General features: G+C 32.7%; 6 protein-coding genes across 11 annotated transcripts; 3 read left to right on the forward strand and 3 right to left on the reverse strand.

The window, feature by feature from the left end:
• Positions 1 to 10,179: 10,179 nt before the first annotated feature.
• LOC115704267 (cytokinin riboside 5'-monophosphate phosphoribohydrolase LOG5) lies at positions 10,180 to 12,136 on the reverse strand. 2 transcript variants are annotated; one of them, XM_030631484.2, is made up of 7 exons: positions 11,556 to 12,136; positions 11,374 to 11,471; positions 11,250 to 11,280; positions 11,018 to 11,117; positions 10,857 to 10,927; positions 10,632 to 10,775; positions 10,180 to 10,518 (listed from the first exon to the last, which is right to left on the reverse strand). In XM_030631484.2, exons 1-7 carry the CDS (start codon positions 11,667 to 11,669, stop codon positions 10,399 to 10,401), a joined length of 678 nt encoding a protein of 225 aa, XP_030487344.1. In that variant the 5' UTR covers positions 11,670 to 12,136; the 3' UTR covers positions 10,180 to 10,398. The 2 variants fall into 2 exon arrangements, with proteins under 2 accessions (XP_030487344.1, XP_060961666.1); XM_061105683.1 differs by having other exon boundaries at positions 11,250 to 11,471.
• A 20,098-nt stretch (positions 12,137 to 32,234) lies between these two features.
• Positions 32,235 to 34,009, reverse strand: LOC115702055 (expansin-like A1). Of its 2 annotated transcripts, none has more exons than XM_030629522.2 (5): positions 33,706 to 34,009; positions 33,465 to 33,574; positions 33,193 to 33,371; positions 32,845 to 32,983; positions 32,235 to 32,744 (listed from the first exon to the last, which is right to left on the reverse strand). In XM_030629522.2, the coding sequence occupies exons 1-5, from the start codon at positions 33,818 to 33,820 to the stop codon at positions 32,496 to 32,498; spliced, it is 792 nt and encodes a 263-aa protein (XP_030485382.1). In that variant the 5' UTR covers positions 33,821 to 34,009; the 3' UTR covers positions 32,235 to 32,495. The 2 variants fall into 2 exon arrangements, with proteins under 2 accessions (XP_030485382.1, XP_030485441.1); XM_030629581.2 differs by having other exon boundaries at positions 32,851 to 32,983; positions 33,706 to 33,972.
• A 1,737-nt stretch (positions 34,010 to 35,746) lies between these two features.
• Positions 35,747 to 42,694, reverse strand: LOC115701640 (alanine--tRNA ligase, chloroplastic/mitochondrial). Of its 4 annotated transcripts, XM_030629418.2 has the most exons (13): positions 42,407 to 42,694; positions 41,366 to 41,476; positions 41,049 to 41,257; positions 40,333 to 40,511; positions 39,977 to 40,055; positions 39,428 to 39,562; positions 39,173 to 39,322; positions 38,869 to 38,979; positions 37,847 to 38,764; positions 37,359 to 37,631; positions 37,055 to 37,264; positions 36,799 to 36,956; positions 35,747 to 36,491 (listed from the first exon to the last, which is right to left on the reverse strand). In XM_030629418.2, the coding sequence occupies exons 1-13, from the start codon at positions 42,546 to 42,548 to the stop codon at positions 36,155 to 36,157; spliced, it is 3,012 nt and encodes a 1,003-aa protein (XP_030485278.2). In that variant the 5' UTR covers positions 42,549 to 42,694; the 3' UTR covers positions 35,747 to 36,154. The 4 variants fall into 4 exon arrangements, with proteins under 4 accessions (XP_030485278.2, XP_030485295.2, XP_030485318.2 ...); XM_030629435.2 differs by lacking the exon at positions 42,407 to 42,694 and having other exon boundaries at positions 41,049 to 41,246; XM_030629458.2 differs by lacking the exon at positions 42,407 to 42,694 and having other exon boundaries at positions 41,049 to 41,246; positions 41,348 to 41,476.
• Positions 42,695 to 50,490: 7,796 nt separating this feature from the next.
• LOC115716598 (uncharacterized) lies at positions 50,491 to 51,517 on the forward strand. The gene has a single exon (XM_030645430.2). It carries the CDS (start codon positions 50,932 to 50,934, stop codon positions 51,346 to 51,348), a length of 417 nt encoding a protein of 138 aa, XP_030501290.2. The 5' UTR covers positions 50,491 to 50,931; the 3' UTR covers positions 51,349 to 51,517.
• A 5,099-nt stretch (positions 51,518 to 56,616) lies between these two features.
• On the forward strand, positions 56,617 to 57,484 carry LOC115702479 (auxin-responsive protein SAUR68). The gene has a single exon (XM_030629923.2). It carries the CDS (start codon positions 56,883 to 56,885, stop codon positions 57,372 to 57,374), a length of 492 nt encoding a protein of 163 aa, XP_030485783.2. The 5' UTR covers positions 56,617 to 56,882; the 3' UTR covers positions 57,375 to 57,484.
• Positions 57,485 to 62,485: 5,001 nt separating this feature from the next.
• LOC115702521 (auxin-responsive protein SAUR68-like) lies at positions 62,486 to 63,397 on the forward strand. Its single transcript, XM_030629951.2, has one exon. It carries the CDS (start codon positions 62,634 to 62,636, stop codon positions 63,120 to 63,122), a length of 489 nt encoding a protein of 162 aa, XP_030485811.2. The 5' UTR covers positions 62,486 to 62,633; the 3' UTR covers positions 63,123 to 63,397.
• The last annotated feature ends 8,692 nt before the right edge of the window (positions 63,398 to 72,089 follow it).

The raw sequence follows: 72,089 nt of genomic DNA on the forward strand, positions 1-72,089 counted from the left end.
TATAATAATTAAATTATATTATATAATTTCTTTAATATTACATATTAATATAACAAAAACAAATAAATATATTAGATCATTAAATATATATAACAATATTTGATATACTGTATCACTGAAATTAATATATCGTAGTAATAAAATTATATACTACAAAAAAATTATAACAATACTAAATTAATACTCAAAAAATATATATCAAGTGTGTGTGTGTGTGTGAGAGAGAGAGAGAGAGAGAGAGAGAGAGAGAGAGAGAGAGAGAGATAACTTCTTTTAGATTTTCTTCTTTGAAAAGTTAGAAAAACCTAAGTGAGAAAATCGAAAAAAAAAAAATATAGCAAGAAGCTATGGGTTCTTAAATTTGTAAGATCTTATTGTAATACATCAAAGTCATTCCTCATAATACATTGATTCATGGACTAAAGTTAATTAATACTCGAACCACGTAAAAATCTCTATCTCCATTTTATATTTACTTATTTAATTTCTTAAGCTTTTATTTAAATTGATTTTGAAAATCTGGGTAAACAATATTTTTTAAAAAAATTCATCTGTGTTACCTTATTTGATGTTGAGATCCTGGTAACCATGATTGAATTTAATAAAATTAACGAGAACCCTAAGGTGGACGATAAGTTTATATGCAATTAGTGATGAAACTATTGCAATCTTAAGAAGAATCCTGAGATGAATAAAATATATTTATGCAATTTGATAATAGATCATTGAAACTTACCTAAGTGAATTTATCAAGATTAATGTATTTGATGATGAGATCATTTACAAGCTTGTGTATAAAGTTAATGCAACTTAAAGAAAGGTTGAAGAATGATGGTATGATTATCATATCATCATTCATGTAATATTTAATGAAAGTATTTTCAAAATCTTTGAAAAATCAAAGAAATTCAAATTTAACAATTTAGGAGGCAATTGTTATACCCATATTTTGAGCAGTAATATGGTGTTGACATGTGTAATATAGTTAGAATATGAATAAGCTCAAATTATGCATCAATAAATGTATTCAGATGACTTGCCTCAGGAAATGATAGAAATACTTGAACTCACTATCATGTAGACAATGGCAAGACACGAGTAATAACTACCGATTGATGAGACCAGTGAGACGAATAAAGAAAGTCCATCTCGAGATAAACATAATACATTACAAAATTATTAGGAAAGGATAAATAATGAGTTTGCAGCTTATTGACCCACATACATGTGAGGATATTAGTGAGTTTGTAGCTTATCGACTCATATACAGATGAGTATGTTGAAAGATTAATTAAAGACAACAACCTCAGCATGATTCATCTTGCTTCTGTCACACTGTAATAAGCGTCTCATGTATACCTCACTCAATATTAATAAAAGAATGCGATGAATACTACAACATATACTTAGACGCTGGCTCACGATGAAGTATATATAAAAGTACTATTGAATTGCAAGAAGTATGAAGCATAGTCAGCATAACCATCTATAAATAAAGACAAAGAGTGGTTACGACGGTTATTTATAATTATTCCATGTGATGTAAATATGAAACGTGGAGAATATCCACGTTTCATGAACGATTACAAGTGATAAGATCTCAAGGGAATAATTGTCATCCTAGACTCTTATAAATAGGAATTAAACCAGGGAACAAGGAACGACTATTTTTTGGGAAAAGAAAGAATTCATTTTGTAAAATAATTTATTGTATTTTGTATACAATTTATCAACCCAGAATAAGATGGACTCATGGACGATAAAAACTTAACTTTAAAACCATGTAAAAAAAACCCTCTTGTCATTTATTGCTATTATTATTAACTTATTACTTAATTAATTTCGGTACTAAAAGGCTTATTTAATAGTTAATGAAAATCTGCGTTAATAGGTTTGACTGATACTTGCTCACTACTCCCATTGCGTAGCAGATGTTTGTTCTAGTACACAACATTTCATAGATCAAACTTCTTACTGCAGATGCATAAGAAATTCTTCTCATAACCTCTATCTATTCTAAAATAGTTGAATACTACTCCTTGTATATAAGAACTCAATGTTTGGTAAGGCAAACGCCATCCTGATTTAACCGTAGAAAATCACTCTAGCACCTTATCAATGTAAGTTGATTGTAAGAGAGCTAGGAATTTGTTCTTGTGGTATCTTATTCCAAGAACATAAGTTGATTCACTCAAATCTTTCATTTTGAATTGAGTACTCATCCATTCCCTTACAGTTAATAATTTCTTAATGAGATATCATCTACATAAAGTATGAGGAATACCATTGCTTGGTTTGTCCTTTGTTGATAAACAAAGAGTTCATCAATATTTCATTCGAAGCTATAGGTTTTGACGAGATCTCATTAAAATATAAGTTCCAAGAACGAGAATCTTGTTTAAGTCCATAGACCTATTAAATTTACAAACTTTTTCTTCTTGTCCATTGGAAATGGTCTAAGAAATGGTTTTAAGTTGTGTTTTCATTGGATAAATGAGAAGCTATCTAGAGGTGTTACTCTCAAGCACCATCCATGTTTGTGTTTGCTTATTTGTACTTTTTTACAAAAACAAATGAGATTTTTTCTTCATAAAGCTAATATAATAAAACCAATTTATAGATTATAAAAGCCTAATTATGATTTTTGCTCCCTGAACTTGGATATGTACTAAATCATAATCCCTGAACTTTAAAGGTCGTTAAAAATTCTCCCTGAATTATTGAGATTGTTGGATTTAAAGATTTTTGTCAAATTTTAGTAAGGAAAGTCTAATATGAATCAAAGTTTAGGGGCATGATTTGGTACATGTCAAAGTTTGAAGGATATGATTGGTAGATATCAAAGTTTGAGAGCATAATTTAATACATGTACAATCATCGAATTAGTAAAATTGAATAAAATTGGAAAAAAAAATCCTTAAATCTAATAATCTCAATAGTTCAAGAGAAATTTTTGATGGTCGTATCATTTGGTAAAGGTTAAAGTTCAAGACCAAAACTCTTAAGGGATTTTTTCATTTTTATACTTGAAAACAGTTTTTTTTTTTTTTTTTTTTTTTTGCATTTTTATGGAATTCTACATAGAAATTCCTATTGCAATTAGCGCTGCAACCTAAATTGCAACAAAAAATCGTACAGAAACCCCTATTGCAACTAGCGCTGCAACCACTTTAGAAATCCAAACCGTAAATTTGAAAAAAAAAATTAAAAAATTAGTATATAAAGTAGTTTCCCAAATCTTAATTAGTTATTATAAAGTAGTATATGGATCATAACAGTAACTTTGTTGCCAAATATGATGTGAGAAAAAAATATATTTTAAGAGATTTTGAGACTTTGAAGTTGTTTATATTGGGATGCTTTTAAGAGACTACTTATTTTAAAAGATGAAAGAAAAAAAAAATCAAGTTATCTTTTTTTCTTTTATATTGTCACATGGCCTTGATGGCACTACCTTAAATATTTCTTCTATAATCATATGGGAATATTTTGTTTAGAATATTTGTCATTCAAATTTTGATATGTACAAATAATACTTTTTTAATTTTTTAGATCGTTAAAAATAACTTTCAAAAGATTAAGATTTTTGTATAATTTTATTAATGGAAATCTGACGTCAATGAAAGTTTAGGGACGTGATTTGGTACATGTTAAAATTTAGAGGAGACAATTTAGTACATGGACAATTGTTACATTAGTAAATTTGAATGGAATTTGACAAAAATCTTCAAAATCAATAATCTCAATAATTCGAGAAATTTTTAATAAGTTAAAAAGTTTAAAGAGTATATTTTAATACATATCAAAATTTAAGAAATTAAAATCCTGATTAGCCTTAAATTTATGTGTACATCATTATAAATAAAAATTATGGTATACATAAAATATCGTTTTAACAAATTATAAACTTAATCGCGCTATTTTTCATAACTAAATGACTATTTTACAATAACATGAAGAGTATTGTTATTGGGTACCAATAGTGCCCAACACATTCTATAGATGATGCTTTAGGATTAGTTAGTGATATTTTCTAAAAATTATTTTTTTAAATTATATGAAACTCAATACTTAATTAGATCAATAAAAATACTAGTCACGAATATTACCTTTTAACAATTCTCCCATATGAAACGTAAAGGACTACCCAAAAGTTAGAAGTTACAAGTGTTTATTGGCATCCCAATTCTCAATCCAATGGGGATAGAATGACAATTGCTGTTTTCGTTTTTTGTGAGGAGAAATTGATGAGACACTGTTTAATAAAGTTAGGGGAGAAACTATAGAGTCAGGTGTACGGTAAATGAAGGATAGGGAGACAATGAAGAAGGTGGGTAGTCACTTGTCAGTTCAAAGAGCATTGGAAATGATAGGAGATGATCATAATGGTTGTTGTAGGATGTAGGCAGGGTTTTTTTTTTAGCTCATCCATAAATAAATACCCAAATAATAATAATGATAATTTGGTAGAAATTTTACATCACCTATTCCTGGTATTTCAATTTTTAGCAATAAATAGTTTTGTCTCGTGTTTACTTCTAACTAAAACAAAAGGGTTAATAAGTCATAAGTTTATGGGTATTTTTATTTTTTATTTTTTTCTTGAAAGGAAAAGTGATAGCTAATCAAGTTTATGGTTGGTTTCCAAGCTCCAACTACTTGGGATACCCTCTCAAAATCCAAATTTCTAATCATCAACTATTTGCAATTATCTCCTGTTTTGTGTTCTACCTTGCAGTGTTCAGCCTAATAAAACTGTTTTGGTCTTTTATTAGAACAGTTAATATTCAAAAGCACTAGGGCATGTAATCTGGTCATGACAAAACATGTGGATCTATTATTTAACGAAAACACTGAAACTTCATTTTCAAATGACAGTATCAATCAAACACAAATAAAGCTATGAGGTCTTTTATTATTTTTCTACCTAATTTTCATATTTAGTTTGTACAAGCAAGTGGGTGAATTCATCATCTCCCATTTATGGAAAAATAATGGGAAAAAACACCAAACTAGCATGATTAGAATTACATGCAAACATATTTAAACTCTATATCTTGATATTAAAATGGTTTAACTAATAATTTTAAAATTTTTAGAAGTCCATTTTGGTATTTGATATTTTGTTATTGAGTCTATGAATGTCACATATTATCATATCTATATGATATTGGTGAATTAAAACAATATTATAATATCTAAATAAATTTTCTATATTTATTATTAAATTTTTATAATTATTCAAATTTATTGATAAAATATAGAAATTTTTACATGAAAAATCCATTTTGCACAATTTATTACCAAAATACTCACACACGCGTATATCAACTTATTTACTTACAAAGTTGGTTTTATTACACAAATACCACTTAGTCATCATTCCATCCATCATCAATCAAATCCTACTCTCTTCCCTCTCTTTTTTTATTTTCTATCAATCAATCCATCATTTCACTCTCTTTTTTTCTTCTTTTCTTTTTATTTTTAATTTTATTTCACTTTTTAATTTTTTATTTTTAATTTTATTTCAGTTTTTAATTTTTTATTTTTTCTTCTTCTCTTCCCCTGTACGACCCTCGTTCTGTTCTTGGAAAGAAAGATCATCATCATCATCACATGATCAAACGCTCACTCTTTTCAGAGAAATGGATTCACGCCATCCCTGTCATTATCTTCATCTCACTCTTCATCCTCTTCTGGTTCTGTTATCCTGGTAATAAATCTCTCTATCTTTAATTAATTATTCTTCTTCTTCTTTCTTTTATATCATTAATTTTGTTTTAATTAATTAATTAAAAACAGTTACTGTGGAGATTAAGGATGGAAAAATTGTGGGTATACATCGAATTATCAATAATAATAATAATAATAATGGTAGAGTTATAAAATTAATATTAGAAAAGTATTAGGACAAACATGATTAAGATTTATGAGTGAAGGTGGCAAAGCTAATAGATTAGATTAACCTGGTCAGTCCCATTTTTATATCATCAATGGGTAACAATGAGATTTATCATGGATGTTGATGTTCAAAGAGTTTTTCCTGTATTTTAGTTTGTATACAGTTGTTTTGTAGTTTTATTATAGTTTTGCTACTTGCATATGTTATTTCACTATAAAATTCATATGCAACTATTTGCACAAAACTTACTATGTATAACTACTATTTCTTAGTCCCCATCAAATTAAATTCTTGCATAATATATAAACTATCATAAAACGATAATGCAACTATAAGGCAACTATTTGCACTTGCATACAGTTGTTTTGTAGTTTTATTATAGTTTTGCTACTTGCATATGTTATTTCACTATAAAATTAATATACAACTATTTGCACAAAACTTACTATGTATAACTACTATTTCTTAGTCCCCATCAAATTAAATTCTTGCATAATATATAAACTATCATAAAACGATAATGCAACTATAAGGCAATTATTTGCACTTGCATACAGTTGTTTTGTAGTTTTGTTATAGTTTTGCTACTTGCATATGTTATTTCACTATAAAATTAATATGCAACTATTTGCACAAAACTTACTATGTATAACTACTATTTCTTAGTCCCCATCAAATTAAATTCTTGCATAATATATAAACTATCATAAAACGATAATGCAACTATAAAGCAACCAAAACAAAAAATAAATCAAAATGCAACTGTATATAACGTAGATGTATTATTCATGAGGTTTTTTTAAAAAAATTTCACATCATACATTGTTTTGGATTTAGTGGGAGCTCCAGATCTGTTTGTTACAGATCTACATTTCATGAATATAGATTTCGATATTAGGGGGAGTTATTTTGATCGAATAAAATAGAAAACAAATGTGTAATTTCAGTTTCTTCACAGTTTTTCTGATTTTTTTTTCGTCATTTTCAGTTTAGATCATTGCAGGTATTCTTTTCCAGTTGATTTTGCCAGAATTAATAGTTGTATTTTTCTCGTTTTGGTTTCATTTTGGTTGTTTTGCGGTTTTGAAACGAGCGCGTATTTTCATCTTTATGGTTCGCTCTGTACAGCTGAAGGCTTAGTGCATGTGGTATTTTTGTAAATATTTGTATGTGGACTGTATAAATGTTTAATGGGCCGGCCCAAAGTATTTTTGTAATTTTTTTTCCTTTTTTGTATTTTTTTGTTTTTTTCCCTAAAATATAAGTTTAATCATTATTTTTTTATAATTTATAAATGTCCATTGATATCAAAAATATTTGTGATATTTATATAATCTTTATAGTACCGATATTTCAATAGACATCACTACTTTCTTTTTCGTTAATATCTAATAAAAAAATTTCATACTTAATTTTTAGAGAAATTAACCTATTTTTAATTTTTTTTTTAATTTACGGTTTAGGTTTCCAGTAATTTCTATGTAGGTTACAATGTGGATTTTCGTTACGATTTAGGTTGATCCATTAATTGTTATGACCGTTTCTACGTAGAATTCCGTAACAATATTAAAAAAAATTATTTTAAAATATAAAAATGAAAAAACCTATAAATTTTACATGCTCACTCTTTTTAAACAATGAAAATGAAAATAACAATAATTATAATTTATAGTAGATTATTCATAACTTAATTTTTTTTGTAACATATACTAATGTGTATTATAGCTATAATATACAAATTTTTAAAATGTTTGAATAATTTCCGTTCAAATATTATATTTGTGGTTCTAGCTAATTTAGTGGCATTTAGTTAGAGGGAATAAAAATATAAGAATAAGAATAAAATGAAAAAAAAATTTAGAATGTATAAAAAAAAATTAATTAAATTTTTTCTTATTATGATTGTAATGGTTTTTGTTATTATTTTAAAATGAAATAATTATTCTATCAAAATCGTAAAAAGACTATTCAATTAGAATTATATTCTAATATTTTAATATGTAACCAAATAAAAAATTAAAATAGAAATTATTTTTTTGTCACTCTATTTTATTTTATTACCTTCAACTAAATAATACTTTAAAAAAAATTATGAATAATTTTATTGAAGTATTGAAAAGATTATTTAAGTATTTAAATCCTAATTTTGACTATAATATACACCATTCCACCTCAACACTAAAATCATCCTATCATCTTATATTATTTATTAATTTCTGAATTATTTAATTTAATGAATAAAATGAGTAAGGAAGATAATAAAAGCAAGTCAGGTGAATATATGGACAGTAGTAGCACTTACTTTTTATTGTAGTTTGAAACCAACTTTATTTCTTTTTATTGTAGTTCAAAACCAACAGTCCTCCTCACCCCTCGTCTTAACTATAAACTATTGTTTATGTGACTAAACAAAAAGAATGGAACTAGATTTGAGAGAGAACGTATATTTGAAGAAAAGTATATATATATGACTTTTAATTTTTGCAAATAATAATAATAATATAAATTGCTCAATTATTTTTGTGCTGTGTGTCAATGTCAAGTGGACCATGAGGCTGAATTGAAGTTAGGCCATGGGAAATTTCAACTGGTAGAGAGGGGCGAAATGGGCCATTAAACATGGTAGAATGGATTACTTGCGAATACTGACCACTATGATCCTGTTGTTCTGTTAGAACCACTACCTATTTGAGGTAGGAATATTGATGTGGTTATCCATCCACACCACACCATATGGGGGCTTAATGTTTGTAAATGCCAATTGCCATGAGAAATGGACCAAACAAACACTAAACATCAACACACACAACAAAAAGCAGCCAACAAACTGAGCCAACTTAAGAAAAGGGTCCCCCAACTGTTGTGTGCTTACTACCACACTGTCCTACAACACATAATAATGGCTAGAGACATATTGTCTTTTCCCTGTTTTGGTATCCCATGCCAAAACCATTCCTTAGCTTTCTTGGACCAGGCACATTAAAATCATGCAACTAAACATAACAATAAAATAAAATAAATATCACAACACAATGACCCAATTGCCCATCAATTATTTACTTTTTGTGTATACCTCTCTTTATAACATCATATTTTGAAAAGGTAACTAACAAAAATAAATCATTTTTTTAAGTATATTTTGTACTTTAGGTTCCGAAAAATTTGACTAGTTTTCTTAAAAAATTTAGAATTCCAAAATTTTAAATGGTATGAAAAATGAGTATTGTTGGTTGTTTTAAGTAGTCATCTCAAGCCAAATGACTTTATGGAACTAGTCACTCAAGAGTTTTTGCTGACTCTCGACAACTAGTCCCATAAAACTATTATTATTTTGCAAAATATTATCAAAATTAGACCAAAACACAAAACTACACATCCATCCAATTTTGTAAAAAAACGAGTCCTATTTGATTTTTTTTTTTCCTTTTAAAAAGCAAATTTTTATATTAGAAACCTTTAAGACTTTATGTATTTATTATTTGTTTTGTTAATTTATATTTCAAACTTGAGATCTTTGCAACTCAATTTATCATTAAGCGATGCGAACATTGAACAATTATGATATTTGGTTTAAATTCTAAAACAAAAATCATGAACAAATTAGGAATAGAACCCAAAAAAAATTTCAAAGTTTTGATTGCTACAAATTGATATAAACACTTGAAGCTGACCGTTGGAAGGTGACAAATCCAGAAAAAAGCATAGTGTGTACATTTTTAGTTAGGTTGCGGATTGGCTCAATTTTATTTGTTTTTTCTTCTTTTTTATTTTTCCAGTCCCATCATCATGCCTTCTGCCCTCACTTTTCCAACTTTTCCTGTCTAACTCTACAGTACAATGGCTTTATTAACAGTGTTGAATACAAAAGAAAAATCATCAGTCCCTGCAGCTGAGCTGAGCTGAGCTGAGTATGGCAATGGTAATGGTACTGGTATTACACTATCATTCTCATAAAAGCCTCACCCTCATGTGGGGTATATCCTTTTAAACTCATTCCCCCACCATTCCAATGACCCTAAATGTGATGCAATTCATAAATCATCACAGTACCTTAAAAACTGGCAGAAAAGATAAGATAGAGAGAGAGAGAGAGACAGTAGAAATTATAACACTAACAGTAGAGCATGCATACCCTAGAGCAATTAAATGGAGAGAATAAAGCTGCTTTTTTACTGATTTTTCTTTTTTGGATCCTTCTTCTTGTTTTCTTTATGACTATATAATCTTTGTACATGATAATAATTGAAAGGGTTCAAAAGAAAACGATGAAAAGATTCAACATAAAGAGTTGTAGGCCCATATCATATATATTATAATTTATATTAACAAATATCAAAAGATTAGCCATGTGTCAACTATTGTGCTTTTACCACATACCATTATGGTATTGGTTGGTTGATCTCTATGACCCAAAATATTAGACGAAAAGCAAATAGCCTAAACAACCTTTTTCCCTAACTTTCTTTTGTTTTTGTTTATATAGTTTTGATCTTTCATAGTGCGATCTCAGTCTGCAAAGAAGCGGGCTTGAAACCTATCTGCTGCTGCTGCTGCTGTTGTTCACCTTCCCACCTTGCCTTGGCTATGACTCCATCATGCACAGGCACGTACTCCTGACCACAACAACAGCAGAGCAATCTCATCAAATACAAAAACCCCCCAAATAATTAAAAAAAAATAAAGAATGGGATATCTTAAAATAATGGCCAAAAAGAGGATGACCCACCTCCAGTTTCTGAACAAGCTCTTTGGCATTGGGGGCAGAGACTATGATGTGGCGCTGTGAAGGCTTAATGAAACCATCATCCACTGCTTTGTCAATAAAAGTGAGAAGAGAGTCGTAGTAGCCATCCACATTGAGCAGACCTACCTGAATATTTCACACATATAAAAACCTTAACAGTTTTACAAAAGTGAAAAGGAAAAAAAACTAATATTTTGCTGATCTTACTGGCTTGTCATGGATGCCAAGTTGAGCCCAGGTGATCACTTCAAGCAACTCTTCTAGTGTTCCATACCCACCTGAAGTTAAAAAAAGAAAAACAAAGATTAGTTACAACTCCATTAGAATTAATAAAAGGAAAAAATGAGAGAAAGAGAGAAAGATGGGACCTGGCAAGGCAATAAAACAATCAGAATGGCGGGCCATTTCTGCTTTCCTTTGATGCATGTCGGCTACTGGCCTAACTTCACCAACTGTCTCGCCTGTTATCTGAGGCTCCAAATACATAAACACATTTTTACCCATAATAAAAGAAGTAACAAGCTTTTCTAACTACACTCTAAAAGAAATGAAAACCCACAAATTACAAAAAAAAAATGGAAAACCCAGCTGAGTACTGACCTCTTTACACATTAGAGTTCTGGGAATGATCCTGTGACAAAAAGAGAACAAATAAGATGGAGTCACAAAATACTCAAAAAGAGCCACACTTGAATATAGTAACAATATATATATATGTATATACCCGAGAACACTTCCTCCTGCACGATGAACAACCTGAGAAACCAAACCCATTAGACCAATACTGCCTCCACCATAGACAAGGTCCAACCTTTTTGATACCTATAACAAAAACAGTCAAACCCCAATCGTCAAAAGAGTTGAAATATCAGTATAAAGAAAAAAGAAGAGGAAAAAAAACAGTACCAGCTCTTCCCCCAGTTCAATGGCTGCATCTCTATAACAATCTCTCTTCCCAGTACTACTCCCACAAAATACACAAACAGACTTAAACCTTGATATTAACAGCTTCCCCTCCATGTCTAAAGAATACAAGGTAGTGAATTATACTTTGTGGAAATGGCTTTGGTACTAAGTAGTAAAGGACAGCCCCAATATATAGAGAGAGCCTAAAGAATATACGACTTAAAAGGAAGGCTACCTCAATATGAAATAGTTATTATTTAAAATAAAAAATAAAATATTCATGTGTAGAGAGAAAGAGTACTGCGGTTTCCTTTTCTGCTGTGGATGAAAAGAGAGGAAGTAAGACAAAAAGGCCAAGCAAGAGAGACAGAGTGGACGAGTGAGCGACCATGTATAATTCCATAGGCCCTCATACAATACGTGTCATCATTTCATGCCAGAATGTTTTGTGTTTTCATAGTTAGGCTCGTAATGTAAGAAGATATTTTATTTAAAAAAAAAAAAAAGATTAAAATTAAATATAACATCCTAGCTAACCTGCCTCTCCAGTCCAGGGTCACAAATCTCTCTCTCCCACTTTATGTCTGTATCATTTTTATTACAAGCAATCATAACTTGATGGCTAAAACACATGCACAGTTATGCACTAAATTAAAATTAACAATTCCAAAATAATATAATATTGAGTAATTCCAAAATAATATCTAAAAGTAGTCACGCAACGCTGCTTATTTGTTTCTGCCTATAAAATACTTTTTTTTTGTTTAATTTTTGTGTGTAGTTGTAATTATTTAGAATTATTTGTAAATTTATAAAAAATTTAAAATATTTTAATATGCACAAAATAAAATTTAAATATTTTATTGTTTATAGTGTTGAATATGTTATTTGGATCTTGATTATTTTCAATATTTAAGTGGTTATTGATTTTAATAATGTGAAAATTAATATAATAAATTATTAAATAATATAATATTAAAAAAATTGAATAATTATAATCAATACAATTTATGCTTTTATAAATTTGAGTTGATGTGGGAATTGAATTGGATCTAAATATAAAATAAGTAGTTATAACATATTTGATGTACTATAAGTAAAATAATACCAATTTAATTGAATGATCACCTACAATAGATAATATATAATAACATGACTTATTTTACTTACTACCAAATTAGTTTTGTGATGTAATTTTATGCTCCTACTATCATCACTATATATTATATATTTAAACCTCATTTCACCATAGAAAAACATGTCCAAATAGAATAACCAAAATTATCACTAGCGATCAAGCTGTTATAGATTGTGAGCAAATACAGATTTTATTTGAAAATGAAATGTCACATATTAATAATATGTGAAATACCATTAATAACATGACAAATCCGATGAACACATAAATGAAAACGTAATTTAGAAGTGATCATAAGAAGTTTTTTAACTTGGTCTCAATAAATATCCTTTAAGATATCATAATCAACAAGATCACACATGGAAAATAAAATCAATTAATAAAGTTCATGAATAAATTACAAAAACATTTTTTTTACAAAATAAAACCCTCAGTGTTAATAATAATGGCGTAATCTAATTTCTACAGGCGTCGCTTTGTTGAAATTAGTACAAAGAAAAGAATAAATGGTCTCTTCCTTTCAAAAAGAATCTTAAAAACAAAACTTCCCTTTTTGTATTACACGTCCAATGAAACATTATTAGACAATTACAATGATAAAAAAATATACAAAATAATAAGAACAGGAAAATTAGGTAGGACACCTTAATCTCTAATTGGAAAACTCCTCAAATAAAGAACAAACCTCGATTAAGTCTTCAATAGATGAAAGATGTAAAAAGTTCACAAAGGGAGTTTAAGGATGTTGTTGATGTCGTTTTTCATCAACCAGATTTAAGAAGATCATAAATAACAAGCATATTGGATTGAGATCATAATGGTTATTAGAAATAAATCGTAAATAAATTGACAAAATGATTTATAATAGTTCACTCCTCATATCATGATGGTAATAGAGCTACGTCTATTTGTAGTTTAACGAGAGTTCAAACACACTATAGAGTTATATTCTCTTATGAGTGTGCTTGATTAAATTACAATAGAAGAGATCCTTGGTAAAATCTCTATATATGTGTGTCTATGTGACTGGTTTTAAAAAATATATCAATGAACCCAAGTGATTATTTTTTGATAAGATGAGACTGAATACTTTGAGAAATTGTTTCTCAGAAAAATGTTATGTGTGAGAGAGAGAGAGAGAGTCGTTAGAGGTTCTTAGTAGGGGTGTTCGCAGAACGGGTGGTGCAGTTTTTGACCATTTTTTTCAAACCAACCTGCACTTGCGGTTTTTCTAATTTCCCAAACCGCACCCGCACCGCGAAACTAAAAAACTGCAAAAACCGCACCGCAAATGGTGCGATGCAATGCGGTTTTTGCGGTTTTGCAGTTTTGCAGTTTGGACTATCACCAAATGATTAAACTATCACAAATACAACAAAATTTGAGCAACACTTATCAAAAATACCATAAGTCTTGAAAATAAAAGTGCAAAAAAAATTAAGTTTCAACAATATAATAATTAGTAGACTTTGGGTTGGACATTCACATATTGGACCTAAATAAATATAAAAGTATTTTTGTAATGTGCTGTGCGGTGCGGTTAGAACCGCAAACCGCACCACACCACGCGGTTTAGGAAAAATTCAAACCGCGCATCGCGAAGAATTTCAAACCGCATTTTTTTTTTGCGGTGCGGTGTGGTGCAGGCGGTTTGAGCAGTTTGAGCGGTTTGATGAACGCCCCTAGTCCTTAGGTGATATCATCAAATCGGGGCCCTTTTTAAGGTCCATTCCTATGGAGAAAATTGTACTCTATACCTTTTTTATATTGTCCTCTTTTATTTTTACTCTCTTTTTTAAAGTCTATTATTTTTATCTTTTTTTTTAAACATTGTACCAATTTTGCCCATGTCACTTGAAGATACTCTCCATGTGACACTCTTATGTCAGGGTATTTTGGGTACAATACATATAAAAAGAGGTATGTTTCAGTTAAACATAAAATTAAAGGTAAATTTGATCAATTGATTAAAAAAAGTGGTATTTTTCAACTCACCACATCCCTATGTTTATATGGGCTTAGGGTTTCCAATGAATTCCACTACTATCTGGGACAGTAGTAGATTCAAAATTTAATTATAGAAATCTTCTTGGGGGTGCTACCAGGTCATGTACGCATGTGGAACTGAATAAGAATAACTTTAAGAAGTTAATCTTGTTAGCAAGTGGTTTAGATACAATTGGTCTTGCGTGTAACAAAAGCTTAAAACTTAATGTCCGCTTTTAAAATCACGTTTTGGCTACCCTTACCTGAGATGTTAGGCAGAGCCCATCGCTGAAGAGCGATGGGAGGCTATGCTGAAAAGCGATGGGTACTAGCTCTTTTATATTTGGCAACCTCTATAGGGTTTATCGTGCAAAGGTCATCACTGAAGACTGATGGGAGGCCATCGGTGAAGAGTGATGGGTACTAGCTATTTTGTGAAGTCCTACATGGTGAAACATTAGAGGAACCACTTTACAAGTTGGTTAGAGAGATAACTTACCAAGATGTTCTTTATTCTAATATTTTGGTAGAAGAGTCAACTCCAATTCTCGTTGTACTCGCCATGCTTGTATATGCACCTTTTCTTGTTATCTTGTAACTTGGTGCTGACCTTTTCAGTTTGGTCCAAACATGTTTGCTGCAGAATCTTTGTTGTCAAGGAATGTACTTCAGAGCATTAAGTCTCTTACAAAGAATTTCCTCTTCCTGACTGACATGTCGCTTTAAGTTGACTTGGTCTCTTCTTCTTTCCCTTTCGTCAAGGGATTCTGCTAGCAAGATGCGGTTTACTTCTTGGTCATTGTAGACCAAAAGTATGAGAGCAGACTATTGGCAGATCGGGCCAGCTAGGGTACAGACCAGGTGGCCAGCCACGTTGAGTGAGCATTGCGTGCCCAGTTGGATGAGGCTATGGTCGGCCAGCCTATGGAGGTAGTGGCCGGCCAGGTTGTTGATTCCATGGCCAGCTAGCCTGTTGAGGCCATGGTTGGCCAGGCTTTGAGAGGCTAGGTCGATGCTGCAATTTATTCCCATCTGCACTCGGTTAGCTTTGCCCCCGACATGATTGTCGTAGAGCCATTATGTACTCCTGTTAATAGCTGAAAAACTGTGTTTTTGCAAATGTCAGTTGTATATAAGAAAATATAAAAACTGTAAGTGTTTGCGAAAGAAATAGAAGTAATTCGCTGCGCTACAAGCCGAACAGGCAGAATATAAAATATTTGCAGAAAAATAAATAACTTGACACAAGAGATTTATACGTGGTATCAGTGTTCTCACGAACACTCCTAGTCCACGGGGCCACGCCCAGAGAATGAAATCAATTAATAAAGTATCAAAATTACAAAGACAATTGACTTAAACAAGTTTAGACTCCCTCTAAAGTATTGCCGCAATCCTTTGTAATCCACTTTATGAATCTGACTTCTTGAAACACCTTCAAGCCCGAACTCCCTTCGTCTTTGAAGTGTGAGTGCTTACTTCCTCCCGAAGTAAGGCTTTAGCAAGTCTTCTCCCGAAGACCAAGTGCTTACTTCCTCCCGAAGTAAGGCTTTATCAAGTCTTCTCCCGAAGACCAATCTCTTGTTCAGTCAAGTAGTTCTTCACAACCTCTAAGATAGAGTAAGAACAGAAATAGAACAACTAGAACCTAGGTGAACAACTAGGCTCTCACAAAACAAAGAAACACTCTCTTCTCACAAAAGATAAATGCAAAAGATGAATATTGGAAGAGGTCATTCGAATGGTTGCTCTCTAGGCTCTATTTATAGATCATAGAAACCAAAGAGGCAACCACAAGTTCGAATTAGCAGCTGTACAAAAACTTTCCAAAAACAAACACGATCTGCTACATCAGATTCGGTTGCTGACGAAGCAGATCTGCCCAGAAACGGGAAACTTACTAAAATCGGGTCCGATCTTCTTTCAATGCTTGATTCCTGCCAAAAACAGATTAGATATTCTGATTGTATCAAGATACAATCGAAATCAATAAGGAAAAGGCAATAAACAAGGTTTCCCTAAAAAAGACAACTTTCCAAAAGAGAATTCCTTCTCTTTTGAGAAGTTTTCAACAAAGGAAAGTTCAGCTGAAAGTGCAACTTTCCAAACAAGGAAAATGGCAACTAATAACCGAATAAAAGAGGTAAGATTTCGAAAATTAATGCATAGCAATCTTACCATAAAAAGGAAAAATTATTTTGTCACCTAACTTGCCAAAAAAGGACTTTACAATCTCCCCCTTTGGCACTTTAGATGAACAAAATAATTTTTACCAAAAAGTACCTGCAAAGCAAAGTTAGCAAGAGCAAACGATACTACTCCCCCTGAGTAACACAATCGAATATCACAAAAAAACAAAGAGCAAGCTAACTTTAAACATTAAGAAACATTAAGTTCACAAGTACTAACAAACCACAACTCCCCCTGAAAAAGAGGGTCCAGAGTTGGGCAACAAATCAAAAAATAAATATCTCTCCCCCTTTTTGTTTATCGGAGTGCCAAAGTAAACAAAGACCAAAGAACAAAAAGCAAAGGAAAAAGAAACAAACTAAAACACTTTAAGCCTTGTGAAGTTTAACCAAAGTGGACAGTTGCCTGGACATGTCAAGCTGGACATCAGCCATTGCTTCAAGACGTGTATACACATTCTGAAGTTCAGACTTGACTTCCAGGAGTTCAGCAGCAGCAGAGCCTGAACTTGCACCAGCAGAAGCAGCAGCAGCACCAGCCTTTGGCCGTTTTTGGAACCCACCATCAAAATATTCAGAAGGCTGGAATGTAGGTCCAGTGATGGGAGGCTCAAGAGTTTCATGTTCTTGGGCCACATTCTTCTGAGAAGCTAAAACCTTATAGATGAGATTGGGAAATACAAGTTTGAAGGTTGGCTTTTTACCTCTTCGAAAGGAGACAATCTGGTTGAGAATATGAGAAGCTAGATCAATGGAAGTTCCAGAGGTGATGCGGTATAGGAGTGTAGCCACTTCTTGAGACACCACGGTCTTGTTCGAATTTGGAACCCAATTGCTTAGTGCAAACCGCATAAGGGAAGCATGAGCAAAAGTGAGGTGAGTAATTCGAAGACTCTCCCCTGGTTTCAATTCTGAACGAGCTCCAGTGAGTTCAGAGTGCATCAAGTCACGATCCATGGACATCACAGTATTGGAAACATTCTCAGGCAATTGCAGAGCCTGAGCAATGTCCTTTTCAGAAAAGGAGAACCAATGACCTCTAACATACACTCTTCTATACAGTCTAGAGTTCTCATCAAGGAAATCATCAGTAAGATTAGCATAAAATTCTTTAACAATGTTAGCAATGAAACCAATAAAACCAGTAAGGGTGTGTTCCCATTGATGAAATTGAATGAACTTTACAATACCATACACACGATGGGCATGCAAATCATAATTCCTCTCACTTTCAAACTTACGAGTTGCATACAGATTCCAGTCACGCTCATTGTCTCGATAGTAAAAAGTTGGACAGCCAGAGATAGAGGAAGGGATATTACCAGATGGAGGATCTTCCATGGGCTGCTTGCCTTTGGCAGCAGCAGAGGCCTTTGCTGCAGAAGCAGTTTTTGAACGAGGAGGCTCTGGCTCGAGTTCTGTGTCTTCACTGTCCTTCTCAGTATGCAGAGATACTGATTTGTCTGAAGAGACTTCCATTGGATCCTCTTCTTCTGAACTGGAACTCGAGGAAGCCGAGGGAGGATTAGTCTTGAGTTTCTTCTTGGCTGGAGGAGCAGTCTTCTCTCGAGATTGAGAGGCTTGAAGTTCTTTCTCAGCCGAGGCTTGCTGGGCTCGAGTTCGAGTGGAAGGGCCTGTTGGAGTGGTGCCAGCCATTGATGCAGCAGGAGGAGGAACAGCCAATGGAGGAGGAGATTCCTTCGAGGATTCAGAAGAGGAAGTCCAGGTGCGATAGGGCCTTACAGATTTGCGAGCAACTTGCTTGGGTGGACGTTTTGGCTTCACGGCTTGAGATTCACGCTGGGGAAGCGATGAATCTCCAGGCTTTGCAACAGCAGGAGGAGGAACTGAGGCAGCAGGGGGTGCACTAGAAGGAGTTGGGACGGTTTCTTCTAGTTTTTTAGAGTGCCCTAGATTCTTGGTTCTCACCATTTTGAAACTGAAAGAGAAGATGAATAGTGTTTGACAGAGAAACAAGAAAGGGGGTTCGGGTAGGTGGTGAAATAAGTGACAAAATTTGGTTTATATAACCTTGGAATCAAAACAAGAAAAAGGAAACCAATTTTGAAAATTCAAAAGGAAACCGCCAGCCCATGAACCAAAAGAGGAAACCGCCCACTTCTCAACTCCTTTCCCCTTTCTTTTTTTTTAAAAATAAAAGGAAACTAGAAATACCAACAAATTTTTCCAAAAATAAAGCAATCTTTCAAGAATAAAGACACATTACCATATAAAGATTAATCTTTACTTGGAAAAATATCATAATAAATCAAAGAAAGAATGAATGTTGATACTTACCATTTATGCACAAGATTTTCCTTGACCCATGAAGCAAGTCACACGCCTCTCTCCTTTTTTTTTTTTTTTTTATATTTTAAAATAAAACCGAAACTAAAAAAAATAATGTGTACAGTGAGTATATGTGATTCGAATCAAGCAGAGAAATCAAATATCATTGACAATTGACAAAGTAGATTACATGTTATGCTTTCAAGGAAAATAACTAATTAGAATCTCATGAGATGATCATACTTAATTGATGTTGAGGAAAAAGATATGCATGTTACTGAGAATTGTGAACCAGGATTATTAATTTAATTTTAATAGAGGAGACTTACAGAGTTGAACACACTTGTCAGACATAAGTGTGTGCAGTGAAAATAGGATCATTGTCCTTGGCATGATTTTTCATTTTCGCCTTTTTCAAATTGATCCCGCAACTGGATGCTTTCACACCATACTGAAGGTAGCCCTTTTCTATGGTAGTGCATCCTCATCATAGTTGCTAATTACAATGTTCCAGCTTACTCATCAGATGGCTTTCACACTTCAGTATGGGTAGCTCTATTCCAGCAAGGGGCCTGACAAGCATGAAACAAAAATTGCTCAACTCTGTATAAGAACATTATTTAATCCCAGACACAAATAAAGAGTAACATGAATCTTTTAACACAACACCACAAAGTATGATCAGACAGAGATCCTAACTAATTATATTCCAAAAGCATAAACATGATTTGTCCAAAAACAATGATAGAAGAATTAGAGCTAGAGAAGAATCACACAACACTATTGTACACGAATGATGAACAGATAAAATTAAACAATGCAAACTCCCAAAGACTTTCTGAGGGAGTCAAAGCGACTTGCATCTAGGGCCTTTGTGAAAATATCAGCTAATTGTTTTTCAGTATCAACATATTCTAATTGCAATGATTTATTTTCAACAAGTTCCCTAATAAAGTGGTGTCTTATATCAATGTGCTTTGTTCTAGAGTGTTGAACAGGATTTTTGGAAATATTTATGGCACTAGTATTGTCACAAAAAATAGTCAAAACACCCAAATCAAACCCATAATCAATCAACATTTGTTTCAACCACAAAAGTTGAGTGCAACAACTGCCAGCAGCTATGTACTCAGCTTCGGCAGTGGATAAGGAGATGGAATTCTGTTTCTTGCTATGCCAAGATACTAGATTATTCCCAAGGAAGAAACACCCTCCACTTGTGCTCTTTCGATCATCAGCATTTCCTGCCCAATCTGCATCACTAAAACAAGCAAGATTTGAATTGGTATCTTTCGAGTACCAAATTCCATAATCAGGAGTGCTATTAACATATCTAATAATCCTTTTTACAAACTCGATACATGAGATTCCATAGGATTACTTTGATATCTAGCACACACTCCCACACCGTAACATATATCGTGGCGACTAGCAGTTAAATACAAAAGACTTCCAATCATGCTACGATAGAGTGTAGTGTCTACCTTTACTCCATTCTCATCTTTTGTTAATTTCAGTGTGGTGCTCATAGGAGTACTTACCTGCTTAGCCGATTCAAGTCCAAATTTCTTGACAAGGTTCTTAGCATACTTGCTTTGAGATACAAATGTACCTCCTTCCATTTGTCTCACTTGAAGACCAAGAAAGAAATTAAGCTCACCAACCATGCTCATTTCAAATTCACTTTTCATTTGATCAACAAATACCTGCACTTCATGGTTAGATGTAGACCCAAAAACTATATCATCAACATAAATTTGAGCAATGATAAAATCAGATTTTATATGTTTGATGAAAAGAGTTTTATCCACACTACCTCTGTGATAGCCATGAGAAAGTAAAAATTGAGTCAACCTTTCATACCAAGCTCGAGGAGCTTGTTTCAGACCATACAAAGCTTTTTCAAGTTTGTATACATGGTCTGGAAATTGAGGATCTTCGAATCCTTTTGGTTGCTCAACATAAACTTCCTCATTCAAAATACCATTAAGGAAGGCAGATTTCACATCCATTTGAAACAATTTAATATTGAGAATACAAGCAATACATAAAAGTAAACGTATTGATTCTAATCTTGCAACAGGTGCAAAAGTTTCATCAAAATCAATACCTTCTACCTGAGTGTACCCTTGTGCCACCAAACGAGCCTTGTTTCTTACAATTGTACCGAACTCATCACTTTTATTTTTAAACAACCACTTTGTTCCAATAACATTTATACCTTTTGGTCTTCGGACCAAAATCCATACCTTGTTGCGAACAAATTGGTTGAGTTCCTCTTGCATTGCATTGAGCCATTCCTCAAAGGTCATGGCTTCCTTCACATTTTTCGGTTCATATTGAGAAACAAAGCAAAGAAAGCTGATTAAATTAATATACCTTCTGCGAGTTACCATGCTTTCTTCAGGATTTCCAAGGATGAGATCTTTTGGATGATTCAGTTTGACTCTGGTGCTTGGTTCTTTCTGAATAGAGTCAGTGATGATGTTTGGATGAGTCAAGATAGGCGGTTCTGGTTCTCCAGTTTCAGTTGCAGCAGTAGATTCGTCACGTGCAGCATCAGCAATGGGTTCTGCTGCATCAGGATCTGTTGTTACAACTTTTGGAGGAATATCCATGAGACTATCTATCTTGGCTTCTGTGGAAAACTCTGAAAAATCTCTAAAATCATCAACAACCACATTAGCTGATTCCAAAACAGTTTGAGTTCTCATGTTATAAACACGATAAGCTCTACTGTTTAAGGAATATCCAATAAACACACCAACATCACTTTTAGCATCAAATTTACCAATATGCTCACGATCTCTATAGACATAACACACACATCCAAAAACATGAAAATGACTTACATTGGGGCGCTTACCTTTCCAGATTTCATAAGATGTTTTTGAGGTACCTGGACGAATAAACACTCTGTTTATTATGTAGCAAGCAGTGTTAATAGCTTCAGCCCATAAGCGCTTTGTCAATTTCTTGCTATTTAACATCACTCTTGCCATTTCCTGCAAAGTTCGATTCTTCCTCTCAACAACTCCATTTTGTTGAGGAGTTTTGGGAGCTGAAAATTCATGAGTTATACCTGTAGACTTGCAAAAATCATCATACACAGAATTTTCAAACTCCTTACCATGATCACTTCGAATTCGAACAATTTTCCCAATATTACAACATTTCTCAACTCTTAATCTCAGACAAAGAGTTTTAAAGACATCAAAAGTGTCAGATTTTTCTCTTAAGAAATCTACCCAAGTAAACCGAGAGAAATCATCAACACACACAAAGATATATCGTTTACCATTCAAACTTTCAACTTGGATTGGACCCATAAGATCCATGTGAAGCAATTCCAATACCTTTGAGGTATTGATATCAGACACAGGCTTGTGAGTGATTTTTAATTGCTTCCCAAGTTGACACGGTTCACACTTACCTTCACTTTCCTTACCAAGCTTGGGAAGACCTCGAACAATACCTGCATTTGACAATTTTTTCAGGTTTTTAAAATTAATATGCCCAAGCTTGGCATGCCACGGATACGTGGTGTTGTTGATAGCCGAGTGACAAGTAAACACGGGGGTTAGAGTGTAACGGTTATCATTGGATCGAAATCCTTGCAAGATACATTCATTGTCATCATTCATAACATAACAATGATCACTTTATCAAAAGAAACGATAAACCCTTGATCACAGATTTGACTGATGCTAAGTAAATTAGCCCTCAGTCCTTCAACTAACATCACATTTTTCAGTCTAGGTAACCCTTCAAAATTTAGAGTTCCCATACCAACAACTTTTCCTGATAAGCCATTACCAAAAGTGACTTCTCCACATTGCATAGGTCGTATGTTAGTCAAGAAATCCTTGTCACCTGTCATATGTCTAGAGCAACCACTGTCAAAATACCACATTTGAGATGCAGCAGTTTTATCAGAAAAACCAGCTAGACACTTCTTTTTCACCCATATTTGTTTCAAACCTTTATGTTTCTTTTGAGATTTTTTCAAATTATCAAAATAATTTGTTTTAAACAGGTTGTTCAATGTGAAACATTTAGGTCTGATATGTCCTTTTCTACCACAAAAATGACAAATGGGAACAAATCTTTTTACCTGAGATCTTACCCTTTTTGAAAATCCTGGAGATTTTGCAGCATCAGAAGTCATTTGTTCTTCTTTGCCACGAGTACATGTGAAAGCATTACGGCAGAGTTTGTAGCCTCATGGTGATTCGTTGGAACACTAGATTTTACAAACTTCGTGACTCCAGAACTTTCCATTCCATTAGAACCAAGGCCTGCAAAACCTCTCTGACCTGCATTCTGAGCTTTTTCAAAAATAGAAGATCCAGGATTAAGCATTTGAACATTTTTCTTAAAGTTTTCAAGTTCCTTCTTCAATAGAGAGATTTTTTCATCTTTATCACAAACACTTGTCTCATATTCTTTTATTTTCAACTCACACATTTCAATCTGATGAGACAATTTTTTATTCAATTTATTCAACTCTCTATTTTCAGAAGCAACCTGAATCCATTTTTCATACATGACTTTGTATGATTCAGCAAGAGATTCTTCACAGATTTCAGACTCATCTGAATCTGATTCCTCTTGTTTGGTGGTATTATTCAGACATACCAATCTATCTTTCACCTGTGAATCACACAACACATTAGTCATAACAGAGGTTAGGGCAACATTTTCAGTAATATCTTCATCACTTTCGGTTTCATCATCACTCCAAGTGACATTGAAACTTTTCTTATTCTTTTTCAAAGTGTTTGCACACTCAGATTGAATATGCCCAAAACCTTCACATTCCCTGCACTGAATTCCCTTTTTGTTAGAGACAGATGGTTTAATGAAAGCATTACCTTTTGAACCTTTCGAAATATTCTTTTTATTTCCCATCTTTTTCATATATTTCTGAAAATTCTTAGTTAATAAAGCAATCTCATCATCACATTCACTATCAGAATTTTCATTATCAGCAACTTTCAAAGCAATACTTTTACCTTTATCAGCAATGGATTTGGGTTTGTCCTTTTGTTTAATCTGTTGATTTAATTCAAAAGTACGTAAGGAACCCATCAATTCTTCCACTTTCATAGTGCTAAAATCTTTAGCTTCCTCCATTGCCAAAAGTTTCGTATCAAACCTTTCTGGAAGAACTCTAACAATTTTTCTCACAAGAACAGAGTCATCAAGCTTTTCTCCAAGAGCAAAATATTCATTAGCAATGTCAGATAATTTTTCATAGAATTCAGTTAAAGTTTCATTATCAGACATTCTAAGCTCATCAAATTTAGTTTGAAGCATGATAAATCTAGATCTTTTCACATCAGAAGTTCCTTCAAACTGAGTTTGAAGAATCTCCCAAGCTTCCTTAGCAGAAACACAAGATGATATAAGTTTAATGTAACCCTCACCTACACCATTAAAGATAGCATGCAAGGCTTTGCTATTGTAGGCAGATAGTTTATCATCTTCAATAGACCATTCCAGTTCAGATTTTATAATAGTATTACCTGAAGAATCTGTCTCAACTGGAGGAGACCAACCTGATAGAACCATTCTCCACGCCTTCTCATCTTGAGATTTGATGAAGGCTCTCATTCTAACTTTCCAGTAAGGATAGTTAGAGTCATTAAGCAATGGTGGTCTAGAAATAGAACTTCCTTCTGCAAAAAATGACATTCTAACAAAAACGTTATAGGACCACACTAAGAGTTTAGTGTCCCGCTCTGATACCAATTGAAAACCCGTGTTTTTGCAAATGTCGATTGTATATAAGAAAATATAAAAGCTCGTAAGTGTTTGCAAAGAAGAAAGTAATTCCGCATAAAGAAAACTGAACAGGCAGAATATAAAATATTTGCAGAAAAATAAATAACTTGACACAAGAGATTTATACGTGGTATCAGTGTTCTCACGAACACTCCTAGTCCACGGGGCCACGCCCAGAGAATGAAATCAATTAATAAAGTATCAAAATTACAAAGACAATTGACTTAAACAAGTTTAGACTCCCTCTAAAGTATTGCCGCAATCCTTTGTAATCCACTTTATGAATCTGACTTCTTGAAACACCTTCAAGCCCGAACTCCCTTCGTCTTTGAAGTGTGAGTGCTTACTTCCTCCCGAAGTAAGGCTTTAGCAAGTCTTCTCCCGAAGACCAAGTGCTTACTTCCTCCCGAAGTAAGGCTTTATCAAGTCTTCTCCCGAAGACCAATCTCTTGTTCAGTCAAGTAGTTCTTCACAACCTCTAAGATAGAGTAAGAACAGAAATAGAACAACTAGAACCTAGGTGAACAACTAGGCTCTCACAAAACAAAGAAACACTCTCTTCTCACAAAAGATAAATGCAAAAGATGAATATTGGAAGAGGTCATTCGAATGGTTGCTCTCTAGGCTCTATTTATAGATCATAGAAACCAAAGAGGCAACCACAAGTTCGAATTAGCAGCTGTACAAAAACTTTCCAAAAACAAACACGATCTGCTACATCAGATTCGGTTGCTGACGAAGCAGATCTGCCCAGAAACGGGAAACTTACTAAAATCGGGTCCGATCTTCTTTCAATGCTTGATTCCTGCCAAAAACAGATTAGATATTCTGATTGTATCAAGATACAATCGAAATCAATAAGGAAAAGGCAATAAACAAGGTTTCCCTAAAAAAGACAACTTTCCAAAAGAGAATTCCTTCTCTTTTGAGAAGTTTTCAACAAAGGAAAGTTCAGCTGAAAGTGCAGCTTTCCAAACAAGGAAAATGGCAACTAATAACCGAATAAAAGAGGTAAGATTTCGAAAATTAATGCATAGCAATCTTACCATAAAAAGGAAAAATTATTTTGTCACCTAACTTGCCAAAAAAGGACTTTACAATAGCTATTTAGCTTCTTTCTTGGTAACACTTCTTAAAGGTGGTATTGGGATACACGTCTGTGCGTTATATTCTCCAGGATTGGACACCCAACTGTTATCCTCGTTACTTCTATTTTCGGCCAAGGTTTTTGTTTGGAGGTATCTTGCTGTAGGGGTATTCATATTGGTTCTCCAGCATATTTATTTCTTTTGAAATAAGTTTTCTTCGTCAAGGTATTGCTGGTCAGAATGTATATTATTGAAGTATTTTTAAAAGTAAAAATATAAAAAATAATATAAAAATTATATTACCATTATAGATGCTTTTAGTATTAGTTTAGATTAACTGTAGCTACGTACGTACATGCAGTCGTAGCTTTGGGTAGTTCGTAATTATAAGGTCTCATAAAGATTGGCAGAGGAGAGGGGTAGGAAGGTGGTGTTTGGCAAAAGATCAAAGTTGATTGAGCCGTTGGATGATGATGGCAATTATATAAGGTGTGATTTTCAAGAAACTAATTTTATGTGTTTTTGAATATTAATTAGTATTTACTACTGAGAATGGAGATTTTGTGTGATTGGATGAGATGGGAACTAGAGTGGTAGAGAGAAAGAGAGAGTGAAAGTACGTTGGTAGCGTAATTAACGCCTAGACACCATCGGAATTTGGGGTTCCAATTGATTACGTCCTCAGAATGATTAACTTCCTGCCATTCTCTCATATAGGTCCTCGTGCCACCCCAACATCCACTCTGCTCTTCATCATTTTACTGTTCTAGTTCTAGACAAAGAACTGTTAAAAGAAATTTATATCATATTATTTTTTGTACAATTTAATATGAAATCACAATTATTTTATTAAGGCTAATTAGAATTTTTGCCCCTGAATTTTGACATGTACCGAATCATGTCTCCTGAACTTTTAAGGTCGTTAAAAATGTTTTCTGAACTATTGAGATTGTTGGATTTAAAGATTTTTTTTTTCTAATTTTAGTAAAAAAGTCGAACATGGATGAAAGTTCAGGGGCCATAATTTAGTACATATCAAAGTTCAAAGGGCATGATTTAGTAGATATCAAAATCTGAGGAGCATGATTTAGTACATAAGCAATCACTGAAATAGTAAAATTGAATGAAATTAGACAAAAGTTCTTAAATCTAACAATCTCAATAGTTCAGGGGCATTTTCAACAACCTTAAAAGTTCAGGGAGCATGATTTGGTACATGTCAAAGTTCAGGGGACAAAAATCCTAATTAGCCTTTTACTAATAATTATTGTTTACTACTAACTATTAAGCAATAGGCATTTCATGTTGGATCTGATAATAAGGACCTGCAGAAATGTTCATTTCACATCCAATTCTAAAATGCATAATTTGATATTATTATATTTCATATTTAACTTTTATTTTATTTTTAAAAAATAATAAATAATAAAAAAACACAATACAAAATCCCAAAACTAGTGAGGCTCCACTCCAAGAAATCCAAACCTAGAGGAGACCTCACATTGAGAAATACTAACCCGAACGAGATCCCACCCCGAGAAACCCCAACCTCGATGAGATTCCACCCTGAGAAACCCCATAGAAAAAAAATAGTAACAATTACAGTATAAAACTTAATCGGTAACAAATACAAAAATCTTTTACAAGGTACACAAAATGAGTAAAAAAGTTTAGAGAAAGATGAAAAATCTAATCAGTAACAAAATCCCTAAACACCCTAATGACAATACAATTTTTGACAAGATGCCGAAGTTGGCCAATGTCGCTGCCTAATGGCTAAGCTACGGCGAACTGCTGTCAATATCGTTGTTCATCGTCTGCGAAAAAAATAATAATGGAATAATTGAGAGATCAAGATCGAGACAGATGGATAGAAAGAGTGAGAAAACTTTTACCTAGAGCGAGAGAGAGGAATGAACGACGGAGACCACTCAACTTTTGTGAAGCTCCACCACTACAATCGTCGAAATACCCTAAATAGAGAGAGACGTCCCAAAAAAATGAGCCAATGGAAAGATAGAGCCCAAGACCATCCCGTCAACGGGTGTTCTTCCATTGTGTACTTGCGAGGAGCAAAAGAGTGAGAGAGGGTTGAGTTGAGAAAGAAGAATTGAAACACACAGAAAAAATGAGATCTCTATTATCACTACTAAAAAGTCGGAAATAGGCAACTATTCAAAACAGTCAGATATAACATTCTTGTTTGTTCCTCAAATTGACGCCTATACCACCGATGCAAAATGATAGGGTATATTCGTCGATTATAAACAATCAGAATTGAGCATACTCAACTGTTTATAATCGATGGTAAAAGAGAGGGAATGAATAGACGTCTATTCCAAATAGTCACTTAAACTTTAGCTTTCGGTTTTAAACTGACATATATATATATATAAAATTATAGATTTGAGATTTATCTTAGATCTACCAACCGACGATAACCAAAAAAATAATTGAAACAAAATGTTCGAACAACAGAAACAAACCCAAACCAAAAAAAACCCTTGTTAACCCGAAACTTTCTCCAATGACATGGGCATCAATGTTTGACATGTCGCAAGAAGAATGGCATCACAGAGTTGAGTAGACCCAAGTCATAGCAGTCGACCTGGGATGGGACCCTAGTCCAGCACCCAGGTTGACTTTGGGATCTTTGGGATGGAAGTTCAGACTTCAATAACATGAATCCAACTCACTATCATTCAGTATTCTGTACCATGAGGACATGGAGCAACCTAATCCAAGTATCGGGAGCTGAAATTATACGAACCTGCAACCCAAAAGCAAACCTAAGCACCTAGGATTTCACCAGGCGCCCAAGTTGACATCCACAACTAGGGTTTCAGTTTTCGGGACTGTCTTAGCGCAAAAGGGCCAAAACTTACATTGGGACATCAACTAGACATACGACAGACATATCTAAGGCTTTCGAATCAGAATCGGAGCAAGTTCATTTTCGACAGACATGAACTATAAAATATAAAATCAATTTAGTGATATTTTAAAATACACAATTTAAGTTTTTTTTTTTCTTTTCACATGCAAGGAGAAATGTGATACACTATGTAATTACACAATTTGACATGTTTGTCTGACCATGCAATTACACAGGGAAGTAATTGAGGGGTTCCAATTACACTCTCCAATTCTCATGGCCCCCATGAGAATTGAATGTAATTACACTGTGTAATTACTAAAAACTTAAGATATTAAACATTAGCTACTAAAAAATATTATTTTTCCATGTAATTACTAACTATTTTGCCAAATAAGATATTAGGAATTCATATATAATTATCACCTCATATCCAAACAGACCTTGCATTTTAAAATATAGTGTAATTACTAAATTGTGTAATTACCATCCTAGTAATTACCCTACCTAGTAATTACACAGTTACTTCCAAACACAGGTTTAATTTGCAATAAACAATTAATAATCATTTTGCTAATTGAAAATAGAACCAGGCTTATTCTATTCCAAACACATTTTGCCATATTTAGTGGAAATGTGGAATTACTTTTTATGCCATATTTTTATAAACAATGCTAACTTTTGCCATAGTTTTGTAAGTAACATTTCCACATTTGATTATCCACAATAAAGGCAGGCCTTGGGTCGTACTTCCCTCATGAATATTTGGGCCTGTTTCACAGCCTTCGGTGTGGCTCTGGGTCTACAGTGATCAATGACTGGTCCAAAATCCAAAAGGGTTTTTACACCATAGAAATTTCGAACTTTTTTTCTTTTTTTATTGTGGGGCGGATTTTTTTTCTTCAAAAATACTGTATTTTTCTTTTCTAAAAATACTATATAAGTTTGTTTTATATTGTATACTGTGTTAAGTTTTTACTGTTATTCTACGGCTATTTTTTAGTTGTTCTACTGTTATTTTTAATTGTTCTGTTTTGTTATTTTACGGTTGTTTTAGGTTATTTTATAAAAAGATAATATTTTTATAAAAAAAAATTGTGTGGCAGTAAAATTATAATTTTTGCCTGAAATCCAATATTTTTATAAAAACTCCAAATCCAAATAGGAGTGAGAAGTGAGAACAAGTGATCACAGAGTATCTTTCTCTTGGTTGTTTTTTAATCCCAATCTATATTTATATATTTATATGAATGAGAATTTAAGAATGATGTTGTGGCATATAATATTTTTTTAAAAGTATTTTTCTAATTTTTGTGAAGCTTCAAGTTTTTACTAAAAAAAAAGTTCATATTATTATTTATTAATTTAGTTTTTTTTTTAGTGTATTTATTAATTTAGTTAAAGCTCTTATATTGTTTAAAAATACTTTTAAGTGTTGCTCATGTAATCTATAAATAGAATTTTATTTTTCTTACTTTAATGTAATTCAATATTAGTTTTGATTTACTTTGACAGGATGATTGATTAATGACTTACCTAATTTATTATTTTCAATTTTAACTAAAAAAAGTAACAATATTATAAATATATTTTTAGCTGGCCAAATAAACAAATATACAACTCAAATAAAAAAAATTATACAAATACCACTTATACAAACCTTCAACCCAAGATTCATACTTCCTGGGCAACTATCGCGCAACCACGCAGTAACCCAACGCAACCGACACGAACATTCAACCAGAAAGAGAACCACCATTAATTCCGGCAACTTCACCTATGAAAATAACCAAAATCAATCAAAATAGGGGTCATTTCGAATTCATAAAAAAAATATGGAAAAACTACTATGAAACTAAAATTTAATTGGATATGTAGTTTAATTTGCATAAAACTAATGTACTGACTTCAATTTTCAGATCCATGAAAGGCAGATCTAGGGGTGTTCATAAAAACCGATAAACCGAAACAGACTATCAAACCGACCAGGCCGTAACTGAATTTTCGGTTCCACGTCATCACCGAATTTGACGGTCGGTTTCGGTCTTTGAAATAAAAAATGGTTATACCAAAAAACTGCCAAAACTGCCAAACTGAAAAACCAGTAAAAACTGCCAAAAACCGTACGGTCGGTTACGATTTTCTTAAAATAAAAACCGTAACCGACCGATCAGTTATAAAATTGTAAAAACCGACCATAACCGACTGATTTTCACTGTTGCGATATTTTACACACGCAAGTGCACATGTTTAAATTCCCATTCGGATTTAAATTTTTGGGAAACCTCAGACGAGATATTTTTTTCTGCTGCGTTGACTGATAGTATTTTGGCCATAACTCTCTTGATATTGCTTGGAATTGGACTATTCAAGATGTTCCGGAAAGATAAAAGAGAGATCTAGAACTTTTATGTTTTGACTTTTTCCAAAATCTAATTAGACGATAGTCGAATTCAGGCTTGAAGTTTCAGCTTTATTTTCTTCCACAATTTTCTGTATTTTAAATATCATCTTTTTGTGAGATATTTTTATCTTTTTTTCCCATATTTTTCTCTGATATTTTTCTAATCTTATTTTATTTTAAATCTGCAAAAATAAAAGATAACAAGCGTAAAAATACTCCAAACACGATTAAAACTCAATTAAAAATATACTAAACTTAATCTAAAATTAATACTAAAAATAACCTAACATTCACCCCTAGGCCGATCTCAAAAAATTGAACTGGAGTTCCCAAACTATCCAACTAAGTATAATCCAAAAAAAATACATGAATACTATAGTAAAATGTTTATCTTGGTGTATTTTCGTTATTTTTCAAATTTCTAACGGTGAATTTGTTCATATTAAATTATAAAGAGACATGTAGATAAAGTTACGTACGTGGAAACACTGTTTTGATTTTTAGTGTTTCATAACAGTTGCATAAACATTTTGCTAACAATTATTTCGTTTTATTAAAACTTTCATTTGATGCAACCATCAGCCAACCACCCAGTAACCACACTGAAACTATCGTTTGATTGATAACCTTCCTATGATGCAAACACCGCGCAATCACGCAGCAACCACTCTACAACTATCGTATGATTGTGTAAGTGATAGTCTACGAGATATTTTGATAATTAAAATTACATAAAACATAAAAGGTATAAATGTACCTTATGAAAGTATTTTTATATATAAAATATCAATTTTATTTTTTATGTAATAATTTTATTTTAAATTCCATTCATAATTAATTAAAAATTTAATTTGTTTTAATATAAATTTACAAAATGATTAACACAGCTCAAAGCACGAACCTTATAAAAAAGCGTATAAAAATAGGTTAATAAGTAAAATCTCTCAATTATGGCTTTCTTGTATATATACTACAATGCAGTAATAATAATAGAGATAAAAGAGAGGAGAGCAATGAAGATTACACTGAGAACCAAACAAAAAAGAAAACTATATATGTGACAGTCACACGATATCTATATAATAGTAGATTTGCCCTTATTCCTAAAGCTAAAAATATCAATTTATAATATTATTATTATGTTATAAAAATGATCTCTTTCTCCACTATACAGAGGTGGTGACTCAATTCCTCCAAGTCCCATCATCACAGGGAGAGCAACCCTCTTGAGCAATATCATCGATTTGAATTCCCGAGTCATAAACACCTCCTATCTTCCAATCAGAAGGGAGAACACTTTTGGCCCAAACCCATCTTCCGTCGTATCCCGAAGTCACCACCAGCCGGAGTTGGATTGCACCGGCAGGCACTCTACTTGTGTCCCACACTGCACCGTGGTTTCTACTCATGAAACCCCAATTAGCCGAACCAACCTGTTTGTGCGTGTCACATTACCAAAACTTTATTAAAAAACAAACAAAAATAATGTCTACATTTGAGATTGAGAGCAGTTATTGTAGTGTAATAACGTACCGATACCTGAGCGATATCAACGCCCACTATTTCAGTCTGACCCCCTTGATATAAGAACTTGATTGCTAAGTAGTGTGGCTTTTGGCTTGATTCTTCTACTCTCACAGCCAAATTTTTGTTCTTGTAAACACAAGGTACTCTGCTCCACATGGAAATAAAATATATGTTAATAATGATTTTGGACCGTTACTGCATTAATGAGTTATGTAGTGGTTGCAAGGAAACTATTTCCATAAAAAGGTTTCAAAAAAAAGTCAAACGGCAACTTTTGTTTGTGTTTATTTATTAAAGTAGAGATATTTAAAAGGCACAGAAATAAATATAGATGTTGTTTGTTTGTTTACTTACCTCTTGTATTCAACGTCTACAAGCCCAAGTTTCAAAATATCTTGGCCCATACCCTTGCGAGCCATGGCCGAGAAAGCTCTACTGCTAACAACAAAATCTGTTCTGTTATTAGGATTGAGATCAGTCACTGTTACTATAGTCCCTTCTTTGGTACAAAGAGCAGGGTTCTTGCATCTCATCTGTTCAAAATTAACATCTCTAAATTAGTACAAAACAAAATAAAAAGGAAGGAAAATTCAGATAGAGAGTAGTGAAATTCAGCTAAAAGGGACCTGAAAGCATGCGCCACAACCGGCACCATCTTTGTAAATTGAAGGAACTGCAGCCGCAACGTTTCCATTACTAAAGCCCAAGGCCAACGAACCATACCCACATGCCCCAGCTGCATTAAATCCACAAATTAAGACTTGCCCACTTCATTTTTCATAAAAAGATTGAGACTTGTAATCAGATGGTGACAAAGTAAAAGGAAATAAAAAGAATTATACTGGAGTGAGGTACTAATATTCTTACAAGAAAGTGCAGAAGCTTTGGAGAAATAGGCAACCTTTGATTGGTGCACGCAGCGATCACAGGCATTTGCAGAAGAGAGAATAAGAAAGAAGAGGAAGCAAAGCAACAAAGCCATTTTTTTTTTCCGTTGTTTTCTTTTTCCTTTGTTGTAAGTAAGAAAGTGATGTGAGAAAGAAGGAAATTTGATGCTGTTTATATAGGTAGTGGAAGGGAAGTAGTCTGGATTGAAAGGGACTATGGAGTACAGGTCAGCATTTTGAACGAAAAGCTATGACTTTTTTATTATATTGTTTCATGAGTGTGATTTTGGTCTAGATTTTATTTTTTTGAATCTATTTGTATTTTAAGTTTGAGAAGGAAAGAGACAAAGAGTAGCGGAAAACCGGAAACGCGGCCCAAAAGTGAAAAAAATTAAAATGGGGCCTATCTAACCGACTTCTTTGCCTATGCACATACAGCTGTGTGTTTGAGAACACAGAACATATCGATTTTTATTATGGTATGGACTATGGAGCATAAATAAAAGAAAGAAAGAAAGCTTTTTGTGCCTAGATGACTATCAAGTGACAAAATTTATTTACTTTTAGGAATGGAAAGGTATTAATTCGTCATTTTTTGTTTATTTCATTAATGACTATAATGTAATAAGTCGGTGATTCTTTATCTTTTGTATCGGTTTTGTTTTCCTTTTCACACTACCTTTTAATGATGTAACTCCATGATAATTCGGATCGACTGAGGCGTTATTTCATCAATAATTTGATTTATGAGTTGGTTTCTTTATTAATTTTCACTAGTGGTGGTTAAAGTTGATGTTTTTTCAGAACAATAATAAAGACAAGAGGGGTTTGTCTGTTTGTGCTTGCATGGCTGATTAGTGATTAGTGTGATTACGCGTATGGTCCCCTAAGAACAAGAAGAAGCTTGGGTAGTGAATAAAATGTTTGGTGAATATTATCATTGCTTCTTAATGAGTGGAAAGATAAGAACCAAGTCTACGCAAGACCCACTTGTCAAGCAAGAATATTGCCAAAAACTATTGTCACAGCTAAGTTGGATGAGAAAGAAACGAGAATGAAATTAAAAATAAAATAGCTGAACATAGTAATCCTACTAAAACCCCAGTACCCCACTTTAGTATATTGGCTTATATATACATATTATTTAATGACGGAGTAATAACTCTTTATCTTTTTGGCTAATGGGATGGTAATTGAGAGGTGGAAAGCAAGAATTAAATTATGTAAATTGCAAGTGTTTTGGTGTATGTAGCTGTGTATGGAGCTACCATATTGTGTTTTTTAAATAAGTAAATGGCTAAAACACGACACGTTAGAACCTAGATGAGCCAAATGTTTGTTCTTACTTCTTAGAAAGAATGAAAAAACGGGTTTCCTTTTAATTCCTTACTCTACTACTTTCCACCGCCCCCATCTAGTACTCAAAGAGTAATCCCCTTTTATATATATAAAAATAATCTAGAAAAAGAGGGGCAAATTCGCATCATTGATTCATCATTTGGATCCAATGGGTTCTTAGTGGGTTTATCACAAAGAATAAGCATAATTAATTTAAAGCTATTGGTGACAGATGTCTGAACATGGTAAAATCTTCAGGAGAGCACTAAAAATGGGATTAGAGCCGTTGGTTATTGGTAACTCCACTACTCAGGAAATTGATCTAGAAAAATACAATTAGTACAAAAACGGCATAAATCGTTTTATGATAGCATGATGTGTGTGTGTGGGATAACCCCCAATCCCAGACAAAGACAACAGATATTTTTGGGTTCTGTAGTTGGCCCATGTGAACCATATCTTTGACGCAACAAAATCGGTTCATGAATAATAAATAGTAATAAGGTTCCTTGTCTGTTCAATCTAATATTCTATTACATGCATCAAATATTTCTTTTGTCTCAAATTGTAAACATACGGAAGATAAGAATTTATTACACATGCATCGCATATATTTTCTTAGTATTTAACTCAAAATAACGTTGGCACAATAACAGTTTGTCTCCTCAGAAGTCAGAACAGCAAAAATAATACGCACAACAATTAACAAAAATGAATAAATATAAAATGTACACGATTTCATTTTGCAGTCAAGAAAATGTGATCCATTATCCAAATTGATAATGGATTTAACAACAAAGGGTGTAAGAACAGACTAGAAATTTTACAAAATGGAGCTGAGAATGATGGATTGGCTAGTTAAGATCTATTCTCTAGAACCAACACATGTGTCAATGAAGGGGGAAATGGAAGTGACATTCACAAGTTATATTCTATATCTTGTATGTGAAATAGTGAAGGTATAATTTACCATGTCGTTTACTCTTTTGTCAAAGCAACGTGTTTCGGACTCCATTCAAAAGCAAAGCATTTGAGTAAACTTCACAAGTTTGACAATCGACACCAATAATTTCATAAAGCACCGAAAAGATTTAGCTTGCCTTTTCAGATAGGATTGACACAAGCTCTGATCGAGCTTTCTCAAGTGCGCCAGCTAAATTCTCAGGTTTCCTTCCACCTGCCTGGGCAAAGTTAGGCCTGCCGCCCCCTCCCCCTCCACACAACTTAGCTATAGGCCCTATGAACTTCCCTGCAAGTACTCCCAGGTCCACAACCCCTGGAGTGAATGCAGCAACTAAACTGACCTTTCCTTCACCTGGACACGAGCCCAGTACTACAGCAGCTGGATCAGGTAATGTAGCAATCAGATGCTCAGCTGCACTTTTCAGTGCATCAGCATCAGTATCATCCATGGACTCCACAAGTACCCTGACAGAAATTTCGAGATGATGACACGATTTGTAACATAATTTCTTTTTAAACTCAGAGTATAGTTGTTTTAGAGAGTCTTTTCTGATGCAATGAACAAGGAAGCAATTTGGCTCAAACCAAAACCTTCTAGCTTCAACTAGTGTGCTTGAATGAGTCTGTTGTGAAAATGCAAATGCTACAATTTCAAGAATTGCTTCTTGGTTCATTAGGTGTGCAGAAGCTATCAAAAACGTGATATACAATCATATATTTATATATATATATTTATATATATATCTACAATAACACAAGGTCACAGAAATACCTGATCTCTTGCGAAGTTCCCACTGAAAATGCGTTGGTTGCTAAAATTGAGGCTTTAAATATTGCTGCTTTTTCACGTAAAGCAGAAACTTCATTTCTGGTTGTTCGCAACTCTTCAAGGAGATTTTCTACTCTGTTTGTAACATCTTCAGCTTTCACCTTCACAGAGGTTGAAAAAAATGCTGAGTATTTTGCTGTTTACTGGAGTTTGTAGAAACTATGAAAGAGAAAGAAAAAGAAAATACAACAAGGCATACTTTGAGAGTGGAGCATAGATTCTTCATATGATAATCCCTGGAATTTACATATTCAATGAAAGCATCACCTGCTACAGCTTCTATACGTCTAACTCCAGATGCAATGCCCTGTTCGGATATTATTTTGAATCCACGAATTTCAGCAGTGTTGCTGACGTGGGTTCCACCACAAAGTTCCATGGATACACCCGGAACTTCTACCACCCGTACCTACATTTACAAGAGATAAGAGGTAAGAATAGAATTAATCATTATATTTCCTTCATATGGAGTTTTTGTGTAGTAAAGTTGAGGATATTCAAACCTGCTCTCCATATTTTTCTCCAAACATGGCAATAGCCCCTGCACCTTTTGCATCAGCAAGAGGCATTACTTTAGTCTTAAGAAGCGTAGCATCCCCAATCCATCTATTAATCAATCCTTCAATTTCAATGAGCTCATCGTCGATAAGTGGCCGGTGGAAGTTAAAATCAAATCTGAGACGATCGAATGCCACCAATGAACCTGCTTGTGATGTTTCCTGACCTATAACTTTCTTCAATGCAGCTTGTAGCAAATGAGTAGCAGTGTGATGAACCTACAAAATAGTCAATTGTGTCCAGTTTGTGGGAATGGAGACCAAATGAGCCTAAAAAAATTTGTGTCGAAACTGACTAGCGACAATCATTTATTGCATTTACCTCATTTGAGCTCCAAAATTATCTTAAATGAACTGATAGAAGAATTTAAGTTAGCACACGTTACAAAAAGATCACATTTTAGACTTCGGTACTTAAGAATATTGGACAGTACCTTAGCCCGTTGCCTCAGATTGGCATCCACTGTTGCTTCCACTTCTTTACCAACCTCTACAATTCCTTCTTTGATAACACCCTTATGAACAAATATGCTGCCCAATGATTTTTGGACATCTTTGATCTCGATCACAGCCTTTTGTTGGTTTCCAGCTTCGGTAACATACAAGAAACCATTATCTCCAATTTGACCACCTGATTCAGCATAAAATGGAGTCCTGTTCAGCAAAACCTCAACTTCAGTACCTTCAGCAACCTGTATCACTGGTTTTCCATTCACCATAAGGCTTTCCACTACTGCTCGGGCAGAAAGGGATTCATATCCAAGAAACTCAGTATCAGGAACATTTTCTGTAAGATCTGCACTATTTTCAACCTCAAGCTTAACAGTATTGTGTGCAGCTTGAGATTGACGCCTTTGATTTTCCATTTCAACATTAAAGTCAGCCATATCAATGCTTACACCACGTTCTTCAGCCACTTCTGTGGTTATTTCCACTGGAAATCCATAAGTATCATACAAAAGAAATGCATTTTTACCAGACAAGCAAGGTGCTGTTTTGTTTTCTTTTGCACTTAACAAAGCATCAGCAAGCATTTGTTCAAGCAACTTCTCTCCTCTCTCTAATGTTTGAACAAATCGAAGCTCTTCTCTTTTCAACTCCCCAAGTATGCGCTGTGCTCTATTCTTTACATCTGGATCAACATTTGTGCTTAACTCTATTACTCTTTCTGCAATTTCTGGTAAAAACGCTCCCTCAAAGTTTCCCCTACCATCGCCGTCTATGCCTAGCAGCCTTCCAGTGCGAACAGCCCTTCTTATGAGCCGCCGAACTACATACCCTCTACCAATATTTGACGGGACAACCCCATCTGATATGAGATATACAACTGCACGCATATGATCACCTAATATCTGAGGTAAAATAAAAGCAAATATTCGTGATGTTCTTACAAAAGTGTTATATTTGTTGAAAGACAATATTGATAAATATAACAGTTTCTTTGATAATATCATACTTTAAGATTCATTTTTGTACGATCATCAGCAAGCTCATATGACACATTTGCCAGCTCCGATGCCCTCTTTATAATCGGATAGATCAAGTCAGTCTCATAATTGTTTGGGACCTGCATCAGAAAGATGAAGGACATAAATAGAATACTTTAAGAACTGAGAGATAACATCCTTTTTTTCTTCTTCTTTTGCCCAAATTGCATGTTCTTCTTTATTGGTGTTAATTCCTGTGAGCGTACAACTTTTATAGCATTGAATCAAGGGAAATTAAGAACCATTTTTGCAAAGTGGATAAACAATCAATACCTTTTGAAGGATGCGAGCCATGCGCTCTAGGCCAAGCCCAGTATCTATATTTTTCTGTTTTAAGGGTTCAAGGGAACCATCGTCTTTTTTGTTGTATTGCATAAACACCAGATTGTAGAACTCGATAAACCTTGTATCATCTCCAAGATCCTAAATTTAATTTCATTGACAATTAAAAGAACTAAAGTAGAAAAACTTCAATAGACAACCAAAGCAGCCCACATCTCCCTCGAACACATTTTATTTAACACTTACAGCATTTTCATATCCTCTCTCAGGATGGAAATCATAGTAGAGCTCTGAGCAGGGACCACATGGACCAGTTACTCCGCTGGACCAAAAGTTGTCTTCTTCACCCATCCTCTTTATACGCTCAACAGGTACACCCACCTGAAGCAAAAATAACAGTTAAAAACTTGAATTAATACCACAAAGCAAGTCTCCCGTGTCGTAAGAAAATTAACCACTCAGTGCTGATTCTGTCAACACTATTCATCCTTTTCTACTAACGCGATACGATCCATCAGAAATAACTTGAATTACCAATGCTATTCAAGACTAAAACCCATGACAAAAGAATATTATTATTTGGTAAAGACAACAAAGTACTCTCTGCTACCACCCAATACTAAATGAAGAGAAAGAGAAAAGCATTTTTTTCAGAAGACTTTAAAAACAGGGTCTAAGATACTATTATGTGCATGGATCCTAGTCAAAGGACACGCATTTGTAGCAAAATGAAACAAAAATGAAAAGCAAGGTGTAAAACTTAGAAGATAAATATAGAAAATTTGCCAGCCTAACCTCGTCATGCCAGATTTGAAAAGCTTCATCATCATCTTCATAAACACTCACCCAAACTCTGTCAACTGGCAACCCAAATCTGCATGTAACAACACATAGAAATTTGTTTTTATGCATTATCTAGAAATTAGAAAATAAATCAATAAACAAGGAAATTCATGGCTAGGGAATTGTTCAAAGAAATGTAAAATATTTGAATATAACATTAGCAAATTTATGCTTTTAGAAAGAAACTGCTCATATTCTCATCTTACTATGCATCAGTTCAACATAAAATGAGATAGTGAGTGAAGAAACGGTAATATCTATATCTATAGCAAAAAAGATTCATTAGTAATGTAATAGTTCTCGCATACTCTACAGTTGATAGTTCCCATGCCCATCTAATTGCTTCCTTCTTGAAGTAATCCCCAAAACTGAAGTTTCCAAGCATCTCAAAAAAAGTATGATGTCGAGCTGTTCGTCCTACATTTTCCACATCATTTGTGCGTAAGCACCTTTGCGCAGTTGTAGCACAAGGCACTTGTCTAGGAACCTGATTATGCAAGAATCATCAGTAAAAAGTAGAAATGATCTAAGGAAAGCAGCACACAACGATGGTATGTTTCACTGAGAAGAAAGTGAATTTTTCAAAATTATCCTATGTCAAACTTTTCAAGAATCAACATCTATATCACTATCACTATATGATGGTCTTGTTAAAATCCAACATTAATTAGTTACGGGTTTGGTTGGTGATTTACTACTTGTGAACCCTCCTCTTATGGCTAGTCTTTTGAGAGTGAACTCTTTACCATTCAAAATTAACTTGGCCAACTAAGAGTTGGAAATTCGCATATACTTACATACACACAGCTACACAGAAGCTAAGCTATGAAGATTATTCATGAAAAATAACAAAAGAAAAATGGAAAATGAGAATAGTATCATAATCTAGAAAATGGTATTTACAATCTAGCTTAGTAGCTACAGAATGCAAAGAAAGTTTATATGCATACATGGTGTTCATCTTTTATTCATAAAACGGTTTCTACCATCTTGAATGTTGAGATATTCATTGTGGTTATGATACCTTCCCCAAAAATATAGGCTTAAATTGAAGCATCCCCGCAATTGTCAACAGAACCGTCGGATCATCTGGTACAAGAGAGGCGCTTGGAAGCACCTTGTGACCTCGAGAAGCATAAAAATCAAGAAACCGGCGGCGAATGGAATCTCCACTTACAAGGGGATCAATAGACTTATCCTCCGTCGATTGTTCTGTCACGGGCTGTACAGATGCTGAAGATTGAAGCAGTAAGAACATTATCTTACAAAAATATAACCATAAAAAGTAACATATAATGAAGCTCTTCAAGAAAGACATCGTACACAATTAGCTACAGCAACCTGATGATGTGCTTCTTCTGCTAAACTGCATGTCCCATCCTTCTTTCAACGCATGAGGTCCGTTAGGAAATATATTCGGACTAAACAACTGTATACTTCTTGTAATGATGCCTGCATAATTCCAAAATCTACTTTTTAAGAACAAATCCAGTACACCCCATTTCCCCACACACCTACCCCCAATAAAATTATCCAGATAGAAGATACCATAAACAACATAGTGAAGACAATATAGAAATTTGAAGATGCAAAAGCAAAATTACTCTTAAAAGCAAGCCATTTTTTTCTAGAGATTGTTATTAACTTTTTAATACATTATACATATGAAGAACATTCTTATTCAAGGGTGATATTCTCTCAGCTTTAATGGTTGCTAAGATATAACGGAATTTGGTTGAATAGGAACAAGTGTATCCATGATAGATGCTCTTATAATGTTTTGCACATGGATAGTCTTATACAAAGAGATGTTAAACTTAGAAAGTGGAGCCTTAGGAAGAAGAGGCTCTCAAGTTTTGATCAGGGTCTTATGCATTCATTGAAGAGCCTGTAAAGGTTGGCTGTAATTGGTAGCTGCTAGTGCAGCTTTGTATGGGTTTAGTTTGTTTGAAACGAAAGCTTTTCTTTTTTTCCAAAAAAAAAGCAAGTACTTAAATGGGAGTCACTTTCTTATTCTTTTACTTGTCAGAGGAAATATAGAACACACACTATCCAAGTATCCATTCAAAATGAAATCAAGTCCTGTCAAAACCCATTCCTACATTAGATACACTGAATTCAATTTGAACAGTAAGAGAAGTCTTTATCTTAAAATCAGTGAAATGGGTTCCACCAAAAACAAATTTAACATGATATGCTAAATTGGTTTACTACTTTATACCGCAAAGAACACACAAAAATCATCAAAACGAGCAATAATTATATGAAATTGACAATAAGTTAACATCGGGCTCTTCTCTTGTAAACCAAATTATGTTCAGAGATAAGTTATTTACAAAATTAAGACTAAAACTATATAGAAAAAGGAGGAGAAAGGTGTACCAGCTGAGAGCAGAGAGGTGGGATGAGAGTGAAGAAGAGGAGATTGTGCTTTGGGAAATAAGACTGGTGAAGTGGAAAATGGTAGGAGAGTGTTACGGGTATGAATTCTGTTGAGAGAGTGTGGGAGCTTGAAGCTGCCCATGGCCGTGGGTGGTGGAAGTGAATTGAGAATAAAGGAAATTTCAAATGGGCGCCTATATACGTTGGTTTCTTAGGAGAGGATAAGGCTTTGTGAGAGGTCCATGCCACACATTCTCAGTGTTAAGGCCATTCAACTCATTTGGGCCTCTTCTAGTTTTCTTCCCTAGGGGTTTATTACCAATTTTGTATAAATCCATAAAGTTTCAATAGTTTCAATATGTTTATATTTATTAAATATGTTTGTATTTATTTTATTTGTAGATTCATTATTAAACGATTGTAATTAATTTAAAAATTAAATAAAATATAATTAATAAATTATTTGTAACTTAATACTAATCTAATTTTATTTATTTTTTTATAAATAAAAAATATTTATAAATATTAGTTGCGAAAAATATCTTATTAAATATTTTAATTAAAAAATTAATTTATTTTAAGTATATAATTAATTATAATTATTTTGATTTTAAAAATAAAATTTTACCTATTAGTAATCTGCTATAACAAGTTATAAAAAATATAACGATTATAGTTACATTTTTAATGTAATCATTGAATAGTCACTCATAAATATATATAGAACACTTTTCAATGAGTATTACCTATGAATGGTTACTAAATAAATTTAACTATAAATATTGCTTTTAAAAATATTAAACTATCAAATTTTGATCTAATGACGAATAATGAAAGAGAAATTTAAATTTTTATACTTAATTTAACTATTTAATTAAAAAAATATCAAAAGATATCTCTTGTTACACTATATCAAATATATTTTTGATATAGTGTAAAAATAAGTATTTTTTGATATTTTTTTTAATTAAGTAGCTAAATTATGCATAAAATTAAAATTTCTCTTTTATTATTCGCTATTGGACAAAAATCTAATAATTTAATATTTTTAAAATTAATATTTACAGTTAAATTTGTTTAGTACCCATTCAGAAGTATTCCATATAAGTTAATATATATTACAGTAAACATAAACGAAACAGTATGAACGAATCCTCGTTCTCCTTCTTTTAACAAAATCTTTTTCTCTTATATCCATTTTCTTCGATTTTCAACCCGAAATCTAGTGATCTAAGCTCCGGTAGTAGCAGGATAGCAAATCCTTGAAAAGAAAAAACTTAAGGTATGGTTTAATTTCTTTTTAAGTTTAAAATAATTAGTTTCGTATAGGAATTTTGTGAATTAGAATAGTTATGAAGGTTCTGACCTTATAGGATTATTCTCGGGTAGTCATGGGACTAGTTCTGATGTTTACTTGTTGAATTTGAGGTGATTTTTAATTAGAAATCGAGTTTGGAACTTTTTAAAGCATAGTCCAAACGTTCATTTAAAGGCTCGATTTTTATTTCTATTACGTAAGGATGGTACTATTTGTGGTATATATACGCCCTGTGAAGTTTGGAGTGATTTGGATAAGTTTTGGTAGTGTTTCGGTGAATGCAAAAATCAGAATTTTCGAGTTTTATATTTTTTAAAAATTCCTAAGAGATCAGAAATCATATTTTTGTTCGTTTTGGACATTCTATATATACCATTTCGAAGCTTGCGATGAGCTCTACAATAACGTGTATGTTTTAGAGCCAAAATATAAATTTGTTTTAGTGTATTTATACCGCGGGATTTGGTAGAAAATCCTAGATTGTCTTATGTGAATATTAAGCAGTGTTTTAGGATAAACACTTATTGATTTATCATTGTTGTGGCATAGGGCCGAGATCATCGGGGATAGTTCTCCACTTGGATTGGCCGAAATGTATGAACCTAGATTAAAGGTAAGAAAAGTATATTGTACTTCATAGTACGTTGTATGTAATACTATTAGTATTGTTATGAATTGATTAATATTGAGATATAGTTAATATTGTTATATAATGAAAAGATTGATTGGTTGAGTATCGATAATGTGATGATATTATGCATGTGATATATGAGCCCACCGAATTAGGTGATGCGATTTTCTTGGAGACGTACTAGGCGTAAGTAGGGGCGTCAGTGATATATAATGAGTACCGAGCGTAAGTACGGGCTCACCTGATTAAGTGATGCGATTACTTTTGGCGATGTGTAGATACAAAGTCTGTGATATGAAAAATTACCAGGTTATGTGTTAGGCTAAAATTAGTCTAAATTTCGGGTCGTATTTTCGGTTAGTTTTCACTCTTTGTTTCAAGTTTTAGGGCTATTTTACGCTTGATTCTTTTGCTTCAGGTCCCCGGGTGTTTAAAGAAAGTATTTACAAGAATTGAGGACAAGTGGTGAAAGAATTGAGAAGAAAAACCAAAAAAATATGTTGTTGCCAAATCCCATCGCGACGGACAATATCCCCGTCGCGACGGGGATTGGCAGAGAGGATCTCGAAACGTTCTGTCTAATCTGCCCGTCGCGATGGGGACCCAGTGACGGGATTTTTGGACAGTTTCGTATTTTCACGAATTTTAAAGATGAGACTTGGTTTAAATAGAGGGAGTTCGTGAAAATTAGGGTTCATTCAGATTTGGAGCCCTAGAAAAAAAGGAGGAGGCTAGAAGAGCGGCTAGTGGCGACCCGGATCAATTGCTTCAACCTGTTCTTTCTCTTCTCTTTAATTTTTCTATGCTATTTTCTGTTTCAATTTTAATTATGGATTTGATGATGGATGTTATGAACTAAACTCCTATTTAGGGAGAAGATGATTGTTGATTGACTTTGTCTTTAGTTAATGATAATTGTTATTTCTCCTTTCTTGATTGTGAAATTTATCCATATTTGTGTTAATTCCATGTTTAAGCTTGATCACGTTTTACATGTTCTATGATCTCAATTCAAAATCTGAAAAGTGAGAATTGAGAATGCTAAAATTGGATAAACTAGGTTTTGATGTGAAACGAAAGTATTTACATAGCCTTTGTGACAATTAGATTATTGCGTAATGCTGATTATATGTTAGTCTAATTCAGAGATGATTAGATAACATGTAATTTAGGACCTAAAAGATCTGAAAAGAGTTAGGTTAATTTTATAATCTGTCATTCACATTGAGAAAGAGAGTAGTAATTAGCATTAACAATTGGGTAATTAAATCAACATGATTTTTTCCCCTAATTTCTCATCCTTAATTAAACAACTTTACTGCTTTCTTTAATTTTCTTGATTATCTTTATTTCAAACTTTATTAAAATTATTTTTATTTGCCAAATAGAGTCATAAATCTAGTTTAGTGGTATTCAGTTCAATTCCCTGTGGTTCGACCTCACCTGTGTGAGCTTACTACTTGATTATGTACACTTGCGTATTGTTTATATTTTTCGTAACATTATGGCATAAAGTGAAACCGTTGTAGGGTTTCCTCCTGGCGACGTGTAGATACGGGCGTCAGTGACATATGATAAGTACCGGGCGTAGGTATGAGTTCGTTTGATTAGGCGATGCAATATATTGGTGCCAAGTTATGGCACAGGCTCACCTGATTAGGTGATGCAATTGCATGATATATGGGTGCCAGGCTATGGCACGGACTTGCCTAATTAAGCAATGCAATACATGATTATCCTATTTAAGCATCGACTTGCCTGATTAGGCAACATGATGTTATGAAGATGGTTACTTTATGAGGTAACATATATATATAATTTATATGAATAAATGAATATAAATTCTATTATTGGTATAATAATTTCGTATTACCAAATATCTGTATACTGATGTTTATTCGTGGCAGATGCTAGTAGTAATTTGGATTTCATCTTATGAACAATGTGTGATGGTTTGATTCTTATTGTGCATAAATGACAATATTCGAATAATAAACTATATGATTATTATTATTACTTTTCTTGCTGAGTCCTTGTGACTCACGGGTGCTATGTGGTGCAGGTAAAGGCAAATAAAAGCTAGATTAACCATGAGGTGACAGTCTTCTCCAACAATGTACATATTGACTTCACCGGCCTGCGCGCCGAGTTGTCAGGAGTTGTTTTGGGCTGACTGTATCTACTGTGTACTTTGATTTTGTATTTAAATTGTTGTCGTATATATTTCTTTAGCAAAACTTTATATAACAGGGATCCCCAGAACACACTTTTTATGCTGTTATAATGTCCGTTTTTAGTGTGTTATTTTGGTCAAGTTTTTAATATTATCACGGTTTTTAATAATTAATTAATCTATTAGTATTAAACTAGTTTATAAAATCATACACATGACGTCCCTATAGATTAGGGCGTTACACATATTTTTAGGCTTTTGTAAATCACTAATGACTTTTAAGCAATCCGACTCTACAACAACACATGTCCACCCATTAGCTTTGCTCCAGCTTAAAGCTTCCTTGACTCCAACAGTTTCGACAACATGAGGCTGCAAAATACCACCCTTAGTTAAAGTTTTAGCTTGCAACACCATTCCAGCAGCAGTCCGAGCAACCAAACCCACGCCATATCGTCCCTGACTAGTGAAAAGCGCACCATCAACATTAACTTTAATAGTAGAGAATTTTGGGGGGTCCAATGCTCAAGATTTATCCCATTCGAATCATTGGTATCAGTAGCAGTGACATTGTTTTTTTGAGCATTAAACTAGTCAACATAGTTTAGTTTTTCCACTATTAAAACTTCACTAACATCAGGTTGTTTGGAGTTCCAAACCAGATCATTTCTATGCCTTCAAATTGACCAACATATCATAGCAGCCTCCAAGCATTCTGCTACGTTCCAAGATGCCAATCCCACCTCAAACCAGCTTGTAAAGATCATTGCATCACCTGCTACAACTGGAACTTGGGCCCTGCTCCAGTAGTTTTGAGCAAAATTACACCGAACCAGAACATGTAAAGCAGTCTCAGGAGTTGCAAGGCAGAAGAGGCAGTTAGGATCAATTGGCACATGCTTTGTTGAAAGTTGAAATCTTGTTGGAAGACTGTTGTGGATACTCTCCACAAGAAATTTTGCACTTTGGGAGGGAGCTTCAGTTGCCATAACTGGCACCAAAAACCAGAATTATCTGGTGTGTTACTGCTGGCTTTAATTGTTTGTAGCAGTGCATACCCACTCTTGACCGTGAACATTCCTGAATCATCTTTCAACCAGTACCAAGTATCTCTGCCAGTGCATAAACTCAGAGGAGTTTTCCACACCATTGCATGATCCCTCTCGCGTAACACATCAGAAATGATATCCTCGTCCCATTCCTCGTCGATCTTCATCAACGAATTAACATTCTTCCCAACAAGAGCTGGATGAGAAGATTCAATATAAGGATTCAATTCATCTGGTAACCAAGGATTTGACAAAATATTAGTGTTAGAACCATTACCAACTAGTCTTCTAGCACCTGCCCGAACTAACTCTTGGGCCTCAAGAACACTTCTCCAAATGTAACTCGGGTTACAACCCAAAGTAGCAGAGAGAAATGAACCTGAAGAGAAATATCTTGCTTAAAACTTTTCCCCATCAAGCTATCCCCACAAGTAAGGAATCTCCAGCCTTGCTTGGCTAGAAGAGCTAAATTGAAGTCCCTCAAGTCTCAAACTCCCATTCAACCATTGTTGTTATGAACTGTGAGTTTTTCCCATCTCATCTAGTGTATTCCTTTATTAGTAGTTGACATCCACCAAAATTTTCTTTTAGATCTCTCAATGTCCTTGACAAATACCAACTGGCATGAGAAAAACATTCATTGTGTAGGTCGGGAGAGCTTAAACAACTGACTTGATAAGAACTTCCTTACCTGCACGAGAAAAAAAATTTATTATCCCAAGATTGAATCCGATTCTGCACTTTATCCTTCAAGTAGCCAAAAACCACATTTTTGTTCCTTCCAACAGTACTCGGGAGTCCCAAATATTTACTATGTTCAGTCGCTTCATGGATACCCAACCTAGCATAGATGAACTGTCTCATGGAACTGGAGGTATTCGTACTGAAAAAAAACAGATGACTTATCAAAATTCACTTGTTGTCCCGTAGTTGTAGCAAACAAACTCAGCAACTGAAGAATACGAGTAACCTCTCCATCAGTAGCCTTACAACATAGGAAACGGTCACCTCAAAAAGCATATGAGATACACTAGGAGCTCCATTTGCCACTTTGCACCCATGTATCGATTTTTTCTCCTCAAACCTTCGAATAACAATAGATAAAGCTTCAGCACACACAAGAAAGAGATAAGGAGAAATAGGTTTGCCTTGTCTAAGCCCTCTATTTGATTAAATGATAGTAGTAACCTAATACCAATAAATAAACAAATATAAAAGCATACATATTATTAAATAAGATATTGAATAGGGTGAATACTAATTATGAAAGAATTTATGTTTTGATACTAGAATAAGAAAAATAATATTACTTCAAACACTGAAAAATTCGGGGATAATTACTCAGATTGAACACCTCTTCGTTTTCTTATAACAAAATATTCAACTTTTAAAGAAAATCCTTAAAGATTAAAAAATAAAGGGATAATTGCGGCAAAAGTCCCCAAAAACTTGAGGTTGATGCCGATTAGTCCTCAACCTCAAAAATTGGCGGTGAAAATACCTAAGGTCCCAATTTTTGTTTGTCCGTTGGTCCTTTTTCTAACGGATCCGTTAAATCCAAATAAAGTGCCACGTGTCAATTTTTTATTGGTCCAAATAATAATTTTAATTAAAAAAATTTAAAATAAAATAAAAAACTAAAAAATATATTTTAAAATTATAAATTTATTTTATTTTATTATATATATTATCAGGGGATCTATTTTGTGCATCTAACCCTAAATTTAAATCTAAAATGAACATTCAAATTACTATGTTATTTGTATTTCATTTTTTTCATACTACAAAATTTGTTTTAAGAAGTAATTATGCAGCTTGGACATGAAACTACATACTTCCACCAGGCTTGTTTACAAACATCCGAGCCTTAGCAGCAACTACTTCTGCTATACCAGCATGCATCAAAAAATCAAAACAAAATATCATGAACAAAAGCTTTATCATAGCTGTCTTCTTCTCCAATAAATACATTATGGAAAAAAAATCCATCACCATGTGAAACTCTCTCTGCCGCTCTCTCTCTGTGCCTTCAAAAAAAAAAAAACAACCCATCACCATGTTCATCAAAGCTTGAGCAGAGATGCGAAGGAGAGAACTTCGTGAGAGAGAGAGGAAACAACCAGATCTAGGCCCATGAACGTCAAGATCCAGGAGAGAGAAGCGGATCGAGGCTCGAGGTCCTGCCTTCAGGAGGTTTCAAAGTGTGAGGGGGTCGTTCATCGGCTTGGGCGTTCGACGACTCTCTCGACCAGATCTGAGGGAGTTTGACGTCGGAGTAGGCCCGTTTCAAGTGAACAGATACCAGATCTGAGGAGGAGAAGAAAAAAAATAAACTGATTCAGAAGTGATTGAAGAAAAAAATTGTTTTTAAGTTTATTAATTTTTATTCAATCAGTTTAATAACTAGATTGATTTTTTTTATTGATTTTAAGTGCCTCTGCAAAAACAATATGGTAGAAGAAGGAGAAGAGACGGTGAGGGAGAGAGAGAAAGATTTAGAATTTTTTGTTTTTGTTTTATTTAATCAATCAGATTTTTTTATTAAAATAATTTTTTATTTTAAATAATTATATGCATGTTTTATAATTTTTAATTATAATTATATGTGTACCAATGAACTCTCAACACGTGGTTTTTTTGTCAGCATTTAACAGTGCTGTTAAATTGGGTATGAACGGACAAATAAAAATTGGGACCTTAGGTATTTTCACCGCCAATTTTTGAGGTTGAGGACTAATCGCATCAACCTCAAGTTTTTGAGGACTTTTGCCGCAATTATCCCAAAAATAAATAAAGATGATTGAGATGAACACCCATTTCTTTTATTTTAAACAAAAGAGTCAGCTTCAAACAAAATTCTTTAACAAAAATAAACAAAAAATTCAACTTTTAAATAAAATTCTTGCCAAAAAAAACAAAAAAAAATCTAATAAGAGTTAATCGTAAAAATGAAACTGAAAAATAAAATAAAAAAGGAAATAAAGTAAATACTAAATGAAACAATAGTATAAAACAGTTATTAAAGTAATAAAATTAATTAATATAAAAATATGAGTGCATTAAAATTTATATAGTATATTAAATTTTCCAATTATATTCCTATTATAAATAGAATAGTATATGTTAATTTGAGTAACTACCTTTTAAAAAATAAAGATAATATCTTAGAATAAAGACACGGTATACACAACCGCCTCTCCTATAAATAAATACCGTACCATAGTGCAGCACATAACTTTTACACTTTATACTTTTATAGTACTCTCAGCCCCCAAATAATAAGTCTTTCACAATTACAAATTAATCTTTTTAATTTGAGTTCTAAAACACATTAATTATTAACTAATCGCTAAAATGATGACTCCAAAATGGCTTGTTTCCATGACTAAGAATTTCACTGCAAAGAAGAAAAAAAACATAACGACGGCAGCATCAGCAGCAGCAGCAGCAGCAGCAGCGAAGGAAGAGCACGTTGTCGTTTACAGCAGAGACGAGAAGCGTTTTGAGTTGGCTTTGAAATATATGGGAAGTATAGTGATATTGGAACTGGTGAGAATGTCAGCAGAGATGGATGGTAGTGCAGTGGGTGGTAATAATGGTATTAGTTGTATTAGGTTGCCTTGTGAGAGTTCGGCTTTGGAGTATGTTATTTCTTTCTTTGATAAGCATGATGGACATGTTGATGAAGATACACAGAAGGCTCTTCTATCTATTTTCACCTCAAATATTGATCACACTGTAAATACATCATCATCAATCACCGCCTCTTAATTCATTTGCTTGGAGTTTGGAATCGGTTCTATTATTATAAGAATACAATATATAATATTTATGTTCTGGTGTTTGTAGTTGTACTCATAAAGTTATTCAAATTGACCGCACAATATTCAATCTTGAGTTAAGATGTATTTCAGATAAATATATAATGTTTTTTCATTCATTCTTTTTGAAGTAAATTAAATAATGATTTTTTTTTTTATTTAAATATTTCTTATTTTTATTGATGACTTCTTGATTACTAATAATTAATTTTAATTTTTCTAACTAAAAAAGATCCTGATATACTTTTTCTGTTTCAAAGTATAAATAACAAGAACAACAATGGATGCAATTTAAAAAAAAAAACAGTTTTTGCAAGGGACACCTTTCTTGACGCCTTTTTGTGCCGGCACATGTCACGAAATACGCCTTGAAAAAACTACTTGCGCTTGCCAAGTTTTGGCACAACTACTTGAAATAAACGCCTTCTTGTGCCGGCACAACCGCACAAGCAGTTTTTTCAAAGCACATTTGGTGACATGTGCTGAAGAAAAGTGACTTGCAAATTGGAAAAAATTGAAGTTTTTGTTCATGAAATGCTTAAATTTTGGTAGGCATTTTTGGTAGTGCATCTTGCAAAATGAGCAAGAAAAGTTTATAATTTCTTAAATTTTATAAATATCAAAATTATTTTGAAGTTTACTTTTTTATGACATAAAAATAATTAAAATAAGTATAGAAACAAAAACAATTAATGATTAAAATATGAGAAAACATATATAAATAACAACTAGAGGGCTCTCTACTAGCATAACTCAAGCACCTAGAAGGAGAAGAAGAGAAGAATGTGAGGGATATAACAGAAGATGAACTTGAAGAAATCCTACTTGATCCTTCAGAACCAGAAAAGACAGTTTTGCTAAGAGCCTGACTGGATGAACAAGAAAGTGAAGAAATAATGAGCTTTCTCAGGGGAAGAAGGAAGACCTTTGCTTGGGAACCGAAAAACATGCCAGGGATTAGACCAGAAGTGATGACACATTAATTGAATATAGCAACCAAGGGGTTCAAGACTTCAAGTCACTCTTGTAAAATTTAATTCGTATTTACTATGCAAAGATTCAAACTGAAAGATATCTTTGGTGCCGTTTGGTAAAAATTATGTTTTCTAATTTCTTAATCACAAAAATAAAGTAGAATTTTTGTTTTTAAAATTTTGTTTTTGAAAAAAGAAAATACGTTCTATAACCACTTTTGTTTTTAATTTTAAAAATAGAAAACAAAAGTGTGTTCTGTAAAGTTTATTTTTATTTTATTTAAGTCGGATCTGGTGCTAGGTTCGGCACCAGGGCTAGGGCCGAGTTTGGATCTGAGTGGGAGTCTAAAACATTGATTAATTTTTTTTTTAAAAAAAAAATAATAAAAGTGATACTTTTTTGTTTTTAAAATTTTGATTTCAATTAAAAAATTGAAAAGTAAAAATAGTTTTATAGAACATGTTTTTGAAAAATATTTTCACATTTCTAATTTTAAAAACAGAAAACTGATTAATAAAGTGTTACCAAACGACACTTTTGTTTAACCATTGTCTTATATATAGTTTTTCTGATATTGCTTAAGAAAATATTTTTTTAAAATTTCAAGTGGGAGATTGTTGGAACTTTTGTTAAAATGTACAAAAAATATATGAGAAGTAAAGTGTGTGATAGTGCAAGGAGTCCCACATGAGATATGAATACTTTGTTATAAGTGTATAAGATGATGGCTAGTGATTTGGGTTTGGATCCTTAGAGTCACCTAGCTTTGTGCGTATGGGTGATGACTCACACACCAGACCGCCACACTGGTGAGAAGGTTGGTGTGGCTTCACTTTATTTTTTACAGATTTTTTTTAATAAAATAAATAGTTTTTATTTATTGTGTAATTAGTCTTATAACGTTTAATTAATTGAAGCAGTAAAAGCAACACTCAATGATCCACTTTTCAATGACAACTTTCTTAATAAAAGTTCTAGGTCTTTCTTTCCTCTTTTTAAAACATCTTGAATAATTCGATTTGAGCTATATTGAGAGAGTTATGACCAAAATACTATCGGTGAGGACTCACACACCAGTTGTTGGACTCAACCATTCAATAATGCTTAGTTGGATTTCTTGTTGCCCTTAGAGTCACCGAGCTTTGTGCGCATGGGTGATGACTCACACACCGGACCACCACACTGGTGAGCAGGTTGGTGTGGTGTCACTATATTTTTTACAGAAAAAATATTTAATAAAATAAATAGTTTTTATTTATTATGTAACTAATCTTATAACATTTAATTAATTGACGCAGTAAAAGCAACACTCAATGATCCACTTTTCAATGACAACTTTCTCAATAAAAGTTCTAGATCTTTCTTTCCTCTTTTTAAAACATCTTGAATAATCCAATTTGAGCTATATTGAGAGAGTTATGACCAAAATATTATTGGTGAAGACTCACACACTGGTTGTTGGACTCAACCAGTCAATAATGCTTAGTTGGATTTCTTGTTGCTCTTAGAGTCACCCAGCTTTGTGCGCATGGGTGATGACTCACACACCGGACCACCACACTGGTGAGCAGGTTGGTGTGGTGTCACTTTATTTTTTACAGAAAAAATATTTAATAAAATAAATAGTTTTTATTTATTATGTAACTAATCTTATAACATTTAATTAATTGAAGCAGTAAAAGCAACACTCAATGATCCACTTTTCAATGACATGAATAACCAGCCAATAATGCTTAGTTGAATTTCTTGTTGCCTCACCAATAATACTTAGTTGGACCCACTTTCTCAATAAAAGTTCTAGATCTTTCTTTTCTCTTTTTAAAACATCTTGAATAATCCAATTTGAGCCATATTGAGAGAGTTATGACCAAAATACTATCAGTGAGGACTCACACACCAGTTGTTGGACTCAACCAGTCAATAATGCTTAGTTGGATTTCTTGTTGCCCTTAGAGTCACCGAGTTTTGTGCGCATAGGTGAGGACTCACACACTAGTGAGCAGGTTGGTGGGGTGTCACTTTATTTTTTAAGGAAAAAATATTTAATAAAATAAATAGTTTTTATTTATTATATAATTAATCTTATCACGTTTAATTAATTGAAGCAGTATAAGCAACACTCAATGATCCACTTTTTAATGACATGAACAATCAGTCAATAATGCTTAGTTGGATTTCATGTTGCCTCAATTTGGTTAAAATTCACATTTTTATCTTCAAAATTTGTGGTCTAGAGTAAAATATTGGTTTGAAGCTTCAAACTTTATTTTTAGTCACAAACGAAGCGTGTTTAATATCCAAAACATAGATTTTTCAATTTATTTTTTTTATAAGTGATCACTCTTGGCTTTAGATCATGAATTTTGAAGATAAAAATGTAAAGTTTGACCAAATTGAGTTAACAAGTAATTTAATTAAGTATTATTGGAGTTTTATTTTTTATAATTACATATATATATATCTTTATATATTAAAAGTGCCTATCTAACGGCAATTCTTGGTTTAACGATTCTATTTTTTTTTTTAACGACAAAGACTATTCTTTTTATTTTTTAAACGGATCTTTTCTAACGCCGTTAAGCTATTAACAAATTTAAAAAACCAATCGATCCTTCCATTTCAAACCAATCGACTTCACTCTCCCAATCCCAATCTACGACTCTAAGGTGAGTTCGGAGGTCATAAGAATTTTTCCCTTTTTTTCCTCGGTTGGAGTCGACTTTATGGTGAGAGCTTGGTCAGAGGCCCAATCCCAATCGGAGGTCAATCGGAAAAAAGGTTATAAGAAAACTCCTCCATTTTAAATCGCTATACTGAACGACTCTTCCAAATCACCGACTCCTCCATTTCACTCTCCCAATCCCAGTCGGAGGTCATTCGATTTTAATCCCTCGGTTGGAGTCGACGATTGAAGGCATAAAGAACGTTTTGGGTTCTTAATCGCTACTTTCCAATCGAAAATTGGGAGTTCAGTCGGACGCCGCCACTACTAGCCCCAAGGGTCGTAGATCTGACTCCAGATTTCTTCATTGGTATATTCGACATGAGAATCGGTTAGTATCTCCACGCCCAAAATATGGATTTCAGACCCAACCCAGTTCACCGTGTTAACCTGTGATATTATGCACCTATTCATTGAATTTCCAATTTCCAATTTCAACTGAACCAGACAAGTAGTAAATCTCCCTCTCATTTTTAAGACTTCTATGATTCCATCTGTCAATGTTTTTAATATTGCCAAATATTACTTTTTTTTTATTTATTCTCTTATCTATTTTTTATTTTAGGCAGCTGTTATAAAACAAAGATCTTGGATGGTTTTGATGTGCAGAGAACCTTTGGCTTGAGTGACACACTGAAGAACACCAAAATAACTAAAAAAAAGAGATCTCCAAATATTTCTCCTGAAAAACAAACAACAACAAAAATTAAACATAAGTCCGAACAATAAAGTAATAAAAATACTAAAACACATTAAAATAGACTCTACAAAATGCATAAAAATAAACCTTGTGGTGTCACTTTATTTTTTACAAAAAAATTATTTAATAAAATAAATATTTTTAATTTATTATGCAATTAATCTTATAACAATTAATTAACTGAAGCAGTAAAATCAACCGTCAATGCTCCACTTTTCACTAACATGAACCAACGTTTCCCTCACAATTCCATTACCCGTTTCTTACCGTTTTATATTTGGATCGACTTCTCTATATAAATCGCATCTAAACAACAAGAGAATACATCTCTTCAACAAAGAAAAATTTGATTCTCTTCAAAAACTTTTATGATTTCTCAGAGCAAATATTTTAGGGTTCAATAGAGCGATATCATTCGATGCAAAACGATTTGTATACAAAGACTGTTTTATCATGGGAACGCCGTGGTTGATAGACTGTCGTGCATACTTTAGGCAGAGCCACAAAACATCTTAAAGAGAACAACATAGTCCGCAACTCAACCAAAAACATTATTCAATAATTTATTTATTTTATTACCTCCAACTCCAACAAAACACAAATTATATTTTTGTGTTTTTTGAAAAATGTGTACATACTGAGTCTATAATAGTATGTGTGTGGCTGAAATTGGTCTTAGTTGTACAAGTACTAATGATACATGATACATCTGAATGAATTGTCACATACAGACTTGGGCCCGTAGTTATGTGTCCTTTTGAACAAGACAAAAAAGGAAAAAGAAAAATCAGAGGTTGTTCTTAAAAAATGGTTCCCTCTTGACGAGTCGGTTGTAGAGAACATGAATTACCAATATACTTGATATTTGACAATTCAAAACACTTAATATAACTAATCACATGCACTTTAATATAATATCCCAACACATACAACACCTCAAAATGTAATATGTCGGAATATAGTGAGTATATAACTTGTGCTACACTTCGTTGCCTATTTCAAACCAATTGGGTATAATTAATAAACACAATATAATTACTTAATAAATAGAGAAAGAGAGAGCAGTGATCTGATCATCAAAGCCAGAATGATATTGATTAGCCCCAAGTTGCTCATCAAGATGGCAAGAAAGTGGCAAAGAATAGCAGCTATGAGTAGGAAAAGGATCTCTTTCCCAAGAAGTGGTAGTAATTATAACAATACGGTAGAAATGGATGTGGAAAGCTCTACGACGTCGTATAATAATAAAAAAGGTCATTTTGTGGTTTACACTACAGACGAGAAGCGTTTTGTGATGCCGTTGGAGTTTCTGAACAAAAACATATTGAGAGAGCTGTTCAAGATGTCAGAAGAGGAGTTTGGATTGTCAAGCGATGGTCCTATAAAATTGCCTTGTGATGCAGTGTTTATGGAGTATGTGGTTAAACTCATCAGACGAGGTGTGGCCCAAGATTTAGAGAATGCTTTGCTTAAATCGATTGACACTACTTCCTTCTCTTACTCATCATCACCATTTTCAGCCCACACTGCTAGTACTGGCCAATTCGCCAGTCAACAAATCCCAGTTATTGGTTACTAAAGCAAAATAGCACTAATTAATTAATTAACTAGTGTGTGTACTACTCTAGTCTCTGATTGATTGTATATTAATGTAAAAAGATAATTAATTTCATATGATGAATTCATGAATATATAAATATTTATATATAATTATTGTGACAACAATTTCATTATCATTTTTGAGGGTACGACGCACAAGACAGATTACTATTTTGGGATACAATATAAGTGAGAACGTCAGGCCTCTTAATGTTATAATTAAAAATTGGGTAAATACTATTTTGGACTCTATGTTTTGCAAAAGTTACAGATTGGATCCTGTGTTTTGTTAAATGACAAAATAGACCATGTATTTTCTAAAATAGTAAAAATAGGACCCTGAGCTTAATTTTTGACAACTTTTTTTTAATGCAACCAACTTAAAGACAATGCTTAATACGAACAGATACAAAAAATGTAAACAGTTTTGTCATAGCACTTTTAGATCGGATTATAATTAAACTTTATTTTGACAAAAAATCAATTCAGGGTCCTATTTGTACTATTTTAAAAAATACAGGGTCCATTTTGTCATTTAACAAAACACAGGGTCCAATTGGTAACTTTTGTAAAACAGAAGGTCCAAAATAGTATTTACTCTTAAAAATTTCAAATTATATAATTATTAATTATGTAGTTAGCAGAGCTCAAAATTTCGAAAGTATGCACATCTCTGTTTGATCGTGTGGATGTTTACCATGTTACACAATATAAGCCCATAACTAAGCTAGCCTTTAATTATCAAATTATGAGTCACTACAAAAAAATAATTAAAATTACTTACGATTAAAATATACTATAATTTAGTTTTAGTCACAACAGGTATATATTGTGACTAAAAACATAATCACAACAAATTATAGTGGTGTTTGGTAACACTTTAATCATTTTTCTATTTTTAAAATTGAAAAAGTAAAAATATTTTACAAAAACATATTCTGTTATCATTTTTCAATTTTTTAATTGAGAATCAATTTTTTTTTTTTTTAAAAAAAAAATCACTTTCAATGTTTTTTTAAAAAGTTTTTCTCCTAATCAATATTTTGGACTATCACAAGACCAAGACCCAAATCTCCCCTCGGCCCTGGCACTAAACCCGGCCTCAGATCCGAACCCGAATTCGACCCCGAACTTAGACCCGACTTAAATAAAAATTAAAAATGAAAAATGATTTTTACAGAACATATTTTCGTTTTCTATTTTTAAAATTGAAAAACAAAAGTGGTTAGAGAAAGCATTTTTGTTTTACAAAAATTTTACTTTTATTTTGTGATTAAAAAATTAGAAAACAAAAATGTTACCAAACGGCAGCTATAATTTTTGCATTGTATGTGACTTGTACTTTTAACCATGGATCTTTTAGTCACAATATAAGAATGGTGTGATTTATAATTAATCACAAGTTTTTACTTTTAGTCAAAAAATTTATTGTGATTAAATGTAAGATTTTATGTTGTGAGTTTAATCTTAATTATAATATTGATTTTATGTTTGACTTAATTTTCGTTTAGCATCTCACATATATGTTTGATCAATACCAAAGGAAAACACCATAAATAATGTAGAGGAGAAAATTAATGATAAAATTTATTTATATTCATAGAACACTTCTTAATATATACACTTTTTAATGGGTATTACCCATGAATAGTTACTAAGTAAATTTAACTATAAATATTAATTTTAAAAATATTAAACCATCAAATTTTGATCTAATAACGAATAATGAAATCACAAATTTGAATTTCTATGCTTAATTTAACTACTTAATTAATTTTTTTTTTTAAATATCTCTTTTTACACTATATCAAAAATATGTTCATACAAAAATATTTAACTCAAACTTAACTCTTTTTTTTTTGTTATTTTTCTTGCTAAAAAACTTTTATTTAATTTTTTTTTACCGATGGAACAATCTCAGCCTATATGATATAAAAATAAGAGATTTTTTCTTTTTAATTAGATAGAGAAATCAAGCATAAAAATTCAAAATTTTCTAATTTTACGCATTTATGGGTAATACCCATTAAGAGTGCACCCATATAGAACACTTATACTTATACCAACGCATAAATGTGTTAGTAGAAGTTAGATTTTAGCCACTGTAAATATGCATTGGTAAAACTTTGACCTTTTTGTCAACGCAGTTTGTGAAATGCACTGGTAAAATTACTTTTACCAATGTAGTAACAAACTGTATTAATAAAAGTGACATTTCTTGTAGTGGTATGTTCTGCCAATCTCTTTCTTTTCTTCTCTTTGATTTTCTTTGATTCTGATAATTATGTCTAGAAACTTCAACAGGCAGGGCTCCCAATTTTTTGTATATATTTATATGTATATATTCATATATTTTAAATAGGTAATTATACTTATAGTTTGTAATAATTTTTCTCATAAATTAATTTTCTCATAATTTTTTTTTTAAAGTTTTCTCCATTTTACAATCTCTTATACATAAATATAATAATTTTTTCATCTAAAATATATTTTTCAATTTCAATTGTACATAATTTCTCAAAAATGTGTACATCATGTAAGCTCTAACTTCAATGAATATTGTTATTTAAAGAAATTTGAGTTATAAATGTGTGCATATTAGAGTGTATGTGCAGCGAATTTAATATTGTCCTAGTAGTTTTTTTTTTTTAATATTGTTATTAGGTACCAGCAGTATTTCTTACCACAAATAAGTGACCACTAGTAAATTATAATGGTTAGTGATATTTCATAAAAATTATTACATTAAATTTTGTGAGACCGTGATACTTATTAATTACCCAATAACAATATGACATATTGAGTAATGTTAGACACTACTATACATTTAAATATACTTTTTTAACTAGATAATAAAAGTAGATCAAGCATTCTTTCTTTTTTTATAACAAAAGACCGAGTATTAAAAATAAGAAAATTTACATATTGCCATAAAGATTTATAATTTTTGTATAAAATAATAATGCATGCATGCATATTTGTAGAGTTAAGGGTATACATTTTCATAACAAAATACATGCATTTACAGATTTTAAATTTATATACTATTGTTACAATTAATAATTATATGGTCTGCTGAAATATTGGAGATCGAGCTTTGATTTTGCGGAGGAAATTGAGAGACACTGTTTTTTCCTTGTTATAAGTATCGGTGATTAATTGAGAGATGATAATATTATTGCCACAACGTAAATTGAGGACTTTAATTTTGCCTAACTTCAGGTGCAAGAATAGTCATGCTACCAAGTTCACTGAATGTATGTACCTGGTTCATTTTTTGTTTTCATATCTAGAAGACAAAAAAAAAATAATAATAATAATAAAAAATAAAAAATTATTATTATTTATAATTGTTTAAGTTTTGGTATATGTGTGAACCAAATATAAATAACATATAAACTTTACTGAAAAAAACAAAAGCAAAAAGGAACACTTATATATAAAATCAAAATCCAATCTTAGGAAGTATCAAGTATATTTCAACACGTGTAACTATTATACTAATCTTAGAAGTTTAATTAGAACAAAACACTTCCTAAATTGGCAAAACATACATCCGAAAAATTTCTGTATTAACAAACTATTTATTAATAAGTAAAATGAACATAGAAAATTTCTCAAAATAACATGATATGCCAAACAAATAATCTTAAATAATATTCATACTTTTATGGTTAACACAACTCTGTTTCCTATGACATATGTTGACAAACGTATGGGACTGACTATTTCTGTCTTTAATAATAATCATCCAACCACACAGAATGGAACAAATATTAATATAAAATATTTCCAAGAAATTATTTTGTGTGCTTGTGCATATATATAATTGTTTACTAGCCAAACAAAGCTAATTATGCCTACTATCAAACATTAGTGTTTGTATAATCAATAAATACCTAATAAATAATATTATGTTACATGCATGAGAAATTAATGATTGTAACTACACGAGAATGGACAACTATTCCTATTTACTTATTATTATATATTTACATAAACAACTACTAATCTTATTATCAATTTCCATGCAATTCCATACATTGTTATACCTTTTTTGCTCAAAGGAAAACATGATGATGATAAGCCCCAAGAAGTTAATCATGGGAAGAAGACTACATAAGCTAGTTTTAGAAGGGCACAAAAGGATGTCGTTTAATGTAGGCTGTTGTCGTACAACCTTTATTGCGGATAGAGGTCACTTTGTGATTTACAGCAGTGATAAGAGGCGTTTTATGCTTCCCTTAACATATCTGAGACATGAAATCTTTCAAGAGCTACTAAAGATATCCGAAGAAGAGTTTGGACTGCCAATTTGTGGACCTATTGTTTTGCCTTGTGATTCTTTCTCCTTAAATTCTATAATCTCCCTCATCAGAGAGCTCGAAAATAGAAAGCTCTGCTTAAATCACTGGATTAATTAACCTAAGAGTGAAGCATATTGTTACTGAATAATACTTGTAATTATAATTTATAGGAATAAAAAAATGTTGCTCTATGTAATTACTTCGTTTTAGATATCATCACTTTTTTAATGAACATTTTTTTTGGTGAAAAGGACACATTTAAAATAATTTTAACGGCATTATATGTACTACCGATTGAAATTAGGGTGAATTTTTCTTCGAAAAATAAAAAAGAAATAAACTACGGTGAATAAAATCCGTACAGGCTGTGAGATTAAATAGATCCATATTTTTAAGGGATATGTACTATGCATTAATATTGGTTCTTAGTATCCAAGTTTTGACATTTAAATCAGAACTGTTAGTTAACTAATTAATTAAATCAAGTACAGTACTATATATATACTTTTATATTTCAAGTGGTTGTACATGAATTGGGGCCCTTGTTGTTGTGAAATCCACCGAATTAGCAAGAAGCTGTGTGGGCCTACTGTGTCGTTTCCCCACAAGACGCCTAAGATTATATTGAAATGATATCCAATTTTTGATAGGGAGGTTTGGCTTGGCGGCCATGAAAAATGCATTAATTAAAATAGTTATATATAATAACTATGTTGACCATGCAAACCAAGACCCCCTTTCAAACACAACTAATCACATGCTCTTGCATTGGAAATATCCAACACACAAGTAAAGTACCCTTTAAAAAAATATAAGCCTTCCACCACATATATAAAAGACTGTCTATCATTACTTTCATGATCACAGAATCATAAAAAAATCCACTCAAAATAAAGAAAAAAAAATCAGAATCTTCAGAGCCTTTATACAAGATGATGATGAGCACTAAGAAGCTAGTAAAAATAGCAAAATATTGGCCCAAATTGGGAGGTCTAAACGGGAGAAAAATTATCTCCTTTCGTCCCAGCATTAATAATATTCTTTCTTCTTCCTACGATCGTTATACGACAACAACATCGTCGTCGTTTGTGGTTGAGAAAGGTCATTTCGTTGTGTACACGAGGGACGACAAGCGTTTTGTGATGCCGTTGGCTTATCTAAACGACAACATTTTGCGAGAGCTGTTTAGGTTGTCTGAACAAGAGTTTGGGCTGTCGAACCATGGCCCTATTACGCTGCCCTGTGATGCAGCCTTTATGGAGTACATCCTCAAGCTCATTCGACGAGGCGTCGCCAAAGATTTGGAGATGGCTTTGATTCGTTCCATGAATAATAATCCCACTGGCTGCTTATCCTTTATTTCTTCATCTAATTTTATTGAAGAAAGATTTGCAAGCCAACAAATCCTATTACTAGCCTAGCTAGTCATGTGGTTGATCATTTTCTATATACATATATACGACTCATTACAATAAAGAATATATATATATATACATTTAATCTACATTTATATACTTTGACAAAACCTTTTTGCGTGTTTTAAAATCTTGACTTGATATCATTGAATTTTGTAAGTACTTAATACGGTTTCTTAGATTTTATATTCATACTCTCTTATTACACAATTAATATATATTGTGATCTCGTAATTAAGATAATTCTAATCGTCATCGATTCCAGCAAAAAAAAATAAAAATATATATTACATATCTAGACCAGTTTTTGATTTTTAGATTCAAATTTAAATATTTGGCCAGTTTAAGCATCAATTTAGAAAGGGAAATTTTAAATTATATGCATATTAGGGACTAAAATTGGTATCCTAATCTAAAACTATACATAATTTGTAAAATGGGATAACTTTTACTTAAACCCAATTTTACCCCCCTCATTTCTAAACTCTCTCTCTCTCTCTCTCTCTCTCTCTCTCTCTCTCTCTCTCTCTCTCTCTCTCTCTCTCTCTCTCTCTCTCTCTCTCTCTCTCTCTCTTCGCCCCTTTCTCTCTAGCATTTGAAATCGCACCACCCACGAATCCCCACTCGAACGAAAAACCCACCGAACCCACCACCCCACGGAGGGAACCCACCACCCCACGGAGGGAACCCACCACCCCACGGAGGGAACCCATCCACTGAGCACGCGACAAGCCTTTCCCGTTTCGATTTTTTAATTTTTTTTTCTTATTGATTATGGTAAAAATGTTGTTAGTTGATAGATTTAGGTTGGATATGTGCATTCTTGATTAGATCTAGGGTTAGATGGAGTAGATCTAGGGTCTGTGATCTTTCTGGGCAAGAAAATCCGATTTTCTGGTTTGACATGAGCTTGAAGATGAAGGCCCGATGCATGGCCCGATGGTCCGATGCATGGCCCGATGTAGGGCCCGATGGTCTGATGCCCATTTTGGATTTTTTTTTAAAAAAATTCTATTTATAGGACTGGTCCGATGGGCCCGATGGTCGGCCCGATGGTCAGATGCCCACTTTATTTTTTTTTTTTAATTTTTTTTCATTTTATATGATTGGCCCGATGGGTCCGATGGTCAGATGATTGGCCCGATGTATGGCCCGATGTAAGGCCCGATGCCCACTTTAATTTTTTTTTTTTTTGTTTATAACAAAGAGAGAAGAAGAGAGAGGGGAGGCGGTAATGTAAATGAGGGTATTTTAGGGATATTCTAAAATGTGTCATATCCCACAAATATTAAATGTTATGTATTTAGAGAAAAAATATTAGGTATATGTAAAGATAGAAAATCAAATTTCCCTTTTCTTATTAGAGTGAGAGGTCCATCTTGAAGAAGTAAAACAGGGGAGAGAGATTTGAGAGAAGAAACTAAAAAAACAATGCTAGAAAATCTTACCATTCCACTACTGTATTGAATTTATATATTTATACACTTTTTAGTTTTCAAGATAAAACTGTTTACAACGAAAACAAGAAAGCTTAACTGAAATAAACGAAACAACCAACTTTAGTACTTACCAAAGAGTTTGTTGGCTATCATCCCCCTCATGGCCTCAAACAAAAAGGGGTAAATACCAATTTAAGTTTGGCTTTTAGGTAGTGAAATTTATCCTTGGCAAGGCTTTAGTCAAGACATCTCCAACTTGATCCACCAAAGGCACTTAGTGCATTGAAAGTTCATTGTTTAAAATTTGATCACAAATAAAGTGCTGATCGATTTCAATATGCTTGCAGCGAGCACAAAAGACAGGATTTGCAGCCAAGGCTACTACTCCTTGATTGTCCACCCAAACAATTAGAATGGCAACAACTTTCACCTGAAGCTCAGTTAACAGAGAGTGAAGCCATTTAATCTCAATTGTAGTATTGGCTAAGGCTCGAAATTAAAGTTTAGTTTATAGATCAGGAGATTAAGTTTGGACCCAAATTGATGACATAATCTCTTGTGGACCTTTTGTCATCAAGATAGCTTGCCCAATCACTATCAGAGTATGCTTCAATGGACCTTCCAGTAGGTGGTTGAATAAGCAAACCTTATGAAATTGTGCCCTTTAGGTATCACAGCAGTATTTTGCAAGCTTCCCAGTGCACATTTGTTGGAGCATGAATAAACTGAGAAAGCTTATTTATAATAAAAGCAACATCAAGTCTCGTCAAAATTAGGTACTATAAAGCACCAAGAGTGCTTCTATAAAGAGTTTTATCTTCAAAAGGAGTGCCTTCTGTGAGAGCAAGTTTAAGAGAAGTACTAGTAGAACTAGAACAAATTTTGGCACCTTCCGAATAAACTTTGACTAAAAGATCTGGGATATATATGCTTTGATAAAGGTACATGCCTGTAGAAGTTCAACGAATCTCCACTCCAAGAAAATAATGAACTTGGCCCATAAAAGTAAGAGAAAATGAGGAGTTGAGATCTTTAATAACCTTCTAAATGAGAGTAGAATTAGGCCCTATAATTAATATGTCGTCTACATAGACAAATATAATGAATAGGTTGTTACTAGCACCATAAAAAATTATAAATATGTTTTAGCTTGAGAATCTTGAAAACCCCAGCTAAATAGTGTGGTCTTGAGCTTATCATTTGAAGCTCTAGGAGCTTGTTTTAAACCATAAATGGCTTTATGCAGTTTACACACATAAGTAAGATGATTGGGATCTTTAAAACCCTTAGGTTGGGTCATATACACTGTCTCTTGAAGATTTCCATTAAGAAAAACATTATAAACATCAAATTGTTGAACTTATCAGTTGTATGAAACTACAAGACTAAGAGCTAACCTTACAGTCACTGGTTTAACCACAAGACTGAATGTATTTACAAAATCAATCCCAGGCTGTTGAGGATAACCTTTGGCAACTAGTCTTAATTTGAATTTATCTAGTGAGCCATCAACATTAAGTTTAGCTCTAAAAACCCACTTGTGATAAGAGCCATATGAGGTTCATAAGGAACTAGAGTCCAAGTACCATTAACAATGAGAGCAAAAAACTCTTTGTTCATAGAAGCATTCCAGACAAGATTTTGAAGAGATGCTTTAAATGATTTTGGTTCTCTAGGAAGCAAAGATTCAGGCAGTTGATGCTTGGTAGCTAGCCATTAGGCTTTAGGCTTACAGATACCTCTCTAATATTTGATCACCATAGAATGAGTTCTTTAAGGCTCAGTAACTACAACAACAAGTTTTGGAGGAGGAATCTCAAACACTATAGCAACTTATGAAGAAGGAACATATTGAGGTAGAGGTTCAGAAAGAACAACCTCATGAGAAATAGGAGACGAAGTTGAAGCGAAAACTTCAGGTAAATGATAAGGCAATGGTGATCTAGTTGTAGAAGAGTTAAAAGTAGCCATGGGAACTAGTGAAGGAGCATCTGATGGATTGATGCTTAGGAAAACCAGCAAGAAAATAGAAGAAAGAGTAGGATTAGCACTGGTCATGACAATGTTTGTAAAGAAAGGAACAGTAGGACATGAGAAAGAGGTAGAATGTACCTGAGATGAGGATGTAGATCTAAATGCTGGGAAGGAGGAGTGCATCAAACACTACACTTTGAGCTATAAATGATCTTATAGTAGCATTTTGACACTAGTACCCTTACGCTTCGAAGAATATCCCCAAAATAAACATTCTTCATGTCTGTAGTCCATCTTGTGATGATTGTAAGGCCTTAAATGAGGGTAACAAGCACAATTAAAAGATATCATCACAGTGTAATCAGGAACTTGTTGAAATGAACACTCATATGGATTGATATGGTAAAGCATGACATTCGATTGATAATATAGGTAGCACTTTAAAAATCATACCACGTGTATGTCAGATCCAAACCAGAATGAGCCAAGAGAGTTAATCTTGTTTTAATGATTTACCTATAGATCCTTCAACTCGTCTATTTTAAGGATGAGTGTGGGACAAGGATACTAAAATAAGAGTTCTTGATATCACCTAAAAATTTCTCAAAAGACCTGTAATCTCCTCCACCATCTGCTTGAAAAAAAATTATCGGCATATTAAATTATTTTCAACTAAACGCTTGAATCTGATAAAGTTTAAAATGCGTGAGACTTGAGAGTTAATTGAAAAATCCAAGAGAACCTGTTGTAATCATCAACAAAGACCATATAATATTTAAAATTATCCTTCGATGTAACATGAGAACGATTTCATAAATAAGTATGCACAAGTTCAAGAGGTTGTTACCAGGATATTAACACAAAGAAAAGGAAAGTCTACGACTTCTACCCCCGTGACAAGCCTTACAAAATTGTAAATTTTTGAGCGGATGAGGTATATTGAATGTACTTAAGATTTTGTTAATGTTACAAGTATGATCAAGTTGACATCAAATGATAAATTGGTAAATGCAGTAGGAGATAACATGAAAAAATAAAGAGAACTTGAATTTTTATTAATAGAATTGTCAATACATGGGGAAACAAATTAAATCTAATTTTCATAACAAGATATAAAACAATGAGTACAATTCTTGTGACAAGAATTAGAATTACATTCAGAAACTTGAAAGATGAATAGTAGTCAAATGACACTCAGAAAGTGTTGAAAATACTAGAATATTCATCTCCTAGAAGGTAGAGACCACATTTAAGCTTCCCTTTGAGTAGAACTACACCCAATTTTTTTCCTTAACAAAATAACAATATTTGTGAAATTCTAAGGAAACATCATTTTCTAGCAGTAAGTTTAGATACACTAACTAGATTTTTAGTTATAGAAGAAAATTGTAAGAAAAAATTTAAGTGCAAGGGGTGAGAAGAAGGGGAAGAAATGGTAGCTTTACCAATGTGAGACATCACAAGTTTCTTACTATTTTCAACTACAATTTTTTTTTACGAGAATAAGGAATAGAATTCTCAAGATTATCCATGGTAAAAGCAGCTCCAGTGTCAAGATTACCAGAATACCATTGAAAGATGTTATAAGATTCATGGTTATCCTCACAGCAAAACAAACCTAAAGATTCCAACACAAACCAGGTTCAGACCAATGAGGACATCACTTCCAACCCTATAGAAAGTCACACATGTTGCCCCAATTGGCTGCAACTCAGTACTAGCAGTTGCTCAACTTGCTTGCCTCTCAACAACCTGGTATGAACACTTCAGAACCAGCACTTCGACAGGTAATTTAGGTATTGTTCTATCACACAATTTTAACCTTCTTTTAAATGATTATTGGATCATTGACTCAGAAACTACATAACATATTTGTTCTAATATTAGACTCTTTCAATGTATAAGCAAAATACCAACCACTAAGCTTATCTTACCCAATAATAACTTCTTATTTGTCCATGAAAGTGGCACAATTTCCATAATTGAAATTCTTATCTTAACTGATGAACTTTATGCTCTAAATTTTAAGTACAATATAATCTCAATAAGTTACTTGACCAACAATGTCCCTATCACCATAAAGTTCAATTCTAACAATTTTTATATGTGGGACAATGTCAGCAAGAAGATGATTGAAAAGGATAAAATTGTAGATGATCTCTAAATCCTTGTGTCACACCAACATCATCTCATGTTATGCTGAAACTTGGCACTCCCAACTAGGCCACACTTGTCATAAACATTTAGATTTGCTTAAGGATACTCTGCATTGTAACATATCTACTTTACATAGAACTAATCCTTTTTACATTTCTCCCATGAAAAAAAAGAAACTACCTTTGCCAAATAATATCAAGTTTGTTGAACAAATTTTTAATTTAATTTATTGTGATATTCGGGGTCCCTAACACATTATTTCATACATTAATCACAAATACTTTCTTACACTAGCTTGTTGACGATCACTCGATGTTTACTAGGATTTATTTATCACAACAAAAATCTAATGCACTTACTATTATCCCTCAATTTCTCTCTTATGTTCAAACTCATTTTGGACGAATTTTTAAAACCTTTAGATTAGATAATGCGCCTGGTATTCATTTTTAAAAATCTATTTGCACAACATGGTATAATGCATGGATGACTTCACTTGCATTGAGACACCTGAACAAAATACAATTGTTAAAAGAAAACATCAACACTTGCTTAATGTTGCACATGCACTATATTTTCAAGCTAAAATACCAATTCAATGTTGGTCTTAATGTATCCTTGTTACAACATACTTGATTAATAAGGTTCCCACACCACTCTTATACAATAAAATACTATATGAATTAATTTTCAATAAAGCGCTGAAATATGTTCAACTAAGGTCATTTGGCTATCTTGTGTTTGCTTTTACTTTGTCTGCTCAGAGGACAAAATTTTCCCCAAGAGCACGAACATGTGTATTCACGGGATACCCTTAAGGAGTCAAAGGTTGCAAATTCTATGACATTAACAATCATCAATTCTTTGTTTCGAGAAATGTGGTATTTCATGAAAATATATTTCATTTTCACACTTAAACACTGATAATTCTAGTACCAATCTATTTTCTCAGTTGGTTCTCCCTAATCACATTGTTTCTAACACACCAGTTTCTGATTTTCTTATAGAAAATGCTGTATCTACTCACTCCCCCATTGTCTAAGAAGGTCAAGTTGAGTCTCTCAACTACAAAGAGCTATTTGCGCAACTTAATTTATGTGTTACTCTACTATCCAGGATCACTCTTTCACACCACACTCTAAAAAAATTCCTTTCTTATTATCAATTATCTAATACTCACAAAGCCTTCATCTTTGCAGTTAGTTCTCAAAAAGAACCACAAACATATGTTGAATGTGAAACTATATGTGGTATTAACTTTATAGAGACCTAAATATATAATATTTTAGTATAATTAAAGTTTAACATTGTATTATATAAAAATATGATATATAATCTAATTCAATATAATACAATACAATGTGACCTAATACGACATTTCAAACAAATCCTAAATGATTTAAGTAATTATAATTTTACTTTCTTCATGCATCCATAAAAGTAATATCTTAGAAATTGGGACCATAAATTAGTATTTAATTTTTTTTCTCTAGAAAGATTCAAGATTCAAAACTACATGGGGTTTCCCTTTGATTGACATTGCTGATAAAGTTATAATAAGGTATACATTTATATGTATATATATAAAGTATACACTCTTCTTCCTTGTGATAGAGTGTCCTATTCCCATGCGGTAGCACAAACATAGTGTTCCCAAGCACCGTTTTATTATTTGACAAGCTATTAACAATTATTTACTCATCACAAGGGACCATCTTAGAAGATTCTTGAACTTATAAACTCTCGCTGCTGCCATGTGCGACCTCTAATGAGACTCATCGGCATGTCTTCTAATTAATTGTGTTTACACAAAAATGGTGATTTAGGATGTACAAAATTATTGGTTTGGTCAGTTATTTGTTGGGCTAGAGGTGGAGGTTGGATGTAAGAAATTCATCAAAAGCCTTGTGGCTGTTGTTTTGAATACTATAGTAACTGTTATTATATACTGCATTTGGTGTAATAAAAATAAATATGTATCTTTGAATTTGTTTATAGCTCTACTTATAAGGTGTGAAGTAATCAAATCAAGTTAATTGTCAAAGTTAAGAGTTGTTTATTTTCTTATCTCAGGAAAGTTGATGTTTTGTCTTTAATTAACATTTTGTAAGTTTGTGTCTGCAGTTTTTGGCAGCTTGCTTTGTAGTTTGTTGTTTGTGGTTGAATGATTAAAGTTGCTCCTTTTACTTCCAAAACATAACCAAAACAAAAAAAAAGTACATATTTATATATTGGCTGCGAGCTTATAAATTAATCGGCAAATAAACTTGATAATACGAAGAAGTTTACTAGTCAATTTTTTTTAAAATATTAATAGCCAAAATAAATAAATGAATAAAATGATGTGGTGGTCAAACCACCTTGGCTGGTCATTTATATTTATATATATGCTTTTCTTGAAAAGCCATGCACAGCCGGCAACATAGAATTCTCTACGCGTGACCAGATTTTTCTAACCATGACTGTAAAATTGTAATAACATACATATATAGCATTATTACTAAACTATTTTTTTAATTAAATTAAAAAAATATATATATAAGTGAGTGGTGTGGGTTATAAAGAAATATATATATTTTTTAGTGATCTAAATAAAAATATCTCAAATTAGAATATGAGTACAAAGAACACGATTTATATAAATAAATTTAAACAAAATAACTTAAGACCACATCCAAAAAAACATCTGAAATAAATAAACAATTGGACCGAAATCACTTACGAAATAAATAAATATAAAAAAATGGTTTAGTACACTATACAACGATCAATAATATTGTAAATTTTTAAATTAAGAATAAAATACAATTATTATTTTAATAAGAAAAACTTATATTTGAAGCCTTTTTTTTCACTCATTTTGTTAGCAATGTATTGAAACTAATTTTTATGTCCCATGTACTAGAAGCTAAGTCTTCTAAGAGAAAAATATACCAAACAATAAAACCTCCACCATATATAACAAGAATTAAAAGATTAATCAAATTAAACAAATTAAATTCCAACTAAAAATAACTATTTTGTCAAAAAAATTAACAAAACTCAATTAGTTACCAAATAAATAATAAAAAAAATAATAATATAAAATAATAGAAAAAATATTCCTCAAAAATTATTAAAAAATATTTAAAAGCAAATAATATGGTATACGAGCCAACAACATATTACAAAAACCAAATAATATGGTAAAATAGCTTAACAAAATAACACAAACTAAAATATATGGTACAATTGAAATTATATTTTTAAAGTAAAACTTATCTTAAATTTTTTATGTAATTTCTTAATAAGAAACTTTTGAGTGAAATATATGGAAATTAAGAACGTAACTTTGCCAAGGCATAAAAACTAAATATAAATTGAAACATCACAATAACGGTACAACATCATCTATAGCAAAAAA

Source organism: Cannabis sativa, chromosome X, assembly GCF_029168945.1.
Source record: "Cannabis sativa cultivar Pink pepper isolate KNU-18-1 chromosome X, ASM2916894v1, whole genome shotgun sequence".
Lineage (NCBI taxonomy): Eukaryota > Viridiplantae > Streptophyta > Magnoliopsida > Rosales > Cannabaceae > Cannabis > Cannabis sativa.

What these genes read in the sequence shown, in the direction of transcription:
- LOC115704267 (XM_061105683.1), bottom strand. Translation starts at nt 11,669, where the DNA reads ATGGAGGGGAAGCTGTTAATATCAAGGTTTAAGTCTGTTTGTGTATTT. An exon ending in GAACTCTAATGTGTAAAGAG is followed by an intron (nt 11,118 to 11,249) that starts GTCAGTACTCAG and finishes TTGGAGCCTCAG; the next exon opens with ATAACAGGCGAGACAGTTGG. An exon ending in AGCTTGTTCAGAAACTGGAG is followed by an intron (nt 10,519 to 10,631) that starts GTGGGTCATCCT and finishes TGTTGTGGTCAG; the next exon opens with GAGTACGTGCCTGTGCATGA.
- LOC115702055 (XM_030629522.2), bottom strand. Translation starts at nt 33,820, where the DNA reads ATGGCTTTGTTGCTTTGCTTCCTCTTCTTTCTTATTCTCTCTTCTGCA. An exon ending in GTAGACGTTGAATACAAGAG is followed by an intron (nt 32,984 to 33,192) that starts GTAAGTAAACAA and finishes CATGTGGAGCAG; the next exon opens with AGTACCTTGTGTTTACAAGA. An exon ending in TTGATATCGCTCAGGTATCG is followed by an intron (nt 32,745 to 32,844) that starts GTACGTTATTAC and finishes ACGCACAAACAG; the next exon opens with GTTGGTTCGGCTAATTGGGG.
- LOC115701640 (XM_030629418.2), bottom strand. Translation starts at nt 42,548, where the DNA reads ATGGGCAGCTTCAAGCTCCCACACTCTCTCAACAGAATTCATACCCGT. An exon ending in CAGAAGAAGCACATCATCAG is followed by an intron (nt 41,258 to 41,365) that starts GTTGCTGTAGCT and finishes TTCAATCTTCAG; the next exon opens with CATCTGTACAGCCCGTGACA. An exon ending in TTCAAATCTGGCATGACGAG is followed by an intron (nt 39,563 to 39,976) that starts GTTAGGCTGGCA and finishes TTTTTGCTTCAG; the next exon opens with GTGGGTGTACCTGTTGAGCG.
- LOC115716598 (XM_030645430.2), top strand. Translation starts at nt 50,932, where the DNA reads ATGATGACTCCAAAATGGCTTGTTTCCATGACTAAGAATTTCACTGCA.
- LOC115702479 (XM_030629923.2), top strand. Translation starts at nt 56,883, where the DNA reads ATGATATTGATTAGCCCCAAGTTGCTCATCAAGATGGCAAGAAAGTGG.
- LOC115702521 (XM_030629951.2), top strand. Translation starts at nt 62,634, where the DNA reads ATGATGATGAGCACTAAGAAGCTAGTAAAAATAGCAAAATATTGGCCC.